The 56618-nt window shown below is 39.9% G+C and overlaps 1 protein-coding gene across 1 annotated transcript; it reads left to right on the top strand.

Moving 5' to 3' along the window:
• Window positions 1-23129: 23129 nt before the first annotated feature.
• Window positions 23130-56044, top strand: klhl10 (kelch-like protein 10). The gene is made up of 9 exons (XM_071598791.1): window positions 23130-23392; window positions 24140-24391; window positions 31437-31716; window positions 40029-40265; window positions 42671-42840; window positions 44341-44510; window positions 46538-46696; window positions 50426-50630; window positions 55579-56044. The coding sequence occupies exons 1-9, from the start codon at window positions 23130-23132 to the stop codon at window positions 56042-56044; spliced, it is 2202 nt and encodes a 733-aa protein (XP_071454892.1).
• The last annotated feature ends 574 nt before the right edge of the window (window positions 56045-56618 follow it).

Raw genomic sequence — 56618 nt, 5'->3', positions numbered from 1 at the left:
TATTAAAATACAAAATATCTCAAGAAATCGGTTTTTTGAATGAAATGTTCCTCTAATAAAATACCTTGTATGATCCTTGCATAAGCGCGCATATCTTTGTCATCGTGACCGCCATTTGGCGTTGAACGAGTCATCTCAGAAACAGTCTGGCGTTAGCACTTAAATCTGAATGAAAAGGGGAAAAGATCAACATGTGATGAGAAAACGTAGACACTTAGAGGAGGTACACATTTACGCAAAAAGCAAAGATTAGAAATTGATGAGATTCCATAGTGGTAAATTACCTGAAATGGTAACTTAAAAACTATCATTATCAAAATTCAATGCTGGGCTCATTATGTAACTATTCAAGGACATGTAACGACGTAACTGGCATTGATTATACAATTGCATCAGAAGATAAAGAATAATGAAAATTGTCTGTACGTAGCAGGATATACTTTTAACCAAAGAAACAGTCCACTGTTACTATATTTAAATACCAAATATTAAAAAGATAGTATAGACAATAAATTAGAGAATTAGACAATAATATTTGACAAAGTAATATTACTATGTGTAATACAACAAGTAATATTGGACAAAAATCATGGTCGCAACTGCAGTGTAGCAGCTAACATAAGTCAATATTAGTATGCTTAAAACCGTTTTCTTTCAATTTGATTCTATGTTTTCTGAATTCAAGTTATGAATATAGATGGTCCTTGAGAAAAATTAAGTAAGAGCTGTGACTTATTCATTCATCCCAAATATCTGGCACATAATATCGAACCAATAAGGTTTTTGCCTTCCTCAGCGTTAGGAGACGCGAATGGGAAGGGCAGTCCCGCCCTAAGCCATGACCTTATCACGATATTTTGGTCAATGTCCTATTTTGATTTGCCGCTATAATCACAACAGAAGTTTTGAGTCCTCTTTTGAGCGTCATTTGAGTGACTGGATTCAGAAACGACTGTAATGGAAGACTGAGACAATTTTCATAGTATTCCAGGGTGTTAAAAAAAGAATACACGAGTATTTACCAATTTATCACAAATTAAAATAATGTAACTTGCGTTAAAATTATTTGGAACTTAGTTAACAAGTACTTAACTGAGCTTTAGTCTATAGGAACTTGTTAATTAATAGGCCCTCTAAGAGATGTTTCTGTGGTATCTAGAGGACTAGTGCCCCAACAAAAAATATGTGTAATTTACAGTGCATACAATGTAACAGTTCTTAAGGAAATATTTTGAGAAGTAAAAACGAAATATTTTCCTGTTATCCACTAGTGGTAATACCAGGAATTAATTAGTTAAAAACGCGCAAATATGTTCAATTAAAACAGAAGTTCAAATTTACATTTAGTATTTAACACCTCTTCGACAAGATCCGTTTAAGATTTTGATATATTTTTTAATATCTTAATGACGTACATTTCAAACGTTATTTTAAATAATCATTAATTTTTATTTCTCCTCCGTATGTTCTCCTTCTTCTTCATCCTTCCCTAATTAAATACTATATATTTTCTCTCTCTCACTCGAGAATTAATGGTTTGCATAAAAAATATCGAGAAATTTTTCGGAGTAATAGATTTATTTCGGAAATTGTTACAATGCCTCAAAATTCTTCTAAGCACATCCCTTGAGCTTACACACACTTTGGCCAACAGATTTTTCACGAATCGAAGGTTCCCTCGCGGCTGGACTCCGGAAGGTCCTTAAGGTCACGCGTGCAGGCTTCTTTGACAGCACTTAGGGTCCTAAGGTCTCTTAAATCATGTACCCCAAGATAAGAGAGAAAAAATTGAGGAAGAGAAAATATGTTGTTAAATGTTTATTCGAAAATATGGCAGTAAAATTAATGGTCCTTTAAGAAATGGCTTTGAGAAACAGTGGGTGACGCCGTGACGGTAACTTTTTACAGAGTCATTCGCTATGTGTGCAATACAATGCAAACATTTCAGATTGTTTCCGATAACTTAACTGGCTAAAGCACTAGGTTGGACATCATGGGATCCGGGTTCAAATACCGGTCAATCCGAATGATATTTGCCCTCTGACCTTGTTGCATTGAAATGGTTATGAGTTTGAACGAGAGAAATAACTCTATTTAAAAATGAAGTTACCATTCAATCAGTGATATTCTTATGGCTTTTGCGGGAGAAATGAATGGAGTGAATTAAATAAAAATATATTATGCCAACGCCGAAGGTCAATGGTTTTCCGTTTCATTGTCTCCTGCCATGTTATTGCGTAACCCCCGCTGTCTAAAAGTTGTTTTGTCATCCATTACTTTGAGAAGTGCTTCATGGTGTGGAATTTCTCAAACGGTTTTATTTTTAGAAACTGTGAGTTGTTTACGGAATTCGTTTAAGTGCGCAAGTGAGCATCCGTCAAGCATTCTAGCAACAGATTTTTAAAATTCTGGAAAGTGTTCTGTTTGTGTTACCAATTCGAAATAAATCTTGTGATATTTAAATCCATATTACAAGTATTATTCCCTTAACGACATGGCAACTTAGAAGACACGAGTGCTTCGGCCTACAATCGTGCAGGAATTGCCTTTAATCATTGTGTTGAGGATTTAGAATTTAATTTCCCTCAAAGACTTTATTTTTTTGATTCGAAAAACTCGGAGATAGGGAAATAAGTACAAGCATATTTGAAAATTAAAATTATTCATTTTTACTCAATTAGATATGAAAAAATTAATTCATCCTATTTTATCAATATTATCCTTCTAATATTTTTCATAATGTCAATAAATGAATTTATTTTGTTGAACATTCGTCAAAAAGGGACACGTAGAACACTCGAGTTGCTTGAAAATAGTCTCTTAATAGGCAGGCTTACCTAGTGCCACGTGTGCGGTGGGCTAGCGCGCGCGTGCGCGGGGGCGAATAATGTCCGATCGCCTATTCTCGACGGTGACGGCGGGATACGGACGCCGAGGGCGGCGGGTGGATGCCCCACGGTCCATCAAAGGGGTCGCAGCATTAAAAGGAGCCGGCGGTCCAGGGAGGGGGTGCCTCCCGCCCGCCCCGCCGACGTCGTGCACAAATAAAAGAACGCAAGGAGTTTGGGGCGGGGAGGGGGGTGGTGGTGGTGGACCTCGCTTCTGCCCCACTCCTGTAATTTCGGGGGTAAGCGGTGGCGTCGCGCCCATCTCAACCCAACCGACACCTCGATCATAAAAAAGAAAAGAGGACCCGCCTCACTGGTTCACTGCACTTTTGATGCGAGCTTCATGGAAATGAATTCCCCTTTCCTACCCACCCCATTAACTGCCCCGCCATTTTTATTTCCTTCCTCAAGTCCCTGTCGACCGACATGTCTTCTCCACCCACACCACTTCCCCCACTCTCTCTCTCTCTCTCCCCCCGGTAATGGGGGTCTTTAAAAGTTGTGTGGTTGAGGGTTGGGGTGCGATCATCGGAGGTGGGGTAGAAGAAGGGGCGAGACCAGGAGCGGTGTTTGGAGGAGAGTGGGAGTTGGGGGGGGGGGGCGCATGGGAATCGGCGTCGAATGGAACGCTCGTGCACGGTGTGTATCTCGCTCGCTCGCCTGTCTCCGCCGCCGAGACCCGATTCCGTGATTGACATAGAAAGGGATGGAGTCGTGAAGACCATGAAATAAATTCATAGGAGTCATACAGCTCATCTAATGAAACCCAGTGTCTCTAAGGTTAACCCACATATACTTTAAATGTGGGTACCTCATGAAAGGTTTCATGAAATGTAACACCTAAAATGTGTTTGACCTGTCCTGATTCCTCAAATTGGTCTCATATGCTTAATATGTAACGGATTTTTCACATTCTCTCATGTTTTAAAATATTCTGTTTATAGAACGTGTGTAGTCATAACCCCTCATTCGCCTTATTGATTTGCTGATCAGCACGCGTTGGGTTCTTCAGCGTTTGCTGAGCGATCCTTCCTTCATCAGACGCCCCGGGGCTCGCCGCGTTGGTAGCACGGCTATCTGCCCGTGTTCTCATTTGCTGCGAATCTCCGTGTCGTCTTGATATAATGATGTTACTGTTAATGCGGGAGCTTAGATCGTTAGTGAGTTTCATGAAAAGTAAGATACATATAGCATTTACCTTTGCCACTTCTGAAGTGATATCTGGTCACACTGAACTCAAATCATAGACTCGATAAATTGAGTATTTTATTAATGTAAATTTTATGAATTTCTCGTATTACGTAGCTAACTGGTTATCTCCCATTAATGCAAATTTTAATTTGAACTCTCATTTGAAATCATGTATGTGTTATGCGATTTTAAAGCCCCCTTATATTTTGGGTACAGAGTGAATTAAGGAATAATAAGCCTGTTGACAAAAAATTTCAAAATTTTTCATTGAAACGAGCTGCTTATTAGAAAATTTTCGTAATAGTTGTCACACTACGTAGACCTCTCAACGCCTCCTTTCGTAGCTGACCCCTCACGGCCATTTCCCTGTTTCCACCACATTCAAGTGGAAGAAGGGACTATGGAGTCCCAATCTCGCCCCAAAAATGTCCCTAAATAAATAAATAAATTCCAAGGAGTCTTTGGCTTCGTCCTTTTCCGACATTAAGGATCTACTCTGCACCTATTTGGAAGTGTCTGTAAATTACTTAATCTCTTAATGAGGTATCTGATTTTAGCCCAGGTTTTGTGTTTCATAATACTAGTGAAGAGAAACCAAGAGCTTTTGTTTTAAGGGATGATATTTTAATGATAATATTTGTTGTTAATCAATCTACTTGTTTTATGCAATTAAAGTAATATTTGAATTTTTTCATTTGAGTCTGAGATTTCGGGGATAGACGATTTTGCGGGTATTGACTACCTCTTAGTCATTCTTTTAGATCTCCCAAATTGATAAATGGCAGCAAAATGAAAAATCTGTAACATTAACCTTTAGTACAATGCAGAAAGAGACGTAACAGAGAATAAATAATGGAAAATACTTCCACAACTGATATTTCTACAAAAACTGTTGCTATGCATGACTTTGTGAAGGGAGAGTCCTATTCGAAAGATTTTAGATGCTCGAGCAGTTACTTCTCACCATTTAACCAAGGTGGGTCATTCCAAGATTAATCTAGAATTCGTGTTTTGGACGGAGTTCGGACACCTCTTTTTAGGGTCATCTGGTCGTCGAAAATTGCCTCGAATCGACGTCACGTATCCCACCGCCAAAGTGTAGTGGTGAATTAAAATGACGCGCCCATATGTTATTAATTTGAAACTTAAGTGCCTCACTAAATCGAGTCCCTCCAAGTAGAAAATTAAGTTTTGCGGTTAATTGCAATACCATTAGAATTAAAAATACATGTTGGTCAAACAAGTTGGAAATTTATCTCCTGAAATACTTCTTTATGGAGACGTATTTACGAATTTACACACTTAATTCGAAATAGATTCGAAGTGTGTCATGAGTGTTCATTTACTTCTTTGAGATATTCTATAAACTTAGTTCTTTCGTGACAAAGATTAATTTCATGCATTCAGATATTTGATTTAGCGGCACTAAGCTAAATGACTCGGAGAGACTTCAATGGTTGGTTATACGAAATACCGCGTTGATGAGGCCGTTTCCGGTCTTCGATACAAGTAATATTACTCCGTGTGTTTACTTATTTATAAGTATTTACCGCTCCGACAAAGGGACTCTTTATTTTTCGCGGAATTATTTCTCTTAGGGAAATTATATTAGTTAAATCGTTTTTGTCTCTTGGTCTGATTTGGAAAAGGTATTACACATAAAATATTTCTCACGTCAAAGAGGAATTGGAAGAAGCGGCTGTTGGAAAGGATGGCGGAAGCATTAGAGATGACGTAATAGAGCGATCTCTTTTGATATATTACCATAAATGTAAACTCTGGCCCACCGCAGTGTCTCCTATTATCCCCTCTCCTGCCTATCACTCTCCCGATTCCTAAACGCGCCTTACTTCGCAGCATTAATTTTGGTGCTTGTTCAAATGTTTTCACCCTATCCTGTCTCACCCAGCATCATTTCTTCAACTGAAATTATTGAAAAAAATATGCATTGGGCTTCTCCAAGCATTATTGCAAACAGGATAAAATGGGTCACGTTGACATACGGGTTTTCCTGTATACCAATGTGATCTATTTTATATCTATATATATCTATAACCTTAATTCCCTATCCCTCGCCTCGCTGCCCACCGTTTCCTTCGACTCTCCCACTGCTCTTTCCATCACTCCTCCCCATCTTATCCTAGACCCCATTCCCGTATCCCACTATGAGGTTATGTACAACATTACACACCTCTAAATTATGATATCAAATCTAAGTAGGGAGTATAAAGCCTCCATAAGCAGGAATTTAAAATGCTTACAGGATTTTTACGGATCAAATAAACCGAACAGAATTTTTCATACATTCAAGACCCACACAGATGAGCGGACATCTTGGAAAAATCGCCGTGATGTAACTAAGCAGTATGACCGTATAGTAGACACTGCATCTTTGGTCTTTGTTGAGTGGACTAATATTCGTGCTTTCTCTTGACAATGGACAATGAACGTAATAATGCATATTTTACTATCGGAAATCCCATTCAGAAAATTCATCTGAGGATAGAAAAATACCTTTTTTATAACTTTCAATTCGACGTAATTATGCTCATGTAAAGTCATCTTTGAGCGTAGGTCTTCTTCATCCGTTACGTTTCTGGTGGAAAATGGGAAATTACAACCTTACGGGGCAGTTCATAGGTTCTTTATCAAATGTCTTTTTGTGTGGTCTACATTATTTCAAGCGATATAGTATCTCCTGTCGACCCGTAACTCGGATGAAGCAGTTATAAAAAATATCTTCGGCATGATAGAAACTAAAATGTAATGTTAAAGCTTCAAAAATTCCTTGGAAAAACCTTTTTCTAGACACCAGATCATTATGTACTCATGTTTTATTTGCAATTAGAAGAAAAGAATCTAGCGACTAGCTTACAACACGAAAAATGAAATAACAATTTCAATTTAATAATAAATTCTAAAATTATATTGCCATACTGCTTTAAGAAGCGTAAAAAAATATTTTATTTCGAGATATATACTAGTACGATTGTGTTAAATAGTTTAAAATCACGATAAATATTATTTTAAAAAAGTGAGGAGATGCTATTTTAAAATATGAACTTGGTATAAGTATTCTTCAGAATCAGCCATTTTAATTTCTCTACTTTTATAGAAATTCCTTCTTGTCTCGGAAAAAATGTTTGCACAGGTGCATACTTTATTTTATTAAAAGAACTTATGTATTAACTCTATTTTTAATAAAGGAACTTTCTACGATTGCCTGTGAACGTTAAGATAACCCTTAAACGCCTCATCCTTGATGCGAAATAACCCAATGTATCCCATAACCCTCGCTATACCGCATAACCCTTGCTATCATACGTAAGATTTGCTCAAGCACGAGTATAGATCCGGGAATATTTAAAACAAACTATTAAAACAATATTTACGAGTTCCAAAATGGTACCAGATATACAAAATTATCATGTTTCAACATATATGGGCAGAAGTATAACTTTTCAATGAGATGTGCCTTATTTTAGGTAGTAAGAGATTCCATATAACCCTCATCTCCCTTTCCATATTACATTAAATTTACCCGAGCGTGAATATGGATTTCACCTACTTTCTACGATTGCCTGTGAACGTTAAGATAACCCTTAAACGCCTCATCCTTGATGCGAAATAACCCAATGTATCCCATTATTGCAAAACGTTTCGACACCGACGTTGATTCCAGACTCGCAATATTATCGTATTTAAATGACCATTATTACCATTATTACATGATTCCAATGAAAATCCCGGGGATGAGTAATATTCAGTATAAAGTGGAGCGAATATTCAGCATGGAGTGGAGCGAATATTCAGCATGGAGTGGAGCGAATATTCAGCAGAGGATGAAATTACGATAGGTTAAAACAATACGCTAATAATCTTGTTTTGGGGCATTCCATTCCGGAATAGGTAATTGATATCAATCGAGGGTGGTATCCCGTGGCTAGCCATGGCGGATTTCAATAGCGTTTGCCTCAGGTTCACGAGTACAAAGTGTGTGCATCACTCTTGTGGAAGTCTTGCTTCTGAAAAATATGCCGCGAGGGCAGTAAAACAGGACGCCTGAATTGACTGTATGACTGCGGATTTCCAATGCCTCCATCTCGCATCGCCGGCAATTCTAGACAACACTGCTGGCTATTCGGATTTCTAAACCAAGAAATATGAGATTCCAGTTTTGGCAACCATCTTTATCTGTTATTAGCTGCCTGCCTTCCAGAACTGGTATCTATGAATCTGACTTAATACTCGCTGCCTACAAGACCAAGTCGGAAACGTACTCTGTATCATTGAATGAATTTTAAGGCAATCAAATAACTGGTTAAAAGCAATAAATTTTGTTTTTATATTGTAATTTTTTCCTCTTATTTATTTCCTATGATTTTATTATATTATTATTATATTAAATTATTGGGGGGGGGGGGGGTGTAGATCCATCACTCTTCGCTCGCACACGCGTGACGTTTCATAGTAATATTGAGGTAACTAGCAGAGAGGAACATAGAACACAATCAGGACGTATTCACATGCTCCGTAAATTTGAAGCTTTATTTAGGCAGTCAGCCTGTTGGTTTTGAGAATTCCTGAGCAGCAATGGAATGGCAGTGTTATAGGTATGAGATGAGAATCAACTTAACAATAAATCTGTGCATGGCATTTCCAAAAGATTAAGCTTACTATGTATGAATATAAAAATAAGATATCGGAAACTAGAGCAGGTGAAGCGATGTATCTATCTCGGAATTGTTTTGGACCAAGATGATCAAAGGAAGTAGAGGAGCAAGAAGAACTTCGCTAGACAAAGACGATTTAACGAGGTATATGACATCAATGACAGCGACATTGAGTAAGTATTATGTAAAGAGCTATCTATCTACAGAAATGGCTGGTTAAAACCTTGATACGGAGCGTGGCTTTGTACGAAGCGGAATCATGATTGTTCTTGTAAGACGATGAGAGTAGATTGGAAGCTTTTGAAATTTGGGTATGGAGAAGGTGAAATGGACAAAAAGGAAAACAAACGAAGAAAGGCATGGTGGGTGAGAAAAGGAGATTTTGGGGATGCATTTTGGGAGCCAGGAAAGATGGATAAAGAAAGTTTTGCATAGCAATTGGACGGTGAAGCGTGTGATAGAGGGCAGAATGTTAAGAAATGCATAGGATAAGAATGATGGACGGAATGAAGGAGGAATATATATTTGGAATTGCAGACGGGTCTATTGCAATATTGATTGTCAGATTGTTTTTTTCTAAGACTGCACTAAAAAATGTGTCGCTTTGCCGTTGCATAAGTCTTGTGTCTATCCAAACCTACCTAAATCGATGGAATAGCAATAATAATTGTAAATACTTTTCAAGACTTCATACAACTTTTTAATCGGAAAAGAATATATTCATATTTTCTTTTTAGATCTAAATCTTTCGATTGCATTGGTCGAAAGAAGTAGAGCAAAGCCTCGTTCTTTTCTATCGCTCTTACCTTACGCCCTATTTTTTTTACTACATTCTTGTTCTTTCTTTTAATAATGGTTATCCATCGAAAATTTAATTCTTCGAGTGTTACGTTTATTTTTTGAAAAATATAAGGGTGAGCGCACATATATTTATCACAGTCTTAGTTACTTGAAAAGTAGTACATATTCTACGGAAGGCTATATATTTTCGTTATCATTCATTGGTTTTCGAAAGTAATGGTTTGGCTACTTAGCCCAAAGACAAGTCTCCGCAATTGATTAATCAGAACCCTTCTCTTCATCGTGACCGAAATATTGCAAGGCAGGTATTGGTGATATGACGAAGCACGGGCAACGAGATCACGGTTATTCGCAAAATGATGAGCGTTTCGAACGTTTCCTCCAACGACAAAAGCAATAACTGAACGCATAGAAGTCTCTCCGAGTTTCTTTACGTCTAAGGCCCCTCCCACTCTGCCGAGACTGGCAGTTATCGGCGGGGAGGGGTCGAGGGTACTGTGGAGAGGGAGAAAGACTCCGCGGCCGGGTGGAAGCAGGTGGGAAGGGAGGGAATAGTTATGGTGCCGCCATGTGGGCGATTTTCTCGCCGCCGTAGAAAGGGTCCTACGGTGGTGGGGCTGGGGGGGGTGTTGTAGAGGTTACGAGGGGTGGATAGGGAGGAACTAGCATGAAATGGGCCTTCGTGAATCATCTGGCGGAGAAGAGAGACGAGTCAAACAGGTCCATTATGATGACTTTTATGGGCTGCGTTTGACGGGTAGGCTTTTATCGTTCCTCGCTGTGCGAAATGATTGCAAATATATGCATCCTTGTGAGTGATGGAGACGAAGAGAGGAAGAAGTCTTGCGTCACCTTGGCTGGGAGTCTTGCTTTGATTCCCGTTACTCGTTATCCGTCAAATGAAGTTTTAGAAGAGATAGGGCTGAAGAATTAAAATATTTTAACAGAATATTAAGCATCAATGCTCTTCCGTTTCCGGTACATGTCGCTTTCCTGAAGCTCTTTGACTATCCAGGACCGTAACAAAAACTCAGTGACCTAGCTGCCAAGAAAAATGAGGTTTAAATATCCTGAAGAAAATAAATGAAAAATATTTCAGAACTTTCGATGATAGATTCGATAAAAAAATGTATATATCGATGCCGAAAAAATATTTTCTACGAAAATGGGAATCCAGCAGAAAGATCTTCATTATGCTAATCATCGGCAGATAATGCGTTCCCTTCTTTACTTTTTGGGAAAGAAGAAAAAAGTTATTATAGAGGTCACTAATTAATGGGTGAATGGGGAACCTGCATGAATTCGAGACATAACAGCCCTATGACCTAACAGCAACATTCTCAATCACGGAGAGAAAACGGAGGCCGCGCTTAGCACAGTAGCATCTTCGGGTGTGAACGGGTAGAGTTGGTGCTCATCGACGCCTGAACCACGAAGAACTAGTGCAGTGTAATGAGGAATGCAAAAATTAAATATTACCAAGGCGTGAAGGTAATGTTGTATAAGCAAGTTGAGTGAGTTCATAGACGTCAGTTAAGATGATAATCGGATTGGGTCAGTATACTACCACTACTAGTGAATGGAAGTCTCTGTGGAAGGATCCAAAATAAGAACACGTTGCATCGCTAATACAAAAGCTATGGAGATATATGGGAAATGATCAAGGCAATCAGAAAATAATGTGATACTTCATGTGGAACCAACTTGATTCTCACAGGATTTAGAACAGAGCAATTTTATTGCTGGAACCGTAACTACTCCACTGTTAATAAATAAGAGATTCCGGGATGCTATTTGTGGTATCAGATATATGGATAATTATCCAAATTTATTTCTTCTAACACAACGGACCATAACATTAAAAAATTATGTTGATTCCGATATTTTTCAAAGATACTATATAATATCCATGGTTTTAGAGTTTCATCGCATTCTTGATGGAGACTGCAGTCGCCTCCCCCATTTTGCCCTCCCGCCGCTCTTCGAGTAATTCATACATGTTGGCACTCACGTCCTGGTGATCTCCCCGCTGCCTCCTTTCCCTGAGTCCCTCCTGGGGAAGGGAGCGGGGAGGGGAGGGGGGCGTGGAAGGTGAGGAGCACTAAGCCGAGGGAATTCGCCGAGATTCATGCTTCGCGTCAACAGCCAATGCTTTCGCACTGCACAACCCGCCGAATTTCAGAACTCTCAAGATCAAGCAGACGTATGGGAGCATCGTAAAATGGTGGAATAACTCGGAGACTAGAGAGGAGGAATCATTTGAGGGGAGGCGCAAACTCGATTCGTTGTCCCGTGACCTCTCGAGGTGACACGGGGGATAGAAAGGACAATCTAAAAAGTCATGAATGAGTCCAGGCTATTTCTGCCGTGAGGTAAAATTACTGACAGTGATATTTTTTTAAATTTAATTTCCTCATCGTGTTCATTCGTTTTCAGGTTATACGTAAGGACGTAATCATCCGGAAAACTTTTCTCTGAAAGCCGTAGTCTGGTGATGAAATAGCATTGCTATATTTGCTTATTTACAACAGAATATCCATCAAAATAAGAATGCTTCTTTCAATGGCGTACTAGCGAATACCTGGACTGTTAAAAAGGACCTCCAATTTTCACCAAATAGGAATATCATTACCGGAGGGCTTTATTAGCGATTTAATGACGTTATTGGCCACTGAAATCGCTCCAGAAATACCATTACCGAAATACTAGGCGAATATTCTGATTTCAATATGTTGTCGTGTTTCCCCATTCGTAATCCGATGCATAAGGAATATATTCAGCTTATATGCTATAGTATTGCATACATATCGAAAGCGGAATGATCGCGTTTTACTTAACAGTTTGCATTGACTCCCCTGTTGAACTTATCGGTTTTTCCAAAGTTTTGATGACATTAGTACGTTGGCTTGAGTTATGTACTTAGAAAAGAAATTTTCTAGCCATGGCTGCCTTTTGTTTAAGCCGTTGTAGAGGATAATATCTATTTTTTCTTTCTTAACTAGAGAACGCACGGTAATTAACTAAATGAACGACGTTCGAGAAGAATGACTCAAAGGTCGTCACGGTGAAATTTCGAAGATAGCCTCTGGTTTTGGTAAACTTGGTATTTATGCAAAAACCTGTGTGGTTTATTAATCCCAGGATACTCGGTGTACATTTTTAATTGCTGTCAATGGAGTCTTAATGCCATAAATCGTAATTAATTCCATCATTTAACATATTTTTAAAAGTGGTTTGCATTCCTCGTGTTGCAGCATCGTCTGTGTAGCTGATGGCTTCTTTATGAAAATATCCCACATTTAATGGCTCTTCTATGGTTTAATCAATTGAGATGTGAAGAAAAGAAACCTTTGTAAAGCTGTTGCCCATAATCAAGTTTACTCATCGTGTGGGAATACATACGAGTTTATCCTATGTAGTGGCATAATCAAAATATCATTTCGTAAACTAATTAAAAGTGAAGAGGTTGCTGAGGAGTTCAAGAAGTTTTCATGAAAGTAATACTTTTCAGGAGAGGCGCAAGGCAGTGTACCGTTAGCCCCCCTAAAATGCATGGTACAATGACATTCAAGTTCCACTTAAATGGATTAGTTGGCGATAGATTTTTGGTTGATAAAAATAAGGTAATAAAGTAAAGCAAAAGATTAGATCAATTCTCCCAAGGCAGAAGGTTAGGAATAAATCCTCTTCTGGGAGAATGTCGATCTTGTAACTCTCTCTGCAGATTTGAGATGACTAAAGTCGAAGGAAAATATGAGCCCACAAGTGTGGAATCGGCGAAAACATCTCTTTTCAATCGCTTTATTGTTTCAACTCCCCTGCAAACGACAATGCTCTCTCCCCCAACCTCCGCCTCTGCTCTAGTTCCCAGCAGTCTGCTGAAATATTCACCCAGGCACCGAATGAGAGTGTTCGTCGAGGGGGAAGAAGTGGGCTCCAGTGATCATTTCTTGGAAAAGGTTTGCCTTAAGAGGGAGAGAAGGACGGGGAACGAAGGAAGGGCATGAAATATTACTCACAAAGTATGTGCGAGGAGAAGGGATCGGCCGGTTGTGGGCGTTCAGTGGGAGGGAGTGAAGGGACATGAAGGGGAAGTGGCCCTCCGCCAGGGCCGCTTGAGCGTGCTCATATCTAACAAAACGATCAGTGAAGGACTCCGATCGATCTCAACCACACTGAGTTGGATCTCCATCGGAATCCAACAAAATACGGATTGATGCACTTCTGGGAATATAATCCCATCCACACCTTCTTCTTCTTCGTTTACGTACAATACTGTGTTTGGTTGGCATTACTCTTCCATCTCGTGCTCCCCTCGGCCATCCATTCAGCATCTACAACCTTGCCGAACGACAAGCGTCCTACTTAAAAGTACGCAGCTCCTCCCCCGTCAGTCCGCTATGGTTCAGTCTAGGCTTGTTCCCGCGGGTTATTTTGGTTCCCTCTTCCAATGTCACCATAACATAATCTTTGTGCCTAAGTTCTTGTATAGCCAATTCGTCTGATTTTTCCGAACTTTCATATCGAGAGCAGAAAGAATATTAGTCCAATCATCCCATTCACCTATGAGTTTATGATTGAAAAGAAACACCATAGGATCTAAAATATCCTACGATAGTACCACGTTAGTTCCACTGCCTGGAGGTTTGTTTGAGCCCTTTCCATCCAATTTTAGAAGTTTTAAGTATAAATGTAAATCAGCCACTGGGTAATAAACTTCGTTGTAGTCATGAAAATATTGTTTGTCTGTGATGTGGACGGCATTTTGTATGTGATGTGGAAGTGTCATTGTATGTAAAAATATTTTGTCTCTTATCTGTTTTTATATGTGTCCGTATGTAATTTTCGTTGTAAGAGATAACTGTGACCAAACCTGACCGTTGCCACCAGGAAAATCGCCTAACTGTAACGTAATTGTGCAAATAAATAAATATCTGTTACAAAAGTCTCCGCTCTCCACTTCCTTGCATCAATACTTCCACAACTATGGGAACGGATAACCGCATGGAATTCTCAAGATACCTACCTGAAATGATTACCTCCCTATTTCTTCTCCCTATTTCTTCAGAGCTTCAAACTTTCTCTTTCTACTTAACTTGCCTCATCCCAAAATTAATAAGTTTCACTATGGTTGCAATTCCTTGGTCTTGTTTGGCTGAAAGTTTTCTCAGTAATCATTTTTCACTTTAAGAGTTCGGGGATTTCTGCAGTACATTGATGATATTTTCCAAACCTTACTTAAGCTGATATTCTCAGGAGCAGGAAATCCTGAAAATATTATTTACTCTTTGTATTCCATCAAGAAAGCGTGCTTTTTGGAGATGTCTTTGCAAAATTATGGATACCGATTAATTAAATATTAAATTGTGCTAATGATATTCTACTTTGGTAATTTGAAATAAAATATTGCTGAATTTTGAGTTTTTATTTCATAATCGGGCGAGATGATCGCGAGAACGACTGCTGCCATCTATCGGAGCGAGAAAATCAGGCGAAGAGGGATGAGGCGGGTTGATACGGTGGAGGCGCGTCGAAAGGTCAAGGGGTGCAGATTAAGAGGGAGGGGAGGGAGGCTCGAGAGAGGGGATGTGAGGGGATTTGCGGGGGGCGTGTTGCGGAGGGTGTAAGGAGGGGGACGGCGAGGGTTGAATTTCAATGTGGCCCCGATTACTGCATTCCCCCTTCCCGGAGACCCCCGTCCGCTGCGCGAGGGGGTCTCCGGGGCACGGATCTACTACCCTTTGCTCGCCCCCGTGCCCGAATTCTCTCGCGATTATGGCCGATAAAGTCTTCACTAATCTTTCAAACATGGAGCGTGTCTCTGCATGAATCTGCGACCTTGTCTTTTCTACAAGACGATAAGATAATTTATGAATTCAGAAGTTTCTTTGCGGGATATTTTCGCATTCAAAATGGAAAGAGAAAAAGAAATTTGTACAAGTTCGCAAGATATGTTGTACATTCACCTTGAAAATGAACTCGAACGTCGAAATTGATTGACTAAAATTAAAAATCGCATCGCTTTTCACAGAGGTTCATTTCTCTCTTCGGCCAGAGGATAAATAGATCGGAGGATTTGAAGATGCGAATGTGGAGAATAATGGGTGAAAAAATTGAACGGAGAAGGAGACTAACGTCGGTGCTTTAAATGGCGAATGGAGAAGAGAGGAAGTAAAAGAATGAGATTCAGGAAAAAATTAATGGAGGAGACACATTGAGAGGTAGATTGAGTTTCTAGGGTCGTAATAAACGGGAGAGGCGGGGAGAGGAATGAGGAGAGAATAAGCATTTTGGACAGCATAAAGACAGGTTGAAGAAGGAATAAAAGAGGAGGTATTATTTATTTATTATTATTATAAATACACATGTGCTAATAGACACTGTCAGGTGGCACACAAGTCCCAAACAATTGCAAAATATAATACATAAAACCAGACAAACACAGATCTCTTTAACAAAACAAGTGAATCCTCATCCCATTTACAACCATTAACCAGCAAGAAAAAAAAAAGATACATAAAAAAAAAATTAAGCTATAACATATAATACCATACACCACACATAAATCAAATTTTTACATATATACCTTACATCTATTCTTAAAAGTATACACTCTGTTAGGAAAGGGCTCGAATATTTTTGCAGGTAAGGTGTTCCACTCAACAATTGTTCTATTTAGAAAAGAAAATTTTTTTTTATTGGTCCTCTGTGCCCGGCATTTTATTTTAAATTTGTGATCATTTCTGCCTATAAAATTTGGGTTCCCCGCCTCTTTCCTAAGATCTGCCCAAGCTTTCTCCCCCTTCAAAATTCGGAACATTCCACAAAGTCTGCTTACTTTTCTTCTAGATTCTAGAGGTTCCCAGCCCAGCGTTTCTAGCATGTCAGACACACTCTCCATCCTCCTATGCTTCCCCAGTACATATCGGGCAGCCTTTCTTTGCACCTTTTCCAGTTTTTTAATATGACCTTCTTCATGAGGGTCCCATACAAGAGAAGCGTACTCTAAAATTGGTCTTACTAGGGTCTGATAAGCCTTCTCCTTGGTTGCTCTAACGCTCCCTTTGAGGTTTCTCATTACCCAATGAAGAGTTTTGAAAGCTTTCTTATAGATGTACTCCACATTTAGCCCCCACCCCAAGTCCTTAGTTAAATATACACCTAAGTATTTGACAGTATCACTTCTAGGAATGACATTTTCTGAGAATTTATAATCCCTATGGTTTCCATTTACCTTATTGCTAAAAGTGATGGATTTGCATTTGTTAACATTAATATCCATCCCATTTTTTGTCACCCAATCTGCCATTTTATTAATGTCCCTCTGAAGTTTGTCACGGTCTCTGTCATTTTCGACTTTCCTGTAGATAATACAGTCGTCTGCAAAAAGTCTTAACTGAGAATTAATATTTATTGGGAGATCATTTATATATATTAAAAACAATAGCGGGCCAAGTACGCTTCCTTGTGGGACTCCCGATGTTACCCTTGCTTTTTCAGAATACACTTCTCCTAATTTTACCCTTTGTGTTCGACCTTCCATGAAATTTCTGACCCAAGAGATTACTCTTCCATCTGTGTGTAGTGGCAATTGGCCCATCTTAAGCATTAAGCGATCGTGGTCAACTTTGTCAAAGGCTTTTGACAGGTCGACTATTATAGCATCCACCTCTATTCCCGCATCCATAGAGTCGAACATTTCTTGGCAGAACCCTAATAGCTGAGTTTCACAAGAGTGCCCTATTCTAAAACCGTATTGGCGACTATACAACCAATTCTCACTTTCCCACAGGTCCCAGAGACAATCAGCCATTATCTTTTCTAATAGCTTGCATACAACTGATGTCAAGCTTACCGGTCTATAATTATCAACTAGTGCCTTATCTCCTCCTTTGAAAATTGGCGTAACATATGCCTCCTTCCAAGCATTTGGCAGAGCATTATTGTTTAACGTAACATTGAATAAATGATTTATATAATTTGAAACTACACTACCGCCCAATTTAAGCAAGTCAATTGAGATACCATCTGGCCCTTTTGATTTATTTGCCCTCATTTTCATAATTTTTTTATAAATTTCTGCGCTCGTCGTTTTAATACTTTTGGTATTTAATATTTTTTCGCCTCCTTGTTGACTCAGAGATGAATCTACAGGATCCTTTTTATTTACCATAACCTTAAATACACTTGCATACCAATTATTAAACGTATTAGCCTTTTCCTTATCATCGACGATTAGTGTCCCATCCTCTTTTTTTAAAGCTGTTATGTTTTCCCTGTTGTCTTTCCTCCTCCGGAGGTACTTGTAAAATTTATTTCCATTATCTATCCCGATTATTTTCTGTAGAAAACTATCTTTGGCTATTTTCTTTTCTCTATTCAATTCACGAACTAATTTTTTGTAAATTATGAGCCATTCCGAGCTCTCGTTCCGTTTTTTGTGAATCACTCTCAGTTTTTTCTTCAAGGATCTAATTATGAAGAGGGAGTGGCGAGGGAGGGTGGCAGAGTGAGGAGATGTGCGTGGTGGATGAAAGGAAAGGACGGTTTCCATTTCTGCGCACGACTGAAAGGGGTACCGATGCAGGCACGCTAAAGGGATTCCCGAAAGGGTTTCTCTCACGCAGGAGGAAGAGATAACAAAAGGGACTAATAGAGATGCTTTTGGAGAATCAGGATCAATTAAGAAGAAAGATAAGAGAGAGAGAGAGGAGATTTAATTTAGCATGCGACTGTAACCGTAGAATATGAATGAAAACTTAGTGTGGTATCCAGAGTATATACACACGGAGACGGGACGGGAGAGGACGTGGAGGAGAAGGCGTAATGACAATGTTGTCACACTTTTGAATACTGGAGTGGGCTCAAATTGCATTTTCATTGGTTATTAACTTGCATTGGTTGACATCACTTCCATGCGTCGATTTTTCAAATAGTAGTAGTAGTATTTAGGGGAGTCGACCGACAGCTAAGGTCATTTGCGCCATAGGGGATGGACAGGAAAGGATGAAGGGTGGAGAGAAACCCGGCGTCGGCATTGACCTACTCTTAACGAAATGCGCCAAGGGGTCCGCAGTTTAACATCCCATCCGACGGACGGCGTACTCCCTCAAAGTGCCCTCCACAAAGCACCTCGAGTAGGGATCAAGATACCTCTGAAAAATATTCAACGCCGTCGGGATTTGAACCCGGGCCTTCTGGGTGGGAAGCCAGTACGATAGCCACCGCAACCTCTCAATCCCCCGTCGATTTTTCAATTCAAATAAATACAATTTACAGGATCCAATCCATCCTGTATTACAGCTATCACTCGGGCCCCAGACTTTTCCCTCAGAATGTTGTTCCAGAAGCATTCGGATAAATATACTCACATTATGACACAAGAGAAGGAAACTATGAAACTTCATCGTAGGTTGACCTTCGGCTGGTGTTGATACAAATGGAACATCCTCGGGAGGCACTACGCGCGCAAAGAAATAATGAAACACTGCCATGTCGGCCGGCATGCAGACTCGGTGAACATCTTCAGTGAAAATTTGTGGGCTATGAATGAAGAATAAGTTGACTGCATCAAGAGGTGTCCTTTTCGGAGAACGAATCGAGGTCAACCTCCAGTTTTACTTTCAGTGTACCTACAACTATCGAAGACTTCTTCTTGGAGTTATTCTTCCGGTGAACCATTTTTATCAGTGTCAAGTCTTGATTAAATGTCAGTGTTTTCAGGGTTCTCTTCCTTGGCGATAGCTCCTTATTTGCCGTTTCTCACGGATATGCTGTCTAGACAACCATTTCCAATGTATTTTATACATTTGTATTTATATTCAAGCATATTATAACCATATACAACTGAGCGGCACTTGAAAATGATGAATATTTATATCAACCTACACAACTTAAACTGAAAGCCATTGCAAGGATGTGTGGTTTGCAGTGTTAATTCACAATTCATTCTGTTTCTTGCCGCACTCTACTTTATTTTTCATGAGACTCACTTCTTTGAGTATTTTCCTGCTGGCCGATTTCTTAGCTTGGGCTCCTTCTCGCTCAATATTCATAATATCTTTTATTGTGCCCGGCATAACTTTTTGGAATTTGCATGACATATTGAAATGAAATGAAATTATTGATTTTGCATTTTCACTCCCTTTATTTAAAAACACGGCCCAGTTTTCGGTGTTAGACATCATCATCAGGCACCACCTGATGATGACGCTCAACGTCGAAACCTGGACCGTGTTTTTAAATAAAGTGCGTGGAATTACAAAGTCAACAATTTCATTTAATTTCAATATGTTCATTATATCTCTTCATTTCGATGTGACAAGGCAGACGTATGATCTCACCGGCAGTCATTTATCCTCCTGCAATACGATGTTCTCATTGAGTCGTTTTATTCCGCATCCGGGATTTTAGTTTTCTGGCAATAAGTTCTTTCATGCACTTGCCACGTTGTTTTCAAGGATTAAGTCCAGTCTCCTCGATTCTCTGTTCTGTTTACGATATCATCCGCGACCCTGAGATGGGTGGGTGTCCTCCCCACTCCATCCTTGTTTCTCACACGCATATTGCTAGTACTTTCATAATTGCCTCATTCGAGTATGTGTTGAGGAATATCGAAGGGAATTCACATGGTCGCCTCATCATCGTCAGCAATTTAATCCAAAGACAGACTGCAGTGCTGCACTCTTCCCTTTCCACAATGCTGATACTTCCTTGAATGCGTCCATACGGTTAACTTTTCCGTTCGACGCATCCCTCCCTTCACTCGGACCATACAAATTGGCCTTCCTCGTGGTCACCTTCCATTTCCCTTCTCGCCAAATATTCCTAACATATTTATTCTAATTCATTCATTCATATTCACCGCGCTCCTTTTTCATTTTCACTTCTGTTTAACTTTCTGTCTCTCATTTTCAGCGTGACCCCTGCAAAGTTTATAGCATGAGATATCCTCATGCTATAAACTCCGTGAATTAGGTTTCTTTTATAAACTATACACTTTTTTTCAGTACAGTCACAGTCCTTCCTGAAATTTCCTCGCCCGCCGCGGTTTGAATATTCTCGAACAATAAGGGGCGGGTGGATGCGAATCGGTTTACCCTTCGCCGCCGCATCTTAACTCACTTGATTAAGACATTTAATTCGTAATGTAGGCGAAAGATGGACAGGTGCTGCTGGGTCGTACTCCATGCGTGCGTCTCTCTTTAAATCTTTCGACGTCCTCCTGCATTCTAACTTTAATGCCCTCCAGAAATGAATGGAATAGTGTGCCCTCTGGATTGACCTGGAATGTCATCGACCAGAGATAATGGACGCAATGCTCGTCGAATTGCGTACGGCCAAAAACTCTCCCCTTCCCTCCCTAGCTGTTCCGACAGCATTAAAAATTTTCCGTCTACCGTTAAGTCGTCAGTCTTGCACCTGCGGATGGCCTTATGTGAGTCGAAACGCGCGTCGTAAAATAAAGTTTTATTTCGTGGAAATGCGCTAAGAGGTTAAGGTGAAAAGTTCTCGGCCTGATAATTTGACCGCGATTTGCACTTAAAAAATGATTTTATATTTATACATTATTTCCATTGACTTTAACACACTTGGCCCAGCGTTTCTCTAACACCAGTATTCCTTCCCGGAATAGAGAGTACGAAAGGCTGTGAAAATATCCATCTACTCTCAACTTCTTCATTGGACGCAAAGCGCTTACCAGAAACAAATTTATTCAAGTTTGGGAACAGATTAAACTCTGAGGGTGCTAAATCAGGTGAAAAGGGGGATGACTGAGCAAATAATACCCCAAAATCCCGTAGTTTTTTCCACCGCCAACGCACCTTTGTGAGCAGGTACGTTTCCTGGTGAAAGATGATTTTTTTCTTCTTCATGACAGGCCTCTTCTCGCAATTTTTTTGAACTATGCAGAGGCTGACAAAAAATTTGCAATTCACTGGTTTTTCTTTATTTATTTATAATATCTTCTACATGTCTTTTTGATTCTTTATTTAAATGTCGTAGTTTTATCGAAAAATATTTAAAAAAAAATGTTAGTTTTGTGTCTAAAAATCGAAATACTATAGCTAAAAAAATATTCTTCAAATTTATGATACTGTAATGATTACATTTATTTTTCAGATGATGTAAATGTATTACATCATTATTAACTACAATGTTATATTTCAAAATAAAAAAACTGCATATGGATGTATGAACAAATAACTTCATAATGTTTTTTTTCCTGAAGTGATACATTTTCTTAAATTAACCTTCGCACTTCTCACTAGTACCCCTGGAATCCCCGCCGCACTAAGAGGGTTAAGCTGATCAAGAAGGTTGGAGTAATATTTTCCTGTAATTGTTCTGCCTTTTTCAAGGTAATCAATTAACAGGATCCCTTTCGCATCCAAAAACACACTAGTCATGACCTTTCCGGGAGATGCGATAGCTTTCTTTGGTGCTGAACCACCGGCTTCCTCCCACTACTTCGACTTCTGTTTCGTTTCTGGCATGTAGTGGAGGGACCTACGTCTCATCCATGGGGAGAAATCGCTGCACAAAATCGGCTGGTTCCCTCTTCAATCGGTCCAAACCTCGCTGCGAAAATCGTTTGCGCATTTGCTTTTGATCGGAATTCAGCAAATGCGGCACCCACCTTGCGCAGAGCTTTCGCATCCCAAATTCTTTGTACACAAGATGTTCCGCACCCTTTCTTCCGATATTTCCCCACGGCCTTAGCTATCTCACTTACCTTCACTCGTCTATCCAACACGATATGGTGCACCTTTTCGATGGTTTCCGGTGTGGTTGCGGTTTTTGGCCGTCCTTCACGCGGATCATCTTGGTGGGATGTGCGACCACGTTAAAATTCAGCTGCCCACTTTTTAACGGTTGATATTAAAGGAGTAGAGTTCCCGTAAATTTTTTGTCAACTTCGGATGAATTTCCTTAGGGGCTAATTCATTCAAAATGAAGAATTTTATGAGCGCATGAAATTCAAGTTTTTCCATTTCAACGAAAAACACGAAAGACGTCTACTGCAACAATACATGCAAACAAAATACTCGTTAGAACAAGTTGAAACTTGTATTGCGATCTAATGACACGTGCATCCAGGTAGGAATCATGAATTTTCGCTGAACTTGAACACCATCTCCGCGTCAGGCCGAGAACTTTTCACTTTACCCTTTACTTTATTGCAAGAAAATTACTAAGATTATGCATTGTTGAGAAAATTTCGTGAAGGTGCAAAGTTACAGGAGGAAATCATTAGTTCCGATGCGACTGCTATCGTTCGAAAGTGATTGGGAGGGTGCGTCCATCTGATTTAGTGCATAGCAAGGTACATCGGTAATACCTCTCAACAATGGCAACGCCAATCCAATTCAGGGAGTATTGTCACCGTCGACCCCGTTGCCACGGCCACCGCGACATTTCCCCCGGCCTGACTGCGGTAGTTAGCGGGACAAATTCCTCACCAGCTCCATTCGATCGAGTTTGTAAGCGAGAAGTAGCACTGGAAGAGTAGCAGCCGAGGGCGACGCAAAGGTCTAAGGAAGTCCCAGGTAGTTGAGTACGGGCAAGTGTTCAAATGGAGTGGTATAGTTTGGAGGATGAGGGAAGCTCGTCTCAGGAGAGCACCTCCGAGGGAACACCGCAGGATCGAGGGACCGTGGGGCAGGGCGAGGGTTCGGGAGGCGGCGACAGGGCCCGCTATATGAGCACGCACTCTCTCCTCACCCTGCAACAACTCCGAGAGCAGAACCTCCTTTGCGACGCAACCGTCAGACTCGACGACGGAACCGTGTTCCGCGTGCACCGTGCCGTTCTCTCCGCGTGCAGCTCGTACTTCAGGTGAGAGAGAGACCCCCCCCCCGCGCACCCACTCAACATTCCTCCTCCTGGAGGGTGTATCGCACAGGGTCGATGGGTCACTAGCCAACCAGTGCTCCCTACGGGGACCATTCACATTTGGTTAAAAATTTTCTCGGTCAGTTAGAATTGCCCGAAATTATTTTTCCCTTCGCACGTGCTCACGAAGTGTAAGAGGGAGAAATGATTCCTTCAGAAATGATGCACATCTGCTCAAAATTTTCCTCAACATTCTCTCATGACCTCGTCTACTAATAACGCACGGTAATTCGTGGCTAGAATGATTCCCTCCCTCTGTGGAACCGTATGAATAAAACAAGTTTGTATGTTCTAGTAGTTTAGTGGTAAGTGCAATCGTTGCGCTTTTGTAGTTGCAATTAAACTCAGGTTATCCAGTGACCTAAAGTGATCTATCTCTCTATTTTTTTTAGTAATTCTTCACAAAACGATCATTTATATCCTCGTTATAAAAATACGTTCATTGTAAAATCAAATTCATCCAAGCAGGATGTCAAAAACTCGACGCGTACACGAAGTGAAATATCTGCAAAGCACAACACTTGTTTTTGGTGCGTGAATTTCAATTTATTTTTTGTTTGGCAAAAAAAAGAGGAAAAGTCTGTTGCAATTTCTGGACGTTCTTGTAAAAACTCTAATTCTGGATTCCTGTGATTTTCCTTCTTTCCATGCGGACTCCCGCAACCATCCTGCTCCCTCGGTCGCAACCAGGGCCCTTTTTACCACCACTCTGCACTCGGTGGAAGTGAGGGACGCCTTCTTGCCGGACGTGACATCGAGCGCCATGCACGGAGTCCTCGAGTACGTGTACCTTCGGACGCTCAGCCTCACCCCATGGAACGTGTGTCAGATCCTCTTGACTGCCGACTACCTGTGCATCGACGGGGCGCAGGAGTTGTGCTGCAACTACATCAAGGACCACCTGGTCGCCGAAAACTGTATCGGGGTCTTCCATTTTGCCAGGTATGGACGGGTAGAACTAATTCCAGAATAAACCACATCTTCCCACCAAAAGCTACGATCTAGTTCCCACGCTCGCCCGGTTTTCTTTGGGGTGTGTTATTCAGACTATTACCAGCCGACGACAGAGAAATCCTTCGTTTTGCCATCTGGATATCCAATTCTTTTAATAGTTTATTCTGGTATATATTCACCCCCTGCCACACACCCTGTAAGCTACCGATAGGGTGTGTGGCAGGGGGTGAATACATGCCAGACTAATGTTGACCCGAATATTTTTACCCCTACCGAGGTAGGACAATATTATTCTGATCCCTTATCGTTTGTGGTAAAAAATCAATCTTAAATCTATCTGTTATACTCTTAATCTCTCTAATTTTATTGGCATGATCTTGCCTATTGTAGTATGATGGGAGTAATAATATATTTTCAATAGCATTGCTAAAGACACATCCTTCAAATTTTGTCGTAGTTACTCGCATCGGCATTTTTCATACCTGGTTCTTGTATTCCACGTTCCTCTCTGATTCTTTCCCACATAGCTTCCTTAAATTATGTTCCTCAGCCAATTATCGTGCCTCCAGGATATCTCAACTCTTGTAATCTCTTTCGTATGAGTGTTTGATTTAGGCTTCTCCCTTCACCTACACCTTGGAGTAATTCTTCAATTCTTACTCTGTCCATCCTTTTCATTTTTATCATTCTCCAGTATTTCCTTGTGCAAATAACTTCGATAATTGCTCACTTTTGGGCGCGGTCAGTTGCCAGTATATCTGAAAGCTACTTTGCTGCCTTAATATAATTACTGATATGATATTTGTGCTGAACCTGATCGAATTTCCGTAAATAATTAGCTGCAAGTGGCAATGGGTTTCTCGCTTCGGGTATGCTGAACAATAACTCTGCTAATTTAAACTCATGATGACTTAGGTGTATTTTTACATTGTATGAGAATTTCATGTCTCTGAAAAGTCTACTTACTGTAAAAAAGAAACATTGTGAGGAATAATGAATAAATTTTTAATAAAAAATCAATACCAATACCGATTCCAATTCACGATTGTAAATAAACATTCATGTAACTTCGTCAACCCGATGTATGTAGCTGGTAAAATTTCTCAGACAATGATGGTTTTATACAGATGGGCGTAATTTGATTTCATACGCGGTTTCCAAACTTGATTTGCTTTCGAATTTCAATTTCTTTATTTTGAACGCCGTATCCACTGAATTGCGTTTTGGACGAGGTTGGGATTATAATAGTTGGTAGCGCTGCTGCCGTCGACTTATCTGCGAGACCTCTCAAGGAAGCGCTTCCCTTTTCTCTTCCGGAGACGTGAGGAACTAACTACTGCGAGGCAGCCAGTTACGGCGCCAGGTCACCCATCTCCGATTGAAAGCGGGATTCAAATGAGAGGAACGCAACGATCCGACTTTCCTAGCTCTTGAATGATAAGCTCAATGAAAAATATATGAAAGATTATTGAAAATTTGAACATGGAGTGTAGTGCTATATTAATCCAAAACCTGTTCTTAGAGGTAGGAAGATGGGTGGAGGTTGGAGTCATACACTGATATAGGCTTGAAAAAAGAAGGGAGGAAATACGCTGGACCGAGAGTGAAGGAAATGGAAAAGTTTTAGATAGTAAACGGAGAGAGAGGGTCCTCTCGTGCCTTTAACCTATATAAATATATTGGGCCACGAAAACTATATTTGTCACATTAGTTTCTATCTGGAATGGAAGGACATCCAATGAGATTTTTTAAACATTATTTGCCCCTGGTTATATAATAAATCGATGTTGCTCAGCATCATTTGGAACAGTTATTGTGACATTTGTAATTTTAACCTCATCTTGGTCACGTGACTGGGAGAGAAGATAGGAGTTTAAGAATATTAGGTCCCTTCTCTCGAGATGATCACTCACCTGCTTCATGTTTGCTTCGTTTCTTTTCTCTACCGTTTATTTTATTCATGTCATTGACACCCCTCGATGGCTCTCTTCTCCTCCGCTGTATTATACTCCATAATCATCACTCAAGTAATCCCCGATATCCTTCCATCTCACCTTGTACAGACCTAAAACGTCCGTATTTCTCCTTTCTCAACATGCTACACGTATAATACGCTAATATGTATATAGTATATATATATATTGTTAAGCAGCGGCGACGCAAGAAAAAAAACTAATCATGTAACAAAAGAAAAGGATATTAACTAATTGCTCTCGATCGTGCTTTCAAAAACGTCAAGCAATGTGCGTTTTTTGTATTCCTTGTTTAATAATTATATTTTTCATCCCATTTAATTTCAATAAACTATGTTCCCTTAGTGCCTCCCATTTTGCACAAAATTGTGTATTGGTGGATGGGCGTAATTTCCTCTCTCACGAAATACCTTGAAAAATATTTTATACGATTTATGCGTATTGAAGAATATTTTCATTTTTGGCCTCACTCTATGCCTTGATTTGTTTTTTTCCTGATTCAATATTCACAGTGGAATAATTTAAAGCTCATATAAAAGTATCTTAAACTCTAGTTTGTCAGCCAGCCAAGGGGTTCTAAGCATTTCTGGGTGTATTGGAAATTAGGTGTAATAGATATGGGATGAGAATCAATAAACAAAACAAAAATGATGAGGTGTTCTAGAAAGAGAAAAGATAAGTTATTGAAATATGTATAAATGGTATTGATAAATTATTGAAATAGGAGGGCAAAAAACTAGAACAGGTGGAACAGTTAACGCATCGCGGAAGTGTTTTGGACGAAAATTGTCAAAATAATAGGGAATTGAGGAGAAGAATTACAATAGGCAAAGAAGCTTTCACAAGGAGGGAATTAATGACAGGAACGTTGAGTATGTTTAGTAAAGGCTCGTTAAACCTCTGCTATGGAGCGTAATTATGTACTGCGTGGAAATATGGCCATTAAAGCAGGAGGATAGGCGTAGATTGGAAGCTTTTGAAATTTAGATGTGGAGAAGGATGGAGAAGGTGAAATGGACAGAGAAGAAAACAAATGAGGAGGTGCTGGGTATGGTGGAATGAGAGAGAAGATTGCTGGGAGAAATCATAAGAAGACAGGAAAAATGATACAGAGCATTTTGATTGGCAGCGGGATGTTGAAGACTGCGATAGAGGGGAGAATGTTAGACGAGCGAGGAACAGACAGGAATAGGATAGGAATATTGGAAGGAATGAAGGAAAGGAGGAAGTACTCGTATACGGAGATGATGACGGCCTTGTCCAATAGTTGAATGCTGGGTTGTGTTTAGTTCAGAGACACAAGATATTTATTTTGTAGTTATTTCCATCCATAAATCTACCTTAAACGGTAGATTACCTATAATAATAATTGTGCATCGGATAGCTAATTTTGTTTGAAAGATACTTGTATTAATTAAATATTATTTTTGGTACTCCATTTCTTGTTAAATTTTAAACAATTATTAAATAACGTTTTTCAAATAAACTCTCTCACAATCGGCGGAAACCTTTTTTCATTTTTTTAATGAATCAGCTTTATTTTTATAAAAAAGCCGATAGAAAAGGAATAATATGGATGCAAAAATCATGTAAACATCAACATTCATTTTTCAATTGTCCAGCTCCATGGGCTTCACCATGGACCATGCACGTAGCAGTCGAGTAATGAGTAACCGGGGCAGTATACGGAGAACTAACCCCGTATAGTCCCCTGTATACTGCCCCCGGAAGGGGGGGTTGTAGGCGAGCGTTGGGCCATTGTAGGGTAAATTAAGTGTCAGACGTACTGGGGGATGCGCCCCGTCTGGTTTAAATGCTTCTCCTTGAACTCACTGTCTATTTACTTGTCGTAAATGTATCTACTGAAAAACAACGCAGCCCCAAAGGTCACCTATAAATGCTCGGGAATGATTCTAACCCCTGGTAGTTGTAGTCAGGACGTGCCACTCAACTACCTAGAGAAGAAAAATTCTCTATAAATTACTGATGATATTAACCTCCTTTTTTGGAATCGTTCCATTAAAAAAAACAAAATGTTGATTATGGAAAAAGAATGTACTTAAATTACTTACAGACTGTAATTAAATACCAAGGCGATAACCTCCCTCATGAACTCTCATGGGTGAAGCTTATGTATGAGAGGAATATGTGAGCAAGTCGACAAAATAATTAGGATTTGCTAAAAGAGCACTGGGTAAATGTGATGGAAAGGTCAAAGAGAAATGTTTTCTTTCGCTGGTTGGGCCTCATTTAGAATATGCTGCTATTATATGGGATCCTCACGACGTTGGATTAATTGCCGAATTGGATCGCGTGCAGCGTAGAGGCACTAGGGTTGTAAAACGTAGTTATGACAAACTGAGAAGCGTATCTACATTGTTAGAGGATCTAGGTTGAGACTCACTTACGGAGGGAAGGTTAAACTACAGATTTAATCCCTTGCATAAATTGGAAGGACGTCTCTTTAGCAGCGATGTTGAAAATGTATTATACCCCCATCGTACTACGATAGGAGAGATCATGTCAATAGTATTAGAGAGATTTAAGATGTCAATTTTTCTACGATCAAAATGGGATCAGAATAACATTGTCCGACCACGGTAGGGGTGAAAATATTTGAATCAAAATTGGTCTGGTGTGTGTTCATCCCCTACCATACACCAAAGCGGTGGCTTGAAGGGTACTAAAATATTAAAAATTCAAAGGATAAATAGGACGCATTTGTTCATTACTATCAAGTTCAATCTTCAGCAGTAAGAATACCGTTTCATCCTCAATAATATCCAGTTTAGAGTAACGATGTTTCTAGTTCATTTTTTATACTTCTCGGATATTTCCTTCTGATTTTTTTTGCTACGCCTGACAATTTTGCTAGGGCTTGCAGAAGAGAGTTCTAAAATAGCGTTATGTAAATATCTGCCTAGTGTAGAATTACTTGCATCCCGGGAGAGTTTTTTCAAATGAGAAAAGTTTGGACGAAAAAAGGTTGGTCAATTTTTCTGTAGTATATTTTTTCAGAATCAAAAATAATAGAGAAATTTCTTCTTTATTATTTTTCTTACATTTTTGATTTCTCGTCGAATAACTTCACAGTTATAATGTTTAACATTAGATTGATAAATAGAGGCTTTTATTTGGGTAAAATTAAGACCAAACGGTCCCTTTTTCCATTCAACCCATCATCATGACCATATTATATTAGCCATAAAATTTATAATTGCATGCATACGCATAAATACATATAGACAGACAGATATACATTATGCACAGATTTGCAGATCTAAAAAAATATATTACATACATATACATTCGTGTGTACATATGTATATAAATTAAGTATACACCGGTGTAAATATACCTGCCTGCTGCTGACCCTGAGCTCCCATGTCTGACGGCTAACAGCGACTGCCTTCAAGCCGTGTCTTCTCTCTAATGTATATTCGTTCGACCAGTATAGCCGGCGCACACATCATTGGGACCGCACGGCCCAAGAGGGCCCGTCGGCCGGATTGTCAGTCGAGGAAACCCAGGATCAGGTCTCGTGTGGTGACGGAATTTCTTTAATAACGTTAAAATACATTTTCAATAACCTGGGGTGGCTCCTAAATGGGATGCCATCCCCTATTCGGAGCTTGAACAGCGCTGCCGTGTTGTCTATATTTACATTGATAATTACATTGGTCGGATTGACGCCGTTACACAGTAAAATAACTTCTTGTAGACCGTAAAAGGCTGCGTATATTTCAATTGCATATATGTGCCACGCAGTAGGTACAGGAAATTCCCAGTCTATTTGCCATGTGAGGATTGATACCCCACCTTGCGTAGTGGTGGCGTCGGTAAACACTTCAATGGTGTCCTTTGGTCTTGACAAAAACACTTCTTTGTTGAGTATGTCCATGGTGGGAATCCGTTTCCATCCACTGTTGTCACGGGAGAATATTTGGGATATCAAAAACGTTGGCAATCGCAAAATCCAGGCAATCCAGGCTAAGTATCCCGCCACTTTGGGAATATCAGATTTCCTTAATCTAGCCACTATTGTTTTAAGGGTTTTCACACGCCGCAGTGCCTTACTGGTGAGCTGGAGACTTAGGTTGTCTGTATCAATTGCCACTCCTAGATACTTAATAGATTTTGTCACTATTAATATTGATTTCTTAATGTTTACAGATATTCCTAACGTGTCCCGTAGGTATTGGATAATTTGAAACCCGCGCATTTTCTGGCAGCTGTAAAACAGCCAGTCGTCAAGTTAGGCTATGCCGTTCACTGCGAATTTCTGCTGCACCAATTCCAATACATCGGATGCCCAGCGTTGTAAAATTGCCACGATTAGGGGGCGTCCCATTTGCAGGCATGTAAATGCATATTTAGCATCCCGATATCGTATTCCACCGAACTTCCAAAGCCGGCAGTTAACGGGTATCTGAGAGAATGCGCTAGTAAGGTCCAATTTTATCATATAAGATCCCCTAGGTATGTTAGCTAAAGCTCGTGCCGGACCGAGCAGGGAGAACTTAGCTTTATGAATGTATGGGGTCCAAAACCTACGGTCCTGTATGAAGCAGTAGCCACCGTCCGCCTTTGGGATCGCGAAGCATTCAAATGAACATTTGGGGACCCATTTGACTATGATACTGATTTCTAGGAATTTTTTTACGAAAACGCCCATTACCGGTGTTGGTTTTGTTGGGAAACTAATGTAAGGGTATCCTCGGGGTCGGGGAGCTTTTCCTGCCAATTGTATACATAATAATATAAATAAAATAAAAATACATAAATATGCAGAGTAAAATGATAATAAAAAGAGTAGAACACTAAAATAGGGAAAGTCTAAGCAAAGAATGAGGTTTGTGGAAAATGCTTGGGAGAGCGTCGCATTGCTCACCTAGGAGGAAAGATACATAAACGAATACATTGTAACAATAATTTTTCACACTGAGCTCTTCCAACACTAAATAGTAGATATCTGAGGGAATATGGCCCATACCAGTCGCCCGCTACTTCAGCATTGCGGGGATTCTCCGTCCGACTTACGCTCTTTCTTTTGCCGGCAGGGCCTTTGCGTGCCACGGCCTCCAGACGTGCGCCTTCAGCTTTATCCTGCGGCACTTCGCGGTGGTGGCCACGAGGAGCGGGGAGCTGCTACAGCTGTCGCTGGAAGACTTCTGCCTTATCATAGGCGACGACTTGCTCAATATCAAGGGGGAGGAGCAGGTGTGGCAGTGCGCGTTGCGATGGGTAGCCCTGGACCCAGGGGCGCGGAAGAAGTGCGTCGCCACCCTCCTCCGTCACATCCGGCTCGGCCTCCTGGACACGGAGTACTTCCTCGAGAGGGTGAGGTTTATTTTCTTTCCTCCCTCTTATATATATATATATATATATATATATATATATATATATATATATATATATATATACATATAAATATATATATATATATATATATATATATATGTATATACATATAAATAAATATATATATATATATATATATATATATATATATATATATATATATATATATATGTATATATTTATGTACATATAAATAAATAAATATATATATATATATATATACATATATATATGTAAATATACTTTTTATACACACACATATACTACCTTGATCAAAAATTTCCCGGAATTTATTCAGAAAATTAAAATTACAAGTTTATTCATCTAAATCTATATTGTCCCCTTCAAAGTAATCCCCATCGACTGCAACACACTTATGCCAGCGCTTGATCCAATCCTCGAAACATTTTTTATATTCGGTTTTCGGTATGTCCATCAGTGCTTCCTGCGATTTTTCCATTACTTCCTCTCGGCTGCTAAAACGCGTTCCCCGTAATGGTTTTTTAACTCAATTGAACAGAAAGAAGTCACAGGGAGCCAAATCAGGTGAATTCGGTGGCTGTTGGATGGTATTTGTTGCATTTTTCGTCAAAAAATTACGAATAATGATAGCACTGTGCGACGGTGCGTTATCATGGTGCAAAATCCACGAGTTTTCTGCCCACATTTCTGGTCTCTTTCGGCGAATTGCTTCACGCAAACGTCTCATAACGCCCAAATAATACTCTTTGTTTACTGTCTGGCCTTCTGGCAAAAATTCATGATGCACTACACCGTTGTAATCCATGAAAACCGTCAGCATTGCCTTCTTTTTTGACGGAAAACGACGTGGTTTTTTTGGTCTCGGCGCATTTGGTGAACGCCATTCACTTGCCTGATGTCTGGATTGCGTGTCGTACTCATAAACCCACGTCTCGTCTCCAGTAATGATCCTTTTGATGAATGTGGGATCGGATTCAGCCTCGCAAATCATGTCTTTTGCGACGTCAACACGGTCTCTTTTTTGCATGAAATTGAGGTCTTTTGGCACCAACTTTGCTGCTACACGACGGAAACCCAAATCATTAACCACAATGTCTTGGGCGGATCCATAGGCAATGTTCAAGTCCTCCGCTATTTCTCTGATGGTTAATATGCGGTTATTGACCAACATTTCTTTTACTTTATCAATTTTTTCACCGACTTTCGATGTCGACGGTCTGCCACTGCGTTCATCATCTTCGATTGACTCACGACCACTTCTGGACCGCTCGTGCCACTGGTAAACGACCGTTTTTTTTAGAGAATCGTTGCCGAAACACTTTTCCAACATTTCCAACGTCCGTGCGCCACTAAATCCGTTTTTTATGCAAAATTTAATACAAGTTCGTTGTTGCAAATTTAAATCCATTTCTGCAATTGTAAAAAATCGCCAACACACACAGAGATAGATGTACTCTTGGCTACGTAACTTTTGCAAATGTCAAGTTATGACACTAAGATTTAAAGGGAATATCAACAACAGATGTACCAATTTAACAAAAAAAACAGAACTCAAATCGGAACGATGGGAGCGCCACACGGTGGTTATTCCGGGAACTTTTTGATCGAGGTAGTATGTATGGAAATAGGCATATGAAAAAGCGATAGGAGCACATATAAAAGGCGAACACAGGAGAGGTGGGGAAGGCGGAATCGAGCAGATCACAAGAGTAAAAATATTTCTTTGACCGGAAAGTGAACACTGGATCTTTTGAATTGCCGGGCCGATGCTCTAACAATATGAGTTATTGAGGAAACGTAATTTACACTAAGATCTGCGGGGCTACGCAACCAATTATCCCGATTCTTTGCCCAAGAGTTGGCGTAAGGGAGCTGTTTCACCCATTAGGAAAGCAATCATAGAGCGTCATAAAGGATAAGAACAGTGCGTTTCATGGCACGTATGGTCGGAAGAAAGGGACGAGCCACATTGGCCAAATATATATATCTTCGCCGTTTGGCCGGTTTTCGTGTTTGAGTGTATATATACAATAACTATGTACAAATATATATATTTTCTATATATATATACATATATATATATATATATATATATATATATATATATATATATATATATATATAATTCATATGAAGTTACCACTAGCAGAAAATGACAAAAGCACCCAGAAAAAGAAAAGAAACTCACTAGGTTTCGAATTTTTGGTGGTCCACCCCACCTTTCTCAAGGAAGAGAAGGACAGAACTCTGCCCTTTTACGTGTTCTTATCCCTTTTCCTTGTATCTATTTCTATGTGAATGGATATGCGTTCATGATATTGGGGGTTTTCGTGTTTAAATATATATATATATATATATATATATATATATATATATATATATATATATATATATATATATATATACATTCAAACACGAAATCCCGCCAAACGGCGAATAAATACTCATATATACAGAAACAGATATAAGGAAAAGGGATAGGAACACATATAAAGGACGAACACAATAAAGGTGGGGAAGGCGGAATCGAACGGATCACAAGAGTAAAAATAATTTTTAATAAATAATAATAAAATTTAATAATAAAAAGTTATTTTTACTCTTGTGATCACGTACCAAACCGACCTTCGGGTTGATTACTGTGTTTATGGTATATCTCATTTGTTATTTTTTAATGTTGCCACTTAAATAATATTGCTGATGACAGCCGTTATGCGTGCGAAACGTCAGCAATCTTATTGAGCTGTGCGAAAATTTGAGCGTGTTTAGAATTCAAGAGCTTGAAAGAAGCAAAAATGATGGAGAGAGCATGGAGGGCTGGGATCGGGCCATCACGTGATCCTTGTTTACAGTCCGATATCATATTCTCCACTCTTGGACACCCTTTGAAAGGAGTAAATATGTACGCTACAAAATATGTATAGTATCATGCGTACGTTTATCTATAACAGTAAGATACTTCGTCTCCTTTTTATCAAAGTCACTCTGCACTTAATAAATGCATTTCCGTTTCGTTGAAAGTGCGCACAAACGATTCTCGAATCTGTAATACCATCACATTTCGGTCGAGGATGCGTTGAATACGATGCACATATCAACGGTTCATGCAGGAGGAAATTCACTTGGGGTACTTCTCGTATGGGATCAACAAAAATTTTGATTTCGAGGGCGATGGTGAGATTGCGAATCCGGATTTTTAACGGCACGCACGCAAAGAAACAAGTAACGCGTCTCCAGAAAAACGTTTTCTGTTCCTTCTAGACTCGGCCGGCTGGAGACAGGACGATAGTGGAAGTCCAGTAAAGAGGCGTCGTTTTATAATGGGTAGGGAGGCGGGGAGACGCGGGAGAGAGATAGATAGCCTGCTTAAATTCATTGCTCTCCCCACGCACCGTATGTTTGTTTATTATGGGCGATTCAGTCCACAGGGGTGATGGGAGGGGGCTGGTAAAAGGGGTTTTTGGAACCCCGATGGAGCTCATGTTCCCGGAATGATGGATATTGCAAGCTGGAGGGAAGGGGAGGAAATATTAATTTTGCTGAGGGATGTACGCTTTAGTTCGCCGCAGGAAATTCGTGTACCTTTTACGCCTGATGCCTTGGCCGGATTTAAGGTGAACACAACTTTGTGATGACTCACGATTTTTCATAAAACTCGACATGCATCTACATTTGCTCGTAACCATCAAGATGAACGTAAATTCATTTATTTTATTTTAAGGCCCTAGAAAATCCTTTAATCCTGGCAAGGAGGAGAGGTATGTAGGTCCGGGAAGAAATTCGTAGAATGCATTCAATTGGCATATAAAGGTATCACGGTTGTTTTCCGCTCATCGATACTTAATTTTATATTAAAAATGTTCCACTCCAACCATCGGTGATTTCAATTTGTTTGAGAAAGTTGTTTTTTCAATAAAAAATGTTAAATTAGTGAAGCGGAGAGAATTCGTGTTCATTTGTGTGCAGATCTGATTCTTGTAATTGTAGGTTAGGGCTCTTACGCTACCGAATCTGAGTGCAATATTATTTATAAAATTTTGGAAACTTTGAAGTGTATAAAGAAGTTGGATATTGAGTAGCCCTTAGCTGGAAATTTGTTTTTAAAGACTGATTCGCACGATCTCTTTTCTTCTCTTTTATTAATTTTGGAGAAATGATTGAACATTAATTTCTGAGTTCGCATTGAAATTTTCAACGTTGAAATATCTTTTGGCTAAAAGGTTTCTATTTATATGATTCCTTGCAGAGATAAGAAAAACAGAGCAATTCCACAATTAATACTTATTGCAAACCATGTTCACACCACTGTGTGGCGTCATCGGGCGATGATGTCACATATTGGTGAAACCATAGTGGACAATAAATATTGTGTATTTTATTTGTATTTTTAGCTCCCTGAAAGCCACCGCGAGGGTGTGTGGCAGGGAAAAAAATGGTGGAATTACTATGTATCGCTTATATACATATGCAATGGAGGAATTACACCGAGTAACGGCGAAAACTAGGTCATATATTTGATTCCTGATAAACATACGCGGCACCTTTAACGGTCCTTTTAACAAATTCCAAAGATACTGCGGGAGATGCCGCAACAGTAACTTACCTTACTTAGGTCCTTTTAACTTCCATATTTCCTCTAGTTTCCATTTTTCTACTTCTTTATGCCCAACCGTAGGTTTACTTCTCTGGCATATCAGCTTGACAGCCCGAAATAACGGCCTAAAGACCTTCTTCCTCTATGTCGCTATACAAAAAGTGGGAAATGTGCTGGTTTCGGTCGAGGTTAATAGAAATGTATGCAGCATTGCACTCCTAAAATATAACATAATTTCAAGAAATAACTAAGCTTGCGATAAAAGTAATCCGCTCGAATTATTGCTTGATTAAGCAAACACAAACATATGTGCGACGTTTAGGGCTCAAATGGTCGATTGTAGAATTGTGTAAAATCCCTCGAGATAAATCTCCCGGGAAAGGGAGTAATGTAAGGCATGTCCCACAAATTAGTACGTAGAATGATTTTATTCCGACTCAAAAGGCGTTATCCACTAAAGAGTATGTACTTCGGGGAGGCAGAGAGTGAACGGTACGCTTTACGTGTAAGTCCTCGAAAGGCTGAGGAAGAGAGTGCAACGCGTCAACAGGAAGGAGATCTCTGCCACCTTGTGGCCGCATCATGGCAACACGCCACCCTATCACACTCCGCCTTCCTCATGCATTATCGAGCACCTGGCCAAGACCAAGGCGGAGCAACGCTGCCCTACAGTCCCCATGTGGCACCACCGGACCTCTTTATTTTGTTCCCAAGAATGAAAAGGAGCTTGAAAGGCAGTCATTTTGGAACGCTGGATAACGCTAAAGAGACCGTGATGAGGTGCCTGAACACTAGGTCCCCGTCGATGCTTTCCAGTAAGCGTAGCGCGACCAGCAGAGCAGAGTAGCGCTGGTATCGGTGTCTCGATTCACAGGGGTGCCGTTTTCTAGAATTTTAATTATTCGTACTTTAATCTGCTATAATTTTGTTCTCGGATTTATTCCACTTATTTTTTGGACAGACCATGTGTTGTTAATAGCAGTCTCCCGGCCACTAGCTTTTTATGAATCCAGAGGTGAACATCTACTTAATATCTAGTGCTCATTTAACACGGTATTCATCTCACTAGTATTCTTCATTAAATTAAATAATTCTTTCATCCCAAATGCATTCCGTAAAGAAAAATTAAACCTCTGTTATATGTCATGCTCGATGGATAGATTTCTATACTGAATTTGAATGGTAATGGCAAATGTAATCTCAGAGTGAAGATAAAGATAGTTTTTTTCTGTAGCTTATCTTCCTGCGTTGTTGCGGAGGTCATTGTTGATTTCAAGTCCAGAAATCGTTAAATATGTGGAGAACATATTATAAAAGCTCTCTTCCCTCTAAATACCTTCTGAATTAATTATTTTTTGATAACTTTGTGTAAAATATCTGAAGATATTGCAAGCTTAGAGACCTAATTTAACACATGGTTGAGGACCTTAGGCATAAAACCATAGGCCCTCTACAAAAGCTGAGCACAATGCTCCGCTAAAGTTAAACTTTGTAGTTCATTTTAATTAATAAACTATTAGAATTGTGTTGGCAAGGTGACGTCCCTGCTCTATACAGAGCAGGGACGTCACTCTATACTCTATACAGGACTCTATACAGAACAGAATAGAAAACTCTAGACGAGTTTTCTATCCTGTTCTGATATGACATTGGTCGCTGTTGACGATGGCCATACAAAAGAGCGGTGCCCGCGAGACACGACTTGTTAAACTTAAGGTCCACTGAGGTTCAAATCCCATGAGTATTGGTCGGTCAGTGTCGCCATCTGACACATTTAAAAAAAAGAATGGCAACATTTGGCATCATGTGACATTAGCCTTCAATTGGAAATTGGAATGTTTTCAATAAAAGAGTCTCACGATTAGCTTTTTGAAAGATAAGCCAAATGTTATTGAATCCCTGATCATAGTTGCATCACTGCATCATTATTGTGTGTGTGGTAAGTCACATACCTGCATGTGTGATACATTGGGTTATCTGTTGAATTGAAAAATGCAATTTTTATTATCAAGCATTACGATAATGGTGATTATTTATACCACGACATATTGTTGTTAATAGCAGTGGTTAGGTAAGCAGATGGTCATTATGATTGATGGACAAACATGAAGGTAGGCATATATAATAACTAAAATAAGGTGTATAAGACGAAACTACTACGAAAGTACTTATGAAAGTCAGATTTGATTTTCTTTATTTTATTGACAAATTAGGTTATGACTAACTATTTCGACAATTATTCATTGCATATTTTCTAGGGGTTACACAAATACCCTATAACATATACCTTGTACATGCATGGTTAACTATTTTTGGGTCAACTAGCCAATTTATGAGATATCAACCCCTCTGCGATGATGACTGTTGGTAGATTAGTGGAGAGAAATAATACTCATAACCAGCAATCAATCAATCAACATTCAATCCTCACCTCAACAGATAAACTTTGAAAATATTTTACCACAAAATTTGGTAGTATTTTAAACGGCTTCCAGAGCAGTTGATAATCATAGTCTTTTTCAGAAAAAAAAGGTCATTCGTTCGTTTTTCATTGTGGATATTCCTTTTTTCGCCATCGGTAATCTACCGGTTGAGGTAGGTTTTCGATGGACACAATCTACCAAACGGTACACCGACAATTAATTTGTCTCTTAACAGAGGAGAAAGTACCATCCTACACTTCTTAATTCTGTGTACTTCATTCCGTCCAACATCCTTATCCTATTTCGGCCCCTTCTTCATTCGCCTAACATTCTCCCCTCTATCACAGTCTTCAATATCTCGTTTCCAATCAAATTGCCCTAAAAAATCTTTTCTGCCTCCTTATCATTTCTCCCAGCAATACCCTCTCCTTCCCCACTATACCCAGCACTTCCTCGTTTATTTTTCTTTCTGTCTACTTAACCTTCCCTATCCTTCTCCATCTCTCCTCATCCCACATTTCAAAAGCCTTCAATGTACGCCTATCATTCCGCTTTAATGACCATTTTTCCTTGCCGTAGATGGCTATGCTCCATATCAAAGTTTTAACGTCCCTGTCATCAATTCCCTCTTTGTGTGGGCTTCTTTGCCTAACGAAATTCTCCTCCTCATGTTCGCCTGTTTCGATCATTTTCGTCGAAAACTCTTCCGAGATATGTAAACTGTTCCACCTGATTAGGTTTTGCACTCTTATTTTAACGTTTAACTTAGTTTTTCTAAAAACAAAGTTATATGTTAAAATAGTAGTGCAGGCAAGAAGGAAGTATACAGGATTGAAGGTGGGGTTATTGCTGGTTCGGATGTCATATTGTACTTATTAGGAGAGTCAAGGCAATTCATCGTTGTACCATTATAATCTGTGGCCTCCAAAACCTACCTTAAAGGTTAGAAAATTAATCCCGGCGGTGTTGAATATTTTTCAGAGGTACTTCGATCCCTACTTGAGGTACTTTGTGGAGGGCACTTTAAGTGAGTACGCCGTCCATCGCATGGGACGTTAAACTGCGGACCCCTTGGCGCCTTTCGTAAAGAGTAGGCTGATGCCGACGCCGGGTTTCTCTCCACCCTTCATCCTTTCCTGTACATCCCTTATGGCGCAAATTACCTCAGCTGTCGGTCGCCTCCCCTAAAAACTACTACTACTACTATAAGGTCTTAATGTTTTTTTACGGTATTTTTGAGGAGACATATTAGTCCGAAGGCTAAATAACCTTTTCCATTGTTGCACCACCAGGTGAAGGACCACGAGTACGTGGTGGGCAACGACGCCTGTCGCCCAATAATCATTGACACGCTTCGCTTCCTCTATGACCTTGAGATGATCCAACAGAAGGGCTCCTGCTTCATCACGCCGGCGCTTGCCCGGCCCAGGGTTCCCCACGATATCCTGTTTGCCATCGGGGGCTGGTCCGGAGGATCGCCCACCAACTGCATCGAGTCCTACGACACGAGGGCTGACCGATGGATCAAGGTACGGGTGGGTTGTGTATGTGTGCGTAGATACTTATATATACGTATATATATTTTGTTGGTGTTAATTACTCGTATATGTGCATATAAGGTTGACTGAAGATGGTAGTCCACCACTCAGTCAAGCGCTCTACCTCTACTCGTCGTAGTCCATTGGTAAAGCACTGGGCCTCTGACCGGAGGGCTCAGGCTAGATTCTCGCAGAATTCCAGGCAATCTCATTTTCACACGAGCGGTGTGGTTTTTTTGCAACCAGATATTCCTACCAGAGGGAAAGAAACTGGTCCCCCATCATGATGTGTGAGTTTCAATTTCATTTGGCACAGGGATTTATCCTCATCTATCCTCAAGAACTATATAATCTCTATCGTCATCTTTAAAGTAAAACTTTAGGTTGATTAGTATGGTGATCTATAATCCTAATAATGTTTTTATGTCACATTCCCTGAATAGTGATCTAATAGTATTAGAATTATATATATATATATATATATATATATATATATATATATATATATATATAATAAAATACTATAAATAGTGAGCAAAATGTCACTATGACTGTTCCTTTTGTGGGGTTGTCAATGTAAGATGACGTAGGCTAATATAAGATGTCATAAGTTTTTAACAATGTATAAGCCTCGCTCTTATTTTGGAAAACATCGTATACTACGTGGCTGTTGGATGGTATTAGTTGCATTTTTCGTCAAAAAATTACGAATAATGATAGCACTGTGCGACGGTGCGTTATCATGGTGCAAAATCCACGAGTTTTCTGCCCACATTTCTGGTCTCTTTCGGCGAATTGCTTCACGCAAACGTCTCATAACGCCCAAATAATACTCTTTGTTTACTGTCTGGCCTTCTGGCAAAAATTCATGATGCACTACACCGTTGTAATCCATGAAAACCGTCAGCATTGCCTTCTTTTTTGACTGAAAACGACGTGGTTTTTTTGGTCTCGGCTCATTTGGTGAACGCCATTCACTTGCCTGATGTCTGGATTGCGTGTCGTACTCATAAACCCACGTCTCGTCTCCAGTAATGATCCTTTTGATGAATGTGGGATCGGATTCAGCCTCGCAAATCATGTCTTTTGCGACGTCAACACGGTCTCTTTTTTGCATGAAATTGAGGTCTTTTGGCACCAACTTAGCTGCTACACGACGGAAACCCAAATCATTAACCACAATGTCTTGGGCGGATCCATAGGCAATGTTCAAGTCCTCCGCTATTTCTCTGATGGTTAATTTGCGGTTATTGACCAACATTTCTTTTACTTTATCAATTTTTTCACCGACTTTCGATGTCGACGGTCTGCCACTGCGTTCATCATCTTCGATTGACTCACGACCACTTCTGGACCGCTCGTGCCACTGGTAAACGACCGTTTTTTTTAGAGAATCGTTGCCGAAACACTTTTCCAACATTTCCAACGTCCGTGCGCCACTAAATCCGTTTTTTATGCAAAATTTAATACAAGTTCGTTGTTGCAAATTTAAATCCATTTCTGCAATTGTAAAAAATCGCCAACACACACAGAGATAGATGTACTCTTGGCTACGTAACTTTTGCAAATGTCAAGTTATGACACTAAGATTTAAAGGGAATATCAACAACAGATGTACCAATTTAACAAAAAAAAACAGAACTCAAATCGGAACGATGGGAGCGCCACACGGTGGTTATTCCGGGAACTTTTTGATCAAGGTAGTATGCTTATCTACAGTACTTCTCTTGCGTGAAACTGTCGATAGCTCAACACTGGTGAGAGGAGAGAAAAGACTAAAGGGTACAATATGAATAACTAAGGTGATTGTAGCCAAAAATAATTGGTTGAATCGTCGCATACTAAAAGAAAACTTAAAAAAATATTGCAACTTTTAAGGAAATAATATGCAATTACGTACAATCGTATTATTGTTAGTAGTTTTGACCTCTTGCCGTGGTCAAACCACTTAAAAAGTCGGACCTCATGGAAATTCCGTGATTGTTGATGGGAACCGGTCGGTGTACGAGTATTGTAATGGAAACGTGAAACATTACCAAGAGATTTTTTCAAAGTCAAGTCACTAATACAGAACACATTCGAGGTGATAATTTCATTTGCCTAGAGCAGGACTAAAACACAGATTCCACGACTTTTGACTTTGTGCTTCATGAGGTTAAGCTGCCAAGTTCTCCTCCACCCTTTTGAGTTTCCAGCGGTAGTGTTAGCCTAACTGGAACTTGGCTGAACTTGATGGAACCGGGTTCGAATCCCAAGACAAAAACATTTTTACTTAAAACGCTCTTTCAAGTGAACGTCAGCATGTGATCACGCCAAAGTTACTGTACGTATGTGGTATAAATGGCAGTCTCCTAAAATTGCAGTCGGAAATAAAATATCTTCTCTCGCCGAGGCAGGTGGAAGAGGCGGACCCGTCAGGACCACGCGCGTACCACGGCACCGCCGTCCTGGCCCACCAAATCTACGTCGTCGGCGGGTTCGACGGCCTTGAGTATTTCAACTCCTGCCGCTGTTTCGATGCCGTGGCGAAGGCGTGGAGGGAGGTGGCGCCCATGAACGGACGGAGGTAGGCCAACGTTAGTAGCGCCAAGCGTCGAGGCGCCAACATTTCTGTCCCGTTCACTTCCCTCGCAATCATTCCGATCTGGATCCGACCCTGCGGCCGACATTTAACAGACACGAGCGCTTTATTCTTATTTGTTTATTTATTATGTACCCTGCAAGCCACCGCTAAGGTTTGTGGCAGGTGGGGAATACATATGACCCCATTGCTGTCGGACATTGTTATTCTGATCCCTTATCGTCCATGGAGAAAATAACATCTTAAATCTATCTCTTATAGACTTAATCTCTCTAATTTTATTGATATTTCCTCTCCTACCGTAGGACGATGGCGAGAGAAAATGAAAAGGAAAATATATCTTTAAGCATAAAAATTATTCTTATGCTCAGCAAACAATATTTTCTTCGAGCCACGAGAGAGTCAGCCATTGTACTAATGTTTTGAAGGGAAATAATTGACTTGTCGACCAGTAATGTGCAACCTTTGTTTATTACCGAGCCCCAGGACAGATATTGTCCCAGGAAGCATTAGATCAGAAAAGTATCGAAGCACACAGATATAATTCTGGCAGATCGGTTGTTTTATTGCACTACTAGTCATGGAGCATTAGTAGGTCACCAATTTAAATGATAAATATTCGTTATAATGGAAAATTTTAGCTGTGGTTTAACTGAAATTGATCTGCCTTAGCGATCGCACGCCGTATAAAACGGTGGTTGGCTGCACATTGGCCGCATGTTGTGAACCGCCCCCTTAGACTATCCTCACAGGAGGCAAAACAAGTTATATAAATGTTGTTGTTTTGACGTATAAACATGTATTTTAAGCCATCGCTTCGGCTAGACCTCCAGTTCGCTGTCAGCTTCAAATCAGTCTTTGCATCCATTGTGTTGGCCGACGCAATGAATGCAAATACCTGTAGTACGAATACCTGTAGTATACCTGTCGTCCTCGTATCACATCAGCTTCAATGACACTATCCTCCTGTCGCCGCATTCTCATGTTTACCTAATATTGTCCAAAGTCCATTTTAACTTTTGATTTCGTTTGAAACTAAACTGGGGGCATAAAAAGTGATCACGTAATCACGGGCTTGCAGTTATCGTACCAAAAATTATTTTACGAAGTAAAAACTTCTTTGACAACTGGAAAATTTATTGATCCATATTATAAATAACTTATCAGTACTGGTATTGATACAGTTCTCCTGACATCTATAAGTATGTACCTCTTTCGGTGAAGTCGCGAACATACATACATAGTACCCTACCAGCCACCGACGTGACGGGAACATACCTACAAACATCTTACTCTGTAAGTCCCCGAAACATACTTGAACATGCTACAAGGCAGCAAAAGTAGGTTTAATGATTTTGGGTTTAATATATAGATTGGATTAAATTAAATTATATTTATTAAACAATATTGAGAGTTAATTGAACTCTAAATATTTGTAAAAAGTTTCAATTTTCTTCGTGTCCCTTTCTCTTGCCCGCATTGCAGATGTTACGTGAGCGTGGCCATTCTGGATGACGTCATCTACGCCCTGGGAGGCTACGATGGTCACCACCGGCAGAACAGTGCCGAGCGCTACAACCACCGCGAGAACCAGTGGACGCTCATCGCGCCCATGCACATGCAGCGCTCCGACGCCAGCGCCACGGCGCTCAACGGTGAGTGGAGAAGGAAAGGAATTACTATTTCCGATTCTTGTCTTCGATTTGATGGGAATTGCCCCACCCACTGCCCGTCGACGTCAGTCCACAGAGGCAATCCACAGTCTATTGCTCAGCATACAGGAGCATGTTTGAATGCGTGAGTGGGCATTGGCCAGGCTTCTGGAACGTTTATAGTCAACGGGCGGCTTTGAGCACAGGCGTTTGGCGGCAGTGGCTCGACCCCATCTGCGCGTTTTCTTCCGGTGTTTGGTAGGTCCGACGAGGCACTCTACTGATGTGCCCAAGCAGATCTTGCTTCATCTCGATGTAGTTTTTTGTATTCTTATGCGCTGAAAGGTTAATACTTCTTATAAGACTACCTCACCTTCCTTCCTCCCGTAGTGGCAAACCTCTCGATTGTTTAACTGAAAGCATAAAAAATATCACTTCAGAGTTAAATATACATGTACTTTATTCATTTGATAGTATTTTTTGTTCAAAGAGATATTAGAAAAAATATATAGGCGCTTCACAAAATTCCTTGGGGATATATAAAGACGAAATAGGAAAAAAATACGCACATAGAAAAAAACTAAGCATAACTTACCAAATTTTTCGACCCCTAGCTAGGCGAGAAGAGGCAACCGTAAAAAATCACGAATGTAATAAAATATATGTGAGGGGATGGGGCTGTTTAGTTTTGGTGGACGATGTTAAGCCTGGGAGGTTTGAAAGGCCTAGGCACCGGCACGTGGTCAACTCGCGTGTTCTCACCTCTATGCTGCCAGCGGATTCGGGGAGGGTTTCAATCACCGAAAAAGTTGTCGAACGATTGGGCGTGGGAAGTCATATTGAGTAGAGTTCGGATAATGAAGGATTGTGGGAGATTTTAAGTGGATGTGAAACTGGATGCAGTAAAAATATGCTAAGACTGCTGTTTTCCGAAGAGCTGATATATTCAATATAGGTATAAAATGTACATATTGTGTAAATTTTATGTCATCAGCGGCTTCTGCGAATCACCCATGTGAACACCTAGGGACAAATCTTGTGCTAATCTATGGTCTCTTATCGCTTCGTTGATGTTGAAGATGAAAGTTTCTTCTTCTCTCAATATCCTTATTGTTGGAGTGCGTCGTAAACACCCATTGCCTACGCACCGTGGTCCACGGCTTTATTTTTTTATTTACATTGAACCCTGCCAGCCACCGCTAGCGTGTGTGACAGGGGGTGATACCAGCTTAAATCTGTGTGTTCAAAACTTAATCTCTTTAATTTTATTGCTTTCAGTTTTGTGAGTTTGAGTTTCTGGGTCCTTCATAGATCATTGCTTACGTTGCTTATTTTTTCAAGTGGAAAAGTTCGGATAAAAAATAGCATGAGAGGAAATAAGCCAGAGTAAATGGAAAGATTTACAGTTTTTGGATATATTTAGAAGGAAATGGGAGCATTCGTTGGGACACTGGCAGGAGAATAATAACCTTGGCCAAAGAATAAGAATTAGCACCATGAAGGGGATTGGTGGTAGTTACGCTAATCAAAAAGATTTATAAAGATTATAATATGGATAGTAGAATCGTACGTTTTCAGAAATTGGTATGAGGCGGGATAATTGAGCGTAGATTGGAGACTTGAATGTTGGACATGGAGAAGAATTGAGATAGTTTTACCCAGAGGAAAACTGTTGCCGAACTTTTAACTATGGTGGGAAAACGATTAAGTTTCTGAGTGAAATCTAAAGAGGCAGAAGAATTGGACAAAGGAGATGAGAGAAGATAGTGGGAGATAGGTTAAAATGAGGAATTGAGGTAGCGGGACGTCGAAGGTCGTGACGTCAAAGCGATTGCGAATGGTAAGTAAGAGGGGACGAGGATTGGCTTTTTTAGGCGGGGTGAAGCCTCGTAGGAAGTATAAAGAAATGAAGATGGAATCACCGGAAGGGAATTGTAAGCCGCACCCGTAATACGCACAATAATTTCTAGTTGTTTAGTGTCGTCCAAAACTGAAAGGCAAATAATGATGACGTTTTCACCCCATTTCAGGCAAGATATACATCACGGGTGGCTTCAATGGTCAGGAATGCCTGAACTCGGTGGAGCTATACGATCCGGTTGTCAACCAGTGGACGCTTCTGACGCCCATGAGGTCCAGGCGAAGTGGTGTCTCTTGCATCGCGTTCCACGGCAGCATCTACGTTGTTGGTAGGTGGACCATCAGCATGCCCATGCTACCCTTTTTATGACATCCCGTCATGTATAGGATACTCCCTCATGTCACTGAACGTTCTCACGTGAGAGATTTGTGTCACGCGCTCATGGTCAGCGTCCTTACAATCTCGGAGGACGTGAGGAGTTGAGGACAGGGAACATGGCGTACCCTTGGGGATTGTGACGTCGTGTACACTCATCGCTTAGGGCACTAATTATGGCGACGCGGTATCGGGGATGAACCTAAAGATTGATAATTGAAATAGCAAAGGCACATTCTTATTTAGTCGTCGAAGCGTTCAATTTTATTGTTATCTAAATGCAACAAGCAAATATACTATTATCGTCAACAAATTTTGATTTGAGAGTTTTTATTTATTTATTCGGGATTAGTCCGAAAACAGTCCGAAAAACTATTTGACCTTTACATCGAATTAGTTACAATGATAACATTAGACACAATCACAAACACCCAAACCCTAGGTGGAGGAAATCCCAACCAAGTGGGAATCGGACACGCGATTCTAGGGATGGCAGACAAGGACGCTACCCCGCCGCCATCTGGGCCGGTTAAGTCTTACAGAACTTAAAGAAGGATTTGATGTTTTTCTGGCGTATGCTCATGATGATTTTTTCTCGGGATTCCCAGCGGTTTATGTTCTGCGTTGCTTCCGACGTTTCAACGGACGAATCGTCCATCATCTTCATTTATATTCAGTCCTAAAGATTTATAAACCCGGAGGAAATTCCCGGAAGAATTCATCTTGAAAACTTACTTGGAAAGTAGAATCTCGAGAAAGAATTAAGCAAGAGAACGCATTGAGTTCAGAACAGAAATGCGAGTGCTTAAAACGTTATTTTAAGAGCTCGGATTAATTATTTAGAAAGAAACGAAAAATTCTCATTTCGACACTTGTGTTCGAATGTCAGTCAAAGACGAAGAAAATATTATCATTTTGGAGCAAACTCGGCGAGAATAGAGTGCCCTTGGATGTTTGTTGGCGGTGGATCATGTAGAAATAATAATTTAAACTGAGAAAAGAGTACTTGTCGATTTTTAAATATTTGAAAATTATTTATATACTGCCAGAAAATAGAGGAGGTGATCCAACTAAAACAGAGCTGAATGACAATGATGCCCACTCTAAGGAAAAATGTCCACCGGATTCGTATGGGCTAATTGAATGGAATTGGCATTTTTTAATCCAGCCATTAGTGTGTAGTCTTAGAGTAATAATTCCAAAGACTGAGAGAACCCATTTAAGATTTAGTCAATAGGGTAGCCAACCAGAATTTCCTCAACAGATGGACTTTCAACAAAAAAATTAGAAAAGTTTATTGATTTCATTAAATTAGCTTAGAGATTCTTAGAGAATACCTTACTTGACTTTTTTATTCATAATCTGAAATGCGGTTTAAAAAATTGCGCTCCAATTATAAATTTGGCTTTTCAAAAGAGATTTCATGAGAAAATGAATGGGATTCCATGATTGGATTACTGTAAACTTGTCTCTACCTTTGTGGTCGTAAGCAATATTATTTTATGGGTTTACCCTCTCAATGTATAATATATTGAACGTAATTTTGAATCCTTGTTGATCCCTGTAGATCAATTTGAGTTCAATCCGAAAAAATATTATCACGACGCTTGAATTTATCCTACGGTAAGAAATGAAAATACTTATATGATGCAATGCTAATTACTTTCAACACACAACTTGCAATTGGTAACTTAATGCACATGAAAATATAGGAAGAGGAGAGTAGCAGAATTCTTTGCCTATTGATTATTTGCATTTTCAACCAATGAAAATTATTATTTTGGCAAATGAAATGAACGAATGAATGAAAAAAAGGTGAACACATTTTTTGTTTTGGTATAAAATTGGGCCACATATATGTATAGTGGAGTTTTCACCACCTCTGGAGGTAAATAATCATTAAAAAACAGATTAAATTGAAAATTTAATCAACTAGTTTAATGTTACGTTATTTTTAAAAGTTTAGGGAATCATAAACACTTGTTACAAGTTACTATCGTTTGGTTAATGAATTTATTTCACAAATGAACAGACAGTTTTTCCCCGTGGTACCTTCCGCGCGTTAATTTACACATTGTGAGACCTTCATTTTATCTGCGATTTTTAAATTAATTATTGGGGAATATTGTCACTGACCGAATATTTATATTGATTAACAAAAGAATATTATTTATATACCATAAAGGCCGATTTCTCATAGCCTCAGAATTAGAATGCTTTAGTCTTGTTTTTGAAGGTGGGACATATCTACCTTGAATGAAATTTAATACACATGGCATTGCAAATACGCCCTTGCATTTTTTTGTCTCCATATTTTTGGAGCTAATTCTTCTGTTCTTTTTTTCTCTTTCAATGTAGAAGTTACTGCATGACGACATTTATTCATTCATGAAGTCAGACACGTTAGTTTCCAGGAAAGTATTTCACTTTTTCAACCTTTTGCGTCTTTGGAGATGGGTATATATGCAAGGAGGGAGGCGCGCAAGTCAATTAGTACACCTGTAACTCCGTGCTCAAATTAAGGTCTTCTACAAGAGTTATTAATTTTGACCATGAAAGAAGAGAAACATGGTCTTAAAGAATCGATATAACATGATTTTAAGCAAATAATAATAATATGACCTTAAAAGTACTAAAACAGCCTTCATGTTTTTAAGAATATACCTGGGAAACGGCGGTATCACTTTCAAAATTTTCTTTCTTCGTGAAATTTACGGATTTTGCTCCCGAAAATGCTGGCGTTATTTAGAGGCGCCTTAAGTTAAGATATTTAGAGAAGACTAGTGAAAGCTCTAATGTCGAGTGTACTTTGGCTCAGAAAACTGGTCGCTTAGGACAAGAAGAGAAGCGTAGATTGAAAGATTTTGAATTTTAAGTGTGCAAAAGAATGGAACAAATAAAATGAAAGAATAGAACCACCAAGGACGAAGTTCTAGGTATACCAGGGGATGAAAGACGGCTGTCGCGATAAATTCAAACAAGGGAGGAAAAGATGGTTTAAGATATACGAGTGCCATTGAACTTTGTTGTAAATACTTACATTCAAGTCTGCGTTTTACTATGCATTCGACTGTAGGTATGAGTGCGGGGCAGAGGGCTGGTTTCATTCCACGTGTGTGTGACCAGATTTGTGCGTCGCAGGGGGTATGTGCACAGTACGAGGTCATTCACTGTGCACGAAAGAGTGGCAGTTACGAAAAGATATTACTTGACAAAAAAAAGAAATATTTCCATTTATGAAATATATCTAAAGGTCCTTAATACTTAAAATAATGTAACATTTTGGGCAATATTACTTCCTTCAAATGTTGTATGTAAACCTTATGTTCAAGAAGGCCATCATTTGTATGGGTTGGTTGGAAGAAGGGCCTAATCTCGCACGAATAAAACCGAATTATTATTATTTGGACCTAGCGGGAAGTTGATTTCAGATACGAGTGGCAAAATGTTAACATTTCCAAAGTTAAGTATTCCGATTAAATTTTCACTGGCTCAAGAATAGTTTTCACCCTTCACTAAACGGGGTCATTAATATATTTCAATGCTTAATTAAAAGCAAAAGTTATCCGGAATGCCTAAAAATGCTGCCTTTATTGATAAACCCAATGAAAATTGAAAACGAGGTAAGTGCTGTCGCGGACATTGAGATGATTGACCTTCAAACCCTTGCCCCCCTTCCCAGGCGGTTTCAACGGCATCTCGCGGATGTCCAGTGCGGAGCGGTACAACCCGAGCACCAATCAGTGGACGCCGATTCCTGACATGTACCATCCGCGCAGCAACTTCGCCATCGAGGTGATCGATGACCTCATCTTCGCCATCGGAGGTTTCAACGGGTTCACTACCATCGACCACGTGGAGTGCTTCGACGAGGGAGCCAATGAGTGGTGAGGCAGTCGTCTTTACTCCCACTCGCTTCCCCAGCCATTCTAGGTGGTCGCTATCACCGGAAAGAGCGATAGGCCTTTGGCCAATGGCCACACTTCGAAGAGGGGGGTCCGCAGAGGGGTTCGGAGACGAAGGCTGTCCTTTAGGCCGAGTTGCCTCTTCGCTAAACTCGACAAATGTGGAGCATGGGATATTTTGAATGTGAAGCGCACCATCAAAATTCGACGAGTTCAACTTTTTTTGATTAACGACATGAATATACTTGTGTTACTTGTTGATAATATTACGTTATTGGTAGTATTATTTACCAGACACCATCCAGTACGACGAATGTGCAGCGGATGACATCACGGAAATATATCACTAGCGTTTCTTCTTGCTTCGTTTGAGCATGCTTGACGAAAATGGTTGTATGTATCTAATTTGTGGGAAATTGTAATCGGGATTGATGTTTAAAAACATAAGTCATGCAGACCGCAAAGAGGAGAGCATAAAATATTCAAACGCTTTGTAGTGCCCGGTTGTTGAAGGACATCCATTTATCAAAGCTGGACGAGGTTTTTGTTTACGATCCGGAGGGCTGAACACACCCAGTACAGCTGTTGAGTATTGGTCTACAATTAGGCTATAGGTGCTCATAGTAAACAAAAAGGCGTGTCTTATCACGTAGCTGTCGTCAGTTTTTAAACTTTGTCATCAACATATATATATATATATATATATATATATATATATATATATATATATATATATATACTCACGTATACAATTAGTATATGTTAATGGCAAACACACACACACACCCATATATATATATATATATATATATATATATATATATATATATATATTTAAACGTGAAATCCATATGGTGAACAAATATTCATTCATATGGAAATATATGAGGAAAACCTGTCATTTTCCTTATATCTATTTCCATGTGAATGAATGCACACACATATATATTATTTATATATATATACATATACATATATTTAGATATATATATATATGTATATATATATATATATATTTATTTATATAATGTATAACACTTAGCACTAGTGGACATAGACAAAAAGACAGAAACTCACAAAAAAGAGACTCACTATTTTGTGTGTTTCTGTGTGTTTTTGTCTGTGACCACTAGTGCTAAGTGCTATACATTATTATTCACGTCCATGAGACTTTCAAAAGGTGTTATATATATATATATATATATTTATTTATATAAGGTAAAGGCTATATCATGTGAGGACTATAGGACAATTAGTTTGATATCCCACGCAGCTAAAGTTGTTCTTAGGATCATAAACAAAAGGATAGAGAGTAGGCCAAATGATTACTTAGAGGATGATCAGTTTGGGTTTAGGAAGGGTACGCGTGATGCCATTGCAGTAATGAGATTATTAATCGAGAGGAATATATAATACAACCAGGAGTTACTTGCCTGTTTCGTAGATTTCGTAAAAGCTTTGATAGAGTGAATTGGGAAAAACTAATGAGTATATTGCAGAAAATAGGAATAGATTGGAGGGAAAAGAGGCTAATCCGAAACCTGTACATGTTTCAGACTGCTCAGGTACGAGTGGGGAACGGGGAGTCCGGTTGGGCAGTGTAAGGCAGGGTTGCCCATTATCACCGTTGCTGTTCAACATGTATGCAGAGGAAATGATTACAGAGGCATGGGAAGAACTGGAGGTAGGAATGAAAGTGGGCGGAAAATTTGTAAAATCAGTTAGGTTTGCTGATAACCAAGCTTTAATTTGTCAGTCAGCCAAGGGGCTGCAAGCATTGCTTAGTGAATTGGAAATTTAGTGAGACAGGTATGGGATGAGAATCAATATTAATAAAACAAAGGTTATGCGATTTTCTAGAAAGAAAAAGGCCAAGCTCAACATTAAAATAGGAGGACAAAAACTAGAGCAGGTAGAACACTTTACGTATCTCGGTAGTGTTTTGGACCAACACGGTCAAAGTAGTAGGGACGTAAGGAGAAGAATTGCGCTAGGCAAAGAGGCTTTCACAAGGAGGAGGGAGTTGATGACGTGGACTTTGAGTAAGGATGTTAAGAAAAGACTCGTAAAAACTTTGATATGGAGCGTAGCTATGTACGGTGCGGAAACGTGGTCATTGAAGCAGGAGGATAGACGTAGACTGGAGGCTTTTGAATTGTGGGCTGGAGAAGAATGGAGAAGGTGAAATGGACACATAAGAAAACAAACGAGGAAGTACTTGGTATGGTGGGCGAAGAGAGGGGTTTGTTGGGAGCAATCCTATGGAGGCAGGAAAAGTGGCTGAAGGGGGTATTGACCGGCAGCGGGATGTTGAAGACTGCAATTGAGGGGAGAATGTTAGGCACGCGAGGAAGGGGAAGGAAAAGGATAGGGATGTTGGACGGGATGAAGGGAGGAAGAAAGTACTCAGAGCTGAAGAGGGACCTGATGTAGAGTAGGATGTTGTGTTTTGCTAGGGGCCACAAATTATTTAATAAGTAATTACGTCCATCCAAAAACTTACCTTAACCGGTAGATTACCTAATAATAATATATATATATATATATATATCTATATATATGTATATATATAAATGTATATATATATATATATATATATATATATATATATATATATATATATACATAAACATACACACACAAGGTATACACGAATACTTAAAGTGATGTCTTTAGGTCTATTTAAAATCATTTATTACATTTTTCGTTACAAGTGTTTAAAAATCTCAAAAAATGTTCTTTTTGCGTCGATACATCGGTTACAGCACTATTTTGTATCAAGAGTAATGGTGGGAATACCAAAGATGCTGGAATTACACGGCTCGCTTAAGGTTACGTATCAGTCTTAAATCTATCGAGTAGTTTTAGGGGAGGCGACCGACAGCTAAGAATATTGGCGCCATTAGGGATGAATAAGTAAAGGAAGGTGGAGAGATATCCCGCTTTGGCATGAGCCTACTCTTGACGAAAGGCGCCAAGGGGTCCGCAGCTTAACGTCCCATCCTACGGACGTCGCACTCACTCAAAGTACTCTCCACAAAGCACCTCTTGTAGGGATCGGGATACCACAAAAAAATATCTGCCACCTCCGGGATTCGAATCCAGGCCCCTCCAGTGGGAAGCCAGTACGTTAGTCACCGCACCATCCCGATCCTCATATCTCTCAATTTGATGATCAACGTCAGCGAAGCAGTTGCTATAACTTTCCTTAGTACCTTGTTTGAACCACTAACATTTATACGCTGATTAGAAAATACTGTAAGCCTCAAGTATTCGTCCAGGAATGGTCATCCGTGTATTACCATTTCATCTGGCAAAGTTACACGGTTAGCGTAGACTCAAGCTCAAGGTGGATGTTCGATCAGCGGGAAGCGAAATAAACTGTTTTTTCTCATTTTAATAATTTTTATTTCGTTCAATACTTTTTAATTTACAATTCCTTGCACTACCATTCAACTGCTGCCGCCTTTATCGGGGTTGTTCGTGGACCTGCGCACAAAAAATTGAAGCCGGGAACTGGTAACCGACGTATATTACCGCGGTGGGAAACTTCACCATGAGCGGAGCTAACTGGTTACTGACTTTAGTGAATTTTAGACCTTAACTGTTTTCGTTTACTCGTGAGAGAGAAATAAAGGACTGCAAGAGAGGCCCTAGCCCTAGGTCTCAAAGTACGGTGAATAAATTTATCAAGACGAATGATATTGTAGACTTTTGAAAGTCCAGTAATTAAATTGATGTACTTCTATCCCAACCTAAAATCATAAAAACACAACTCAACCCGAAGGTCGGTTTGATAAATGATGATAGAGTTTACCCAGTAGTAAGCCCGACGGCGTCTGAAATTCACATAAATCAGAGTTGGGGGGGCCAGTTTCACTTCCTAACCGAAAAATCACATAGCTTGGGTGTAGCTGCAGGTGCCCAGAGAGGCTTACACGGGAATTGATCCGGGGCCCTCCTGTTAGTAGTCCAACGCTTTACTCCAGGACTACCACGGCCCACTTCACTGGAAAAGTTCTGAGTTATTTACTGTAAAATTTGGTAAAAACAGAGGCCGTTGCGAAGTTTGGCCAAATGATATCTACGCACCTTCGCATAGCACATATCCGCACGGTTTTATGGCAGGCGATATCATTAATTTTGTTGTTTGCTTGTATCCAATTTCCACTTTAAAAATATTATTCTAGCATGCCATGAACGTTAATTTGTCATCCTACAGATTTATCCTGTATATTTCTACAGCTTTAATAATTTTTATAGCAATATTCGTAAGAATTAGAATAATAAACCACTGTCTTTTTGGCAACAAAACTAAGGTTTACACCGTGAAAACATAAGGTTATACGTGCTCTCCCACATATTTTGTGTTAGTTTTTGGATTTACGTTTCAATGACCATTACGACTAATATACGTTTTACGTAGCTTACATTTTATATCGCCATCTTGAGCTTAAACTCGAGGTATAATTTGTTAAACCGACTAAATTTCCAAAAAGCTGCTTTATTTTGACTAATTTTGATTATTAAAGGAACTAATTTGGAGATCATTCTCGGACCAAAGTTTGAATTACTAGTGAAATTTCTTGAATAAATTGGAAGCAGCTCTCTTTTACATTGATGTTAATGATATATTACGAGCCCTGTTCGTATTGCGATGGAGGTCATACTATAAGATAATGAATATAAGGTAAACTGCAGGATCAGCTTGTCTTTTTTCCCTCGTTTTAGTGACTTTCGTTCAAGCAAAAGGCACCTGCTCTGTGCACCTAGGGACGTCAATGGAAAAGAATGCCATTGAAAAATCCCTACCATTCGCACAGTTGACCCATTGGACTGACTTGTAAGCCTCGTTTATTCATGCTCCCATCTTTCTCTCCCTTCGCTCGATGGATGCCTCGCTACGACGACCCGCTCGTTCGACACCAAGGTTCGAAGCGGCAGACATGAATATCATTCGTTCGGCACTCTCGGCGTGTGTGGTTACAGACCTCCCGAACCTCTTAGACTACATCCATAAGAACCGAGATCGCCTCGTGGAGGAGAAGAGGCTGAAGTTGATCGCGCAGGAGAGACAGCGGGAGGATGAGGCCCAGGCGGCGGCTCTGGTGGCCAGGGCCCAGGATGTGAGGGCTGGTCTCCGGGTGCCGCAGATCGTGCTGCCCGCAGCTGATCGAGGGGTGAACCTCCGTCCAGGACCGCTGGTGGATAGGGTCATGCAGTTCCCCCTGATGCAGTTGCGCCAGCAGTTGTTCGAGAACCAGAGAAACCAGGTGCCTGGGATGATGCTGGCCGTAGTGGGGGTGGACGGGCAGCAGATTGCCCTATTCGAGCCCGAGGACCTCGAGGACGACGACGGCCAGCCTTTTGACCCGGAGGAAGACTTGGAGGAATAGGGGGTGTAGCCGGGGGCGGGGCTGGCTGGAAGGCTTCACGTGAAAGCATAGATTGAGAAAAATGCTAGTGTTGGATTCACCCTTGCGATCTCCAATCGGTGGTCAATCCTCTTTTGGAAAATATTACGGAAAATCTAAATTTACGATCCAAATGCAAGGGGATAAACGTTGTATTCTGATATAACTTCAGCACATCATCAAATTCAAATTATTTTGGTCCGAAATCATTTGTTAAAAAAGCCCTATTTCCCCTGAAAGTTTAATAAAATTTGGTGAACTGTGCTACTTTTATTTTCCTACGCGGGCAACATATAAGAAACATCTCTGAGTTGAATTTGCTGTATTTCATCTCTTCGGAGACACAGAGCGTCCGAATTACGCAAAATGCAAGATCAGGGCCTCGCGAATTTCGAGAAAATTAAATGGCGGAATATTTCTAAATTAATTAGGTTTCCATTTGTTCCATGCCAAAAATAATTACTGTTAAATTAGAGGAATAATATTTCTCGAAAGTTGAAACAATGCGTCGTAAATGTTATTCAAAACTTCGATCATCGTTTTCAACCGAGGGATG

The sequence above is a fragment of the Hetaerina americana genome, unplaced genomic scaffold, assembly GCF_022747635.1.
Source record: "Hetaerina americana unplaced genomic scaffold, ioHetAmer1.1.p SCAF_10, whole genome shotgun sequence".
NCBI lineage: Eukaryota > Metazoa > Arthropoda > Insecta > Odonata > Calopterygidae > Hetaerina > Hetaerina americana.
This window is presented reverse-complemented; position numbering and strand designations above follow the sequence as displayed.

Coding starts and splice junctions, on each gene's coding strand:
- klhl10 (XM_071598791.1), top strand. CDS start 23,130: ATGGAGTGGTATAGTTTGGAGGATGAGGGAAGCTCGTCTCAGGAGAGC. Junction 23,393..24,139: donor GCGTGCAGCTCGTACTTCAG/GTGAGAGAGAGA, acceptor GGTCGCAACCAG/GGCCCTTTTTACCACCACTC. Junction 40,266..42,670: donor GGGCTGACCGATGGATCAAG/GTACGGGTGGGT, acceptor TCGCCGAGGCAG/GTGGAAGAGGCGGACCCGTC.